Source organism: Cucurbita pepo, chromosome 10 (genome assembly GCF_057944985.1).
Source record: "Cucurbita pepo subsp. pepo isolate OVF chromosome 10, ASM5794498v1, whole genome shotgun sequence".
NCBI classification, from domain to species: Eukaryota; Viridiplantae; Streptophyta; class Magnoliopsida; order Cucurbitales; family Cucurbitaceae; genus Cucurbita; species Cucurbita pepo.
In genome coordinates, this window is record NC_141807.1 from 12,040,001 (window position 1) to 12,110,000 (window position 70,000).

Below are 70,000 nucleotides of genomic sequence, written 5' to 3' on the forward strand. Positions count from 1 at the left end.
ATATGATCATAAGTCAACTGGGTTCGGTGGAAATTAATTTCGAAGATGAAATTAAAGCGTTGATTTTGATGTCATTCTTACCCGAGTCATGGGATACTGTTGTTGCCGCAATCAGCAGTTCCCGAGGGTCTGATAAACTGAAGTTTGATGAAATTCGAGATGTAGTTCTCAGCGAAAGTATTCGCAAACGGGAAACTGGAGATTCATCAGGCAATGCTCTCAGTGTTGATCGAAGGGGAAGAAGCAAATCAAATAGCTCAAACAAACATGGGCGTTCAAAATCAAAGAACCGGGGAAAATCTCCAAACAAACCCAACGTAACGTGTTGGAGCTGTGGGGGAAAAGGACACTTTCAGACAGATTGTACAAAGCTAAAGAAGAAGCAGAATCATAAATCGGAAGATGATGATGATTCTATATACACAACAGAAGATGCTGAGGACGTTTTAATCCTTAATGTGGATAGCCCAGCTGAATCCTGGATTTTGGATTCAGGTGCATCGTTCCATTCGTCTCCAAGTAAGGAATTGTTTCGAAATTTCAAATCGGGAAATTTCGGGAAGATGTATCTTGCCGACAATAAAACCTTGGAGATTGAAGGAAAGGGAGATGTCTCCATACAAACTCCAGCAGGAAATCAATGGACATTACAAGATGTCAGATACATTCCTGGTCTCAAGAAGAACCTGATCTCTATTGGTCAGTTGGATAGCACAGGCTATGCAGCAGAGTTTGGAAAGAGTTACTGGAAGATTGTGAAAGGCGCCATGGTTGTTGCGCGTGGCACAAAATCTGGAACCTTATACACTACTGCAGAGTGTATAAACATGACTGCTGCTGCTGAGAGTGCTTCCAATTCAAGTCTATGGCACAATAGACTTGGACATATGAGCGTCAAAGGAATGAAGATGCTGACTGCGAAAGGAGCTTTAGAAGGCTTAAAATCGGTTGATATGGGTCTTTGTGAGAGCTGCATTATGGGCAAACAGAAACGAGTTAGTTTCACAAAGGCTGCCAGAGAACCGAAGAAAGTGCGGTTGGAAATGGTCCATACAGACGTCTGGGGACCATCTCCAGTTTCATCACTTGGTGGATCAAGATACTACGTCACCTTCATCGATGACTTCAGCAGGAAGGTATGGGTTTACTTTCTGAAACACAAGTCAGATGTGTTTACCACCTTCAAGAAGTGGAAAGCTGAAGTTGAAAATCAGACCGGCTTGAAGATCAAATGCTTGAGGTCTGACAATGAAGGAGAGTACAACAAATCAGAGTTTATAACATTTTGTGCAGCTGAGGGAATGGCCAGACAAAATGGTATTGCAGAAAGAATGAACAGAACCTTGAATGAGCGAGCAAGAAGCATGAGGATTCATTCTGGATTGCCAAAGACATTCTGGGCTGATGCTGTGAACACAGCAGCATATTTGATTAATAGAGGGCTGTCAGTACCCTTGAAGTTCAAATCGCCCGAAGAAGTATGGACAGGAAAAGAACTCAAGTACTCTCACTTGAGAACCTTTGGTTGTATTGCGTATGTTCATGTTGATCCAGAGAAGAGAGATAAGCTTGATGCTAAGGCTGTGAAATGCTACTTCATAGGCTATGGCTCTGACATGTTCGGGTATAGGTTTTGGGATGAGAAAAATATGAAGATCCTAAGACACTGTGATGTGACCTTTGATGAAAATGTCATGTACAAGGACAGAGAGAAGATAAACTCTAAGACTACGAAGCAAGTGGGAGTTGAATTTGAGTGGCAAGAAAATTCACACAGTGATGGTACAACAGAAGCTCAAGAAACTCCTGATCCTATTGCTGAAGAACCAGACGTGGCTGATCCTATTGCTGAAGAACCAGACGTGGAGCAAGTTGCACCTCAGCAGGTGTTGAGAAGATCATCCAGAACTACCAGAGCACCAGATAGATATTCAACCTCATTACATTATCTGTTGCTGACTGACGAAGGAGAACCAGAGTCCTTTGATGAGGCCCTACAAATGGAAGATTCAACTAAGTGGGAGCAAGCCATGGATGATGAGATGAGCTCACTTGAAAGGAATAATACGTGGGTGCTGACTGAGTTGCCTACAGGAAGGAGAGCTCTGTTGAACAAATGAGTGTTCAAAATCAAGGTTGAACCAGATGGCAGAAGGAGGTTTAAGGCTCGGTTAGTAGTTAAAGGATATTCACAAAGAAAAGGCATTGATTATGCTGAGATCTTTTCTCCAGTTGTGAAATTAACTACTATCCGAATTCTACTGAGTATTGTTGCATCGGAGAATTTGCACCTTGAGCAAATGGATGTAAAAACGGCATTTTTATATGGAGATCTAGATGAGGAGATCTATATGCAACAACCCGAAGTTTGACTCCTTCATGAGCAAGAGTGGTTTCCACAGAAGTGAAAAGGATCAGTGTTGCTACCTCAAGAAATACACTGGTTCTTATGCGTTTCTACTCCTGTATGTGGATGATATACTAATTGCTGAATCAAGTATGAGGGAGATAAACCACCTGAAGGCAAGCTTGTCTTCAGTATTTGAGATGAAAGATTTAGGTGCAGCGAAGCAGATCCTTGGGATGAGGATTTCTCGAGATAGATCTGCTGGCACATTAAATCTATCCCAAGAGCAGTACATTGAGAAGGTGTTGTCCAAATTCAAGATGAATAACGCTAAACCCAGGACTACGCCCTTGGCAAATCATATTAAATTGTCAAAGGGGCAATCTCACAAGACAGTTGAGGAACGTGAGCACATGGCATCAGTTCCGTACGCTTCTGCAGTTGGGAGTTTGATGTATGCTATGGTCTGCACTAGACCTGACATAACACATGTAGTGGGAGTTGTTAGCAAGTACATGGCAAATCCAGGGAAGAAACATTGGGAAGCTGTGAAGTGGCTTCTGAGATATCTGAGAGGTACATCCAATACTACACTTTGTTATGGCAATGGCAAAGTAGTTCTGCAAGGTTTTGTGGATGCTGATCTGAGTGGAGATGTAGACTCTAGCAAGAGCACATCTGGGTATATCTACACTATAGATGGAACAGCAGTGAGTTGGATGTCCAAGCTTCAGAAATGCGTTGCTCTTTCATCTACTGAAGCTGAGTACGTGGCCATAGCTGAAGCTGGAAAGGAGATGATATGGATGACAGACTATCTAGAAGAATTAGGCCGGAAGCAGTGCAAGAAGATCCTTTATACAGATAGTCAGAGTGCCATACAGTTGGTGAAAAACCCAGTCTATCATTCAAGGACAAAACACATTAGAAGACGGTACCATTTCACTCGCAGGTTAGTGGAAGAAGGCGATATGTGTTTGGAGAAGATAGAGGGTGCAAAGAATCTAGCAGACATGTTGACAAAATGTGTTGATGTTGGAAAATTAAAGCTATGCAAAGCCCTAATTGGTATGGTGTAGGATCAGTCTCCAAGTGGAAGAATTGTTGAGTTATGGAGTCTGCTCCCTGTATTTATAGCTTGGTCAATGGCTATATCCGATAAAGCTATATTTGGTAAAGTCATATATGGTGAAGCTATATCTGGTAAAGCTATATATGGTACATAGCTATATATAGTAGATGGTTAAATCTGGTAAAGCTATATTTAGTAGACTGAACCATATATATATCCCGTCCAGTAAAGCTTTGAAATGTACTTTCTATTCTCTGTACTCTCTTGTTGTACATGCCTGAAGTCATCAATAAAAAATCCTTTTAGCCAGAGTTCTCCTTGCAATTCTCTCTATCCTTTTTTTTGTGATCATCTAGATCGAGCGTGTGCGTTGTTGTGCGATCCTAACAGGTACATCTTGCGCCTATGGGCCGCTATCACTATCTAAGAAGACACTAGAAACTGGAAGGATAAAAAACCCACCCGGTGGACTGACGAGCTACAAGTCCCACGACACAGGAGCGGGATTCTCTAAAAAGCCAAGGACGCGGGGAGCCAGCCAAGAGGGCCTACTTGGAGACTTGGGATCTCAGCAGGAAATGCGAAGGTTGCAACAATGAAAGCCGGCTGGCCGATAAGCGAAAGAGAATCCACTAGTTGAGTTCGGATTTGAGTAGGTTGATAATAGGGAATACTCTAACCCTGGGAACCAGACTGTGGCTATACCGAGCCCCATCTTTTCTCGACAATTTCTATCTAACGAAACGAGATCAACAAAATTCTTAACGAACTAGTTTCATAACATAACATAATTGGTATTATGGCTTCAAGGACTTGGTTCTAAAAAAGAAGAAAGAAAGAAGAGGAGAGTGGGGTTACTCTTCTTCGGGTGTAAGCAAAGAACGTACAACAACCTTAAATGTATTTAAAGCAGGTCCACTAGAGTAGAGCGTGGGAAATTCAAAAGGACGACAACTATCTTATTCGATCATGAACGAGTTGGTCTAAAGAATCTTCCTTGAGGAGAGAGTGGAAACATATACAACCTTCGCCTAGGGATTTCTTAACCTCGGGTCAGCCAAAACAAAGCAGCCCCTGAAAGAAAATAGGGAAGTATTCTGGCGGGTATACCTAATGCAGCGCGAGCGTCAAGGATCTTTCAAGAAATACCTGATGTTTAGCGGATGTGTTTTCATATTGGGTTTCGGACCTTATTCACTGGCCTTATAAGAGCTCCCTCGATCTTATGCTCACCATTTCCCTTGTAGTAGGTGCTTTTTCTTTTTGGGCACTGGTACCCCAAGCCATTCTCGAAGTGGACCCGACCCCAGGCCAAGATCCCAACAAAACAAAGCTACAATGCGTAAAGAAACCCAACTCGATAGCCCTCACTTCGTTGCCCGGAGGATATAGATCACTCTGACCAAGAACATACTGAAAAAAGAATATCATGAGCTGATAGGGGAGGGGATCAACATATCGAGGATCCTCGGACTGAAGTAAGGAAGCGAGCAGGAGCGGAGCTTGGAGACCGAGTTTAACACCCACCCATTTCTATTCCATTTACCGAGGAAGTAATAGTCCAGGAAGGAGTTTACTGGTCAAGAAGAAATAGGAAAAGGAGTAGGAGAAGGAAGAGAGAGTGAAGACGAAGAAGACAGAGTGAAGGGGAAGTAGTGAACGAGAATGAATAAGGAGTTCAGACTGGAGAATGAATTGAGAGTATTTATCTTTTACAGTGATAGAAGAAATAGGAAAAGGAGAATGATGAATAAGGAGTGTTTACAGTCTCATTCCCGTTCATGAATCTTGAGTAGAGGATTGACTGACAGTGAACGAGAAAGAATGTTGAGGATTGACTGACAGTGAACGAGAATGAATAAGGAGGAGAAGAGAAAGAGAAAGAAGGAATCTTTCAGATTTACATACAGTTAAGTCGAATTGATTCTTCGATAGTCTTTCCTGACAGTGAACGAGAATGAATAAGGAGTGTTTACAGGATAACGAATGTTTAGTTTCGTCTTGACTTTCAACACTTAAAGGGGAAGGTGAAGGAGAAGATCAGAGACCGGCCGGCTGGCTTCTTGTTTCGTCTTTCCTTAATAATGAATGAATTACCTTTACTAGATTTGATCCCTAAAAATAAGGGAGAGATACAGTTTGATCCCCAAAAATACGGGGGAGGATAGGATTTTTCTTGTTTTTTGAGTGTTTACAGTCGAGTTCCCGAGGGAAATCAGGGTAAAGATAGACTTTGATCCCCAAAAATACGGGGGAGGATAGAATTTCTTTTCTTGAAGCTGCTTTCCTTAGGGAAAAAGGTCTTACGAACTTTTACAGTTATATGGGGATAGAATTTCTTTTCTTTCAGCTTCAGCTGTTAGGGAAAAAGCTCTTTTAATGTTTTACCCCTATGTTGGATAGAATAAATTAATTAATGGTCCGTCAGAGTTTCAGAAGTAGGATCATAGAAAGAAGCCGAGGGGTGAAAGAGCTCGACCAGTAGGGAGAGGGGTGAAAGAGCTCGACCAAAGGGAGAGGGGAGAAGACCTGAGACCCGTAGGGTGAAGAGGTTCAGACGCTCGACGAGAAAAGAAAAGGGAGAGGGGCGAAGCCCTGAGACCCGTAGGGCGAAGAGGTGAAAGAGTGAGACCAAAGGGAGAGGGGTGAAACAGCGAGATCGGTAGGGAGAGGGGAAGACAATGCGTGAGACCGATAGGTTCATGGGCAGGATTCATTCACTCTTATTCTTGTTTCGTCTTTCCTTTCAACACTTGAAGGAGAATGAATCGTTAGTCTTTCCTTTCTTACAGGAGAGTAAAAGAGTGAAATCAGTCGTCTTCATAAGGAGTGTTTACAGTCTCATTCATCTTTCATTTTCTTCTTCAATCAAACACCTATTACCGAGTGAAAGAAGGGACAAGTTATTGATCGTTAATCTTTCTTACAGGAAATAGCTGATGAAAACAAGAGCAAGAGGAAAGAATGCATCGGAAAGGGGCGAAGCTGTGAGACCGGTAGGGAGAGTCGTCTTCATCTTTCGTCTCCCTGAACTGTAAACTCTCATTCATCTTTCGGATTTCATTCCTGTTCCGGAGCTCGACTGTAAAGGACAGGTTCATGAGCGAAGCAACTCGACCGAGAGGGAGAGGAGGACGTTGATCGAGCTTTTCCATGCCTAGTCCCAGTTTCGGTTAAAGACCCAGAGCGGGCTACAGATCTATACCAAGCCTGTTACGCCATAATTCATTGAGGTTGATCCCGAAGTGACGTTCAAAACCGTAGGAGTAGTCTGTCTCTATTTATTCACAGAATTTACGAGACTTTGTTTCACGGGATTGAATTAACACGTCTCGACCAGAAGTGGTCTTCGCAAGCATACCGCTTTCCGTTCAAGAATAGGTAGCAGCGGTTTTAAGGAAGACTACCGAGCTCATGGATAAGCGCCTATCATCTCTATGCTCATTCTGACTTTAGCTTTTCCTTTGATTAGTAGTATTAGCGCTCGCTCAACTTAATATAATAATAGTTGTCCTTCTTACTCGACTTGCTTACTAGCTGCCTTTCTTTCTGACTAATATATATAATAGACTAACTTGGGAAAGAATAGTTCTAAACTGAGTACACTAGGAGAAGAGTAGTGTCCTCTTGTTTCCTTTTTATTCACACGTAATGATCAGCATTCCTTCTCTGGAAACCCATCTTCGTCATAACCTTCATATCTCGAACCAAGCCCGAGGAGCCGAGGAGATATATGAGACCCTCGCCTTTTTTCACCTTCAAACTTTCCCTTCCTCCCCCTGAGCTCGAAACCCTGGTGGAAGACAAATAGAAACTCGTGTGTGTAGGTCTCCATGAGGAAAGGCCTTTTTTACATCAAGCTGATGCAGTGACCAAGCAAGATCCGTTAGCTGCAACTGACAGAATGCCTCGTATGGAATTTTTGTGAGTTTGCAGGAGAAAACGTCTCGAGATAATCAATGCCATAGGTTTGTGTGAAACCTTTCGCCACAAGACGAGCCCTCTCGATAGAGCCATCAGCTTTGTGTTTCAGGGTATATGCCCACAGCCAACCGTACGTTTGTTTGCCTCTTGGTAAGGTGATCAGTTCCCAAGTGTCGTTCTTCTTTCTTTAGAGCCTCCATTTCCTCTATCATAGCTTGCTTCCACTGAGGATGATTGAGGGCTTCTTTCAGGAGGGTATCTTATCGCTGAGCTTGAAAGTCAGGAAGCTTGATAGGACACAAAGTTCTTAATAAGGGGTGATCAGTCAAATATCTCTTTGTCTTTCTTCAAGGCAATACAGATCAGAAAGAAGAAAAGAGGAAAAGAAAGATTCAGTATTAAAAGACAGACTGAAAGGCAATACAGATCAGAAAGAGGAAAAGAGTCAGGATTAAAAGACGGATCATCGATCAGATATCTCTTTTAACGAATTGCCTGATTGCGACAGCTTATCGCGACTTGTTACTAGACCAAGCATTCCCTCCCTAGAATAGAGCTTAAAGAGGGCTAAAGTTTAATTAAGGAAGAGCTTAATCAGTCCTGAACTCCAGAAGGGGATAGATTGAATACTGAATCTTTCACTACTGACTGGAAATTAGCCGAGATCATAGAACTCTTTACCAAGGATGTGACTATAGTCCAAAAATAGGAGAAGAAAAAAAGCACACGTTGGTAGGGGTCTTGGTTTATAGCAAGACCTGGGAGGAGTATCTGACGTACAGACTGTTCTAGAAGCTCTGCGTGAGCACCAGCCTCAAGCCCATACGGAGTTGTGTTCAACCTTGGAGGATGGAGAATGCTGATTTGGATAGGGAGCCTGACAATCGGATCTATTCGGCTTTCGCAGGTAGGCAGCTTTCCCGCCCATCTTTCCAGGTGAATTTGGATGAAACTCATGCTAATTTAGAATATCGGAAGATTCCAGATAATAGTGCTCAAATTGGAACTCTCAACAGCCCGGGAACCCCAATTACAGACGAATGCAAACAGAAAATGAGAAAAGAAAGATCGCAAGAAGTGTAGCTCCTGACATCACGGAAAAGACAAGGGGATAGCTTCAACGGCGAAATGAAAAAGGGGAAAGAAAAGGTAAGGTCACAAATAGAGTGAAACCAAGTCAGATTGAGAAAAGGCATAATGATAATAAATAGTAGGGTCGGCCCCGCCCTCCGAACCGGACGTGAAGGCTCATCCGGCTGCTCTTGCTGAAATCATTACGTCATTCCCGGCACTACGGATTGATTGTCCCTAGACCACTACTTGGAATGGATGGCTACATCAGTCTATGCTCCAGCTTTTCTCACAAGCAAGACCTATAGAATGAGCTCAGATTCATCCATACCCTTTCCAACCTACCTCGCTTGGTGCATTAGGGGAAAGTCAAATTCATGCTTTATCCAATCCAGAAAGGGGTTCTGACTTTACAGGCCGAAAGAGAAGAGGTCTTAAAGCGGATCCCGTTGCTGATTCTGATTTGGTTGACCTACCACTCTATGGCGCTCCTTTCACTTGGTCTAACATGAGGAAAGGGAAGGAAATGGAAATCCAATGCAGACTGGATCTTTTACTAATCGACTCGGATTGGGAAGACCTTACGCAGGACACTCAAAAGTGGGGACCACATTCGCTTACGATCATGACCTCCTTTCTATTTCGAACAACTTCCCTCCATGCTACCCCCAGCTCTTTCGAACTAATGTGGTTGTCCCTATCGAAATCTAGAACTCAAAGTTGTGAAGCAAAAGAATGCAACATTCTATTGACTTGATATAATCTATTTCAAGATTCTTAATACATCCTAGACGAAAAGCTCCCTAACCTTAATAAGAAAAGAAGGGATAAAGTCAGACCTAGAAATTCGATGTCTCTTCTTATTAGAAAATTGGAAGAATCAAACAATCACTTCCACATCTTACCTGGAAAACAGGATGGAGAATGAATGGATCGAGATCATTCCCTATTTGCGAGTGAGAAGAAAAAGAAAAAGGAGGGCCTTTACCAAACCAATCCTTTCGTGAAGAGATCAGCAATTCATCTTCACTTCTCATGGTTGCTCTTCTGATGATTTCCGCAATCACCTTTTACCCGAGAAAATGACATAAGGTGACTTCGACATGCTTTGTTCTCTCATAGAAGACGCGCTCAATCCCTTGCTTGTTGCTCCAACTTAGGAGTAGGGGCTTTAGAGCCTTTTTACGACCGAAGGTTGCTATGCTAGTTGTAGGGCTCCCGCGCTTTACTAATTACTAATAGTTGAGAAAGGAGAGGAAAATAGCTTTACCAAGTTCAAGGAAAGAGTGAAAGAAGAAATAGGTGATTGAGTGAAAGCAAGACAAGAAGGTGGAGGTTCAGTAGTGATGGTAATATCGGTGAAGGTGAATCAGTAATAGTCCTGTTCTGTCTCATGAATCGAGGGTTGAGGGTTGAAACACTTGATGAATAAGCAGAAAGAGAAGGGAAAGATCAGGCAATGGAATTCTGAAACCCATAGGTAATCTCAGCCGATTTAGTTACCGAGTTCAAGAATCAATAGGGAGAGGTGAACAATCACATCGAATAAGGAAGAAGAACAGATGGTAATATATATAGGTTCGCAGGTTCATCTCTCTTTCTTGACTTTCTCTTGTCTTGCTTGAGTCTTTCAATTCTCTTTTCTTTACTGTAAAGTTCAAGTCAGGTCATATCGGTTCCGGAGCAAACAGACCGAGTTCAATCAAACACCTATTTACCTTGAGAACACTTCTCCACAACTCATTATAGAACACCTTTGATAGATAGTTTCAACAGATTTACTTTGCCGAGGAATACTTTAAAATTCGATATTTATAGTTGAACACTACTTAAATTGATGAAGTGAAATTTTACAACAGATGTTAATAAATCGTTTGTCTATTAGAAGAGAGCTTGGAATTAAATTCTTTATAGTTGGGATAAGGGATGTTTTAGTCAAATTAAGTATACTTTTTAGTTTTAAAATAAATTAATTTTTTAGTTTAAAATAAATTGATTTTTTAGTTTTAATTTTATTCCTAATAAATTAATTTTGATGTGTTGTATGTATTTTAATAAAATTAATATTAACTTAATCAACAAAAATTTATATTTTTTTTAAAATTATAAACTAAATTAATAAAAATACCATTGAACTTTGCACTTTATCTAAAAAAATACTCATGATTTTTTTTTAGAAGTTTCAATAATACACTTAATCTTTAAAAAAAAAAAGATCTATAGAAACTATTAATTTGTTTTTTTAAAAAAATACCGTTGAATTTTCAAAAAAAAAAAAAAAAAAAGAAAAAGAAAAAAAGCTTCAATTAGTTAACTTTCAAAAGTGTTTAAAAAAAAATAGATGGGGAGAAAATTGAAGGTTATTTTAGGAGAAGGTTTTCAAGATAAGATCCTGAAAACATAACAAGAAGTAATATCCTAGCTTAAGGTCGCCATTACGAACCTACTAGTAGGCTACTTACTAAGTTTTACTCACTCCATGTTTATCATTTTTTTTCAAGAAACTAAGAGTTGGTCGTGGATGAGAGCGGACTTTGGAGTGTGGGCCATGGACTAACCTCTGTTTTAATCTAGTATTTTTTGTTCTTCTTTTAAGTCTGCTTCTTATTTTGTGTTTGTAACGAGTATGTATATGTAACACCCAAAAAATGAAGGAAATTATCTCCCATAAGAATAAGCCACTCATGAAAGACCCAATGGATAGAAAGGAAAAAAATTAAAGGATTAAGCAAGAACAAAGAACTTAGTCAAGTCACTCGTATACCCTAACAAGTGATTTCACAGAGTTAAAGGCCTTTTGAAAAGGATTGGAAACGAAAAAGTAAATCAAAAGGGCAAAAAAGTCATTTTATCAATTATCAAAAATCTTTCCGGATTTGTAATTCCTTATCTAGAAGGAATCTCAAGATAAAAAAAAAAGGAAAAATGATAAAAAAGCGATGAGAAATTTGTAGAAAATTTTTGGATTTTTCAAGAAAAATAATAATAAAATATTCGGAAAGTGGTAAATTACCAAAATACCCCTAGAAGAATGGATAATTACAGAAATGCCACTCTAATTAGAATCAAAGCATCTACCGTGACCATCCGAGCAAAATCTTTCGAACTCAAATCTCAACCGTCGGATCTCCTCCAAAATTTGATATGATCTAGAACGAACACGCACGGATCATCACATCCAACGACTAGTATGCAAAGCCAAGGTCGATAAGGCCATGATCGGAGTTGATATCACCAAAAAATTATCCAAAAAGATCGATCTCTAAATAACGAAGATTCTAGAGCTCTCAATGTCGGTTTAAGCTCCTCCTATAAAGTCGGAAGTAGGAGCAACAATACGGAATAAGAATCGAGAAATGTCGATCCCCCAATTGAAGGCAATAAACGTTTAGACTGTGTTTCTCCTACTTTCAGATTTCTTCCAAATTCGAGAGCAATCCTCCCCCATTTCTCTTCAAACTTCTAAATAACGAAGAATTTGGAGCTCTCAATGTCGGTTTAAGCTCCTCCTATAAAGTCTAAAGTAGGAGCAACAATATGGAATAAGAATCGAGAAAGGTCGATCCCCCAATCGAAGGCAATAAGCGTTTAGATTATGGGTCTCCTACTCTTAGATTTCTTCCAAATTTGAGAGCAATCCTCCACCATTTCTCTTCAAACTTATTCCTACCGTTTCTTAACAAGATTACCCACAAGTTCTATAAAGGAATAGAGTGCTGAAAGTGCCTAGAAACCATTCCCCCAATTCAATCCGCCATTGAAGAACTTCAAGAAAAACTTGAAAATCCAACCCGAGGATACATGATGACTCGTCGAGCAAGAATGATTCCAATCAGTTTCTGTACCTCCAAGGAATGCTTCCATAGAAGACCACGAAGAAAAATAACCTCGAGAACGTGCCAAATTGAAGGAAATAGGTTTCAAAATTAAATTGGCGATAAGAGTCAAAATTCCTATCTACGATCTCTTTTCCTTCAAATTAAGGATTCCTCTAGCTTCAGAGGAAGAAGTTGAGTAAACTTGATGAAGGAATCCAGAGCTGAAACGTCGTAGAATAAGCTACCCACGAGATCGAAAATCTGGCGTTTCGAGTGAGTTGCATACCGAGAACGATTTCTGGAAATTAAGGTCCTACACTCAAAGACGTTCCTCCAAACCAATTCCTTTAGCCTGAAGATAGGATATGGAAGAGGTTCAATGAAGAAATAGGGCCTTGAAACCCCTAGAATCGGCTACCCAATAAGAAATCCTTTGTTTTATCTCCAGCGATAAATCAGATTTTGGATGAACTTTGGTAGCGAATATCTTAGGCTACGATCCACGAGAAGTTATCAAATAAATCCCAAGCCCTTTCTTGTAACATCCATCTTTAAGTTTCACGAAGAAATCGAGGAGAGAAACACTGTAAATGTGGCTGTACAGGCCGAATTTCAGATGGCGGCGATGCGAAAAATGTGCATCTTCTTCCTGTTTAGAGGAAGAAAACGATGATACGGCCAGTTCAACTCAAAAGTTGACCTTTTCTCGGGTTTTCTCAGTAGATCTTATTTTATGAAATGTTGTATGAATCCTTTTCCCGAGAGTTTATATAAGGTAATCCTTTTCCCGAGAGGTTATATAAGGTAATGAAGTTTGGGAGTTATTGGAAAACTTTAGTTAGTGAAACCCAGATATGGGAGAAAATGCTCATCACGATCCATATGACTTTACCTCCTAGGATAACTAAAGTGGTATCCCTAAAGTAATAGATTCCCCGGGCTCCTAGGATAACATAACACTAGAGTTGTATATCCCTAAAGTAATAGATTCCCCGGGCTCCTAGGATAACATAACACTAGAGTTGTATCCCTATACTAATAGATTCCCCCAGATGTACAATTGGTCTCTAATAACGATCCATATGACTTTACCTCCTAGGATAACTAAAGTGGTATCCCTAAAGTAATAGATTCCCCGGGCTCCTAGGATAACATAACACTAGAGTTGTATCCCTATACTAATAGATTCCCCCAGATGTACCATTGGTCTCTAATAGATACTACGTGCACAATATCATGCTTGGCTATTCCTAAGAACTTATAAATAAGGAACCATGAGCAGCCTGCACCACGATTTGCTAGCAGGATGCCACGATTATGACAACGCCACCTATGCACTCATGGGAAAGTGGTAACACCGTTTTGTTTTAAAATGTCTTGTGTTGTCAAAGGTCCTACCAGGAGTAGAACTCAAGTCGTTGGATTCAAAGTCCAAAGTGCTAACCACTATATCATAGAACCCCTTGTAAAAATTTATTTTGGAATGGTTTTCCTATTTTATGCAGATTCCACAAGAAGGGAGATCCTATCATGAGTCAAACTCAAGTTATTGGATTCAAAGTTCTAGAGCTGTTTTATCTAACTCGTTGTGATCTTGAGCACCTTTAGAGTGGTTGTAGAAGTAACCCTCCGGTGTTGATTGAATCTTTTGGAGAACATGCAATTTTATATATTTCTTATAGTTAATTTATATATTGTTGTATATTACAAACAAATTGAAATAATACTTTACATCCCCGTCTTTCTTTCTTCCGTGCAAGACTTAACATGAAAACTATATTATTTCAATATTCACTCGAGAAACAAGGGGTGAAAACTATATTATTTCAAACCCTCCATTATTGCTTCTACTTTGCGTGAAAATGCTTCCACTAAATCATGTTACTAACTAGTTGGTTTGGTTTGGTTCAATTCTTGGGTCCACTAGATTGAATTGACGTAGCTCAATTAAACTCTTGATAATATAAAAATCATAAGTTTCTTAAATTAAGTTAACTTAAAAGTTTAACCCCTAATTTTTTTAGAATGTTTAGCTTTGTGTCTAGTTGATCTCTAAATGCTTACAAGTATCTAATAAGACTTCTATTTAAGGAACTTTTCACTATAAAAGATGTAAGACTTGAGGTTTATTATTAAGGAATTTCAAATGAGTGATTATATCATAGAGGACAAAATATTTATTTGTTTCAAATATCTTACGTTGACCATTCTTTTTTGTCAAGTATTTTGAATATTATCATTGTGAATTACTAATGGCATTAGATTGAATCTCATTAATAACAATATCCCAAAACTCAGGTAAAGATGACATCAAAATTAATACTTTAATTTCATCTTCAAAATTTATTTTCCCTTAACTCAGTTGACTAATAATCATAATAGTCACCTGTGCACAAATATTTACAACCTTAAAAGGTAAAATAATAAGGAGTACAAGAAAAAAGTGTTTAAAATAGTTTCAAAATATAGAAAAAAAATAGTAGGAATTGGTCAAAGTCAACATCCATTGATCACTTATGGCACAGCAGACCACAGATGAGGGTAACATTTTTTTATTTCTCTGCTATATTAGGCCCTTTGGTTTATTGGCTTTACAAGATGGAGACATGAAGTTTTCTATGTTCGAAATAAATTTGGTTGATTGTTTTCTGGTTAGCGTTGGTACCATCAAAACTTATTTATTTCTTTGAAATGTTTGAGTTTACAATTTACATGTTTTCATTTTTCTACTTTGTCTGCTTCCATTTAGAAATGAAGCAAAATTAGTATGAGCCTTTTAGGCAGATTGTTATAATTCTAATTTTTAACTAAAAAAAAAAATTAGTCTGGTTGTCACGCTTAAAACTACCCTATAGGTATAATCGACCTATTATCCTTCCATCAATAGGAGAAAAAGGCAACGTTACTATGTGAAACTAGTTTCATGTCATTTATTCAACAATAAGGGTGTTATCTCAAAGACAATGATACTATGTGAAACTAGCCTCAAGATGCTTCCTTAACTCTTAAGGGCGGTAAACCAACGGTTTGTATTCAACAATAAGGGATAATCTAGAGAATCATTCCAAGAACCCTAACGGATGGGTTATAAACTCACATTTCGTGGGTTCGGATTGCAAGTTAAAAGAGGCTGAAAACAAAGTAAAATGATAAAAGGGCCCAACCAAATTCGAACAAGTGACCTCTTGATCTGCAGTCAAATGCTTTACCACTTAGCTATGGACCCATTTTGCATGATTTCAACCTTAGTGACCCCTTCTACAGAGTGTCAGTCCAAAAGTGTAAAAAGTGTCTCTTCAAAATAAAAGGGCCCAACCAAGTTCAAACGGGTGACCGGTCAAATTCTCTACCACTGAGCCATGGATCCATTTTGTAGGATTTTAACCTTAGTGACCCCTTAGACATAGTGTCGGTCCAAAAAGTGTAACAAATTTCTATCCAAGATAGAAGGGCCTGTTAGGATCGCACAACAACGCACACGCTCGATGTAGATGAACACAAAGAACAGGATAGAGAAAAGTGCAAGGAGTGTTGGGTTTTATGTCCTAAAACTCATAGTTTGTAAACAAAAACATATTCTATTTTCAATAAAGTTATTATTGTTGTTTATTCAGTAAAGATTGTTATTGAATAAAGTGAAATTTATGATCATTAATCTGAATCCAATAAACTAAGAACACTCTGGCTATAGTATGATTACTTGAACTATATGTATAGACATAAGAGTGGATCAAGTTCAAGTATATAGTCAAAAGGATCTATAGTATAAGGATAAGGCTGAGTACCTTGTTCTGGGGACACTATGGATGCGGCCCACTTTTGTATATGATATAAACAATGTGATCACTAAATTGTACATGTGGAGATGTGAGTGGGGGCGTCCTATGCAATGAGTATTGCATAAGATCGGACCATGAAGAAAACCACTCTCACTTTATAATGTCGTTTACTGTTGAGACTGATTTTCTTTTCATTCGATAACCTAGGTAACTCGGTTTTAATCTTGAGCTAACCTTGAACTCCTGTTTATTCGGAATTATCCTTAGATTTGCATGGGTGAGAGTGGCTCTAGTTCGCCGACTCAATAGGCCTCCCATTTCAGGGGTAAGACTGGGTGAATGGCTGGGGACGTGGGGTGCAAGATGGAATTCACTCCTACCCACTTTTAGGGATAGAAGAAAGGTAGTTCCCTTAAGCACTGACTCCAGGTCTTGAACAAGGGGCCCCACTCTCTCATTGGCCTGAGAGGGATTCGGTTTACTGGTTGGACCACAAACCAATTGTTCATTAGAGGATCAGTGAGACATAAGGAAGAAGAAGTAACTTTAGGGGTAAAACGGTAAATTGACCCAGCTCTAGTTACGAACAACCTGTGAAGGATCGACTTACTAATCATGGTTATATCAAATGGACAGAAATATATCTATAGTGAGGGGAGTGCAACTACTAGGCTATAGTGGAGTGTCCTAGTAGTTAACGAATGTTGGTTAACAAGGTTAATGAGTTTAGCCCGTTAATCTTGGATCGTTGGAGCCCATGATCTATAGGTCCATTAGGTCCCTCTGCTAGCTCATATCGGACTAAACCATAGAACAGTGTGACAAGTGAGTTCGAAGTGTTCGAATTCAAATTAGGGAATATGCGCTACATATATATGATATATTTAACCGCATTTTTGTTTTATTTACGAATTAAACAAAAGGAGAGATTCGAAGATATTTAAATAAGATTTAAATATGTTGATGAATTATGTGTTGGAATTGATTGGGATTGGCATTTGAATTAATATTAAATATTAATTAAATAGTTTAATTAATCATTTAATGTTACTTTAATTTGAAATTCATTATTCAAATTAATTGTTGAATTGAAATGAAGAAAGTCAAAATGTTGACTTCATTTAATGGAAAGCTCCATGTGGGTGGAATTTTGAGGTGTCAAAATTTGGTTTAACCAAACTTGCATGTTTGCCAAATAAACCCCACAAGTTTGAGTGGAATTTTGAGTGTCAAAATTTGGTTAACTCAAACATGCATGCTTGCCACATAATCCCAAACATTTGAGTGGAATTTTAAGTGTCAAAATTTGGTGATCTCACATTTGCATGAACATGCAAACATCACTCTTTAAATAGAGTGATCATTGTACATGGAAGGTCTTTTTCTTCTTAGGTGGAAAACCTTGAGAAAGACGTCTCACAAACATCTCTTCACATATACAAAATCCCTTCCAAGTTTAGTCACTCGCCAGATTCCACAATCCCGTTCTAAGGCCGGAGGATAATGGAGAAGACACTAGTGGTGGTTCGAAACCGGTTCGTGAGGAAAAAGGAGTTTGAACTACAAAAGGTTAGTATCTAAACTAATTAAGTTTTAATACTTATGAACATGCTGTTGAGTTATGGAGTCTGCTCCCTGTATTTATAGCTTGGTCAATGGCTATATCCGGTAAAGCTATATATGGTACATAGCTATATATAGTAGATGGTTAAATCTGGTAAAGCTATATTTAGTAGACTGAACCATATATATATCCCGTCCAGTAAAGCTCTTAAATGTACTTTTCTATTCTCTGTACTCTCTTGTTGTACATGCCTGAAGTCATCAATAAAAAATCCTTTTAGCCAGAGTTCTCCTTGCAACTTCTCTCTATCCTTCTCTTTGTGTTCATCTAGATCGAGCGTGTGCGTTGTTGTGCGATCCTAACAACTGGTATCGATCCTAACAACTGGTATCAGAGCAAGGCAAAATTCACCACGATCTGTGAAGATGGAAAGTTCAAAGATTGGAATTGAGAAGTTCGATGGATCCGATTTCGGTTTCTGGAAGATGCAGATTGAAGATTATCTGTACCAGAAAGATCTTCACGAACCTCTGTTGGGGGTGAAGCCGGATACCATGACCACGGAACAGTGGAAGCTCAAGGATCGACAAGCCTTAGGGATGATCCGGTTGACGCTATCCAGAAACGTGGCGTTTAACATCATCAAGGAGAAGACAACGTCAGATCTGATGAAGGCGCTGTCAAATATGTATGAAAAACCGTCGGCTATGAACAAGGTGTATTTGATGCGTAGATTGTTCAATCTACAGATGTCTGAAGGTGGACGTGTTGCGGATCATATAAATGAATTCAATATGATCATAAGTCAACTGGGTTCGGTGGAAATTAATTTCGAAGATGAAATTAAAGCGTTGATTTTGATGTCATCCTTACCCGAGTCATGGGATACTGTTGTTGCCGCAATCAGCAGTTCCCGAGGATCTGATAAACTGAAGTTTGATGAAATTCGAGATGTAGTTCTCAGCGAAAGTATTCGCAAACGGGAAACTGGAGATTCATCAGGCAATGCTCTCAGTGTTGATCGAAGGGGAAGAAGCAAATCAAAGAGCTCAAACAAACATGGGCGTTCAAAATCAAAGAACCGGGGAAAATCTCCAAACAAACCCAACGTAACGTGTTGGAGCTGTGGGGGAAAAGGACACTTTCGGACAGATTGTACAAAGCTAAAGAAGAAGCAGAATCATAAATCTGAAGATGATGATGATTCTATATACACAACAGAAGATGCTGAGGACGTTTTAATCCTTAGTGTGGATAGCCCAGCTGAATCCTGGATTTTGGATTCAGGTGCATCGTTCCATTCGTCTCCAAGTAAGGAATTGTTTCGAAATTTCAAATCAGGAAATTTCGGGAAGGTGTATCTTGCCGACAATAAAACCTTGGAGATTGAAGGAAAGGGAGATGTCTCCATACAAACTCCAGCAGGAAATCAATGGACATTACAAGATGTCAGATACATTCCTGGTCTCAAGAAGAACCTGATCTCTATTGGTCAGTTGGATAGCACAGGCTATGCAGCAGAGTTTGGAAAGAGTTCCTGGAAGATTGTGAAGGGGGCCATGGTTGTTGCGCGTGGCACAAAATCTGGAACCTTATACACTACTGCAGAGTGTATAAACATGACTGCTGCTGCTGAGAGTGCTTCCAATTCAAGTCTATGGCACAATAGACTTGGACATATGAGCGTCAAAGGAATGAAGATGCTCACTGCGAAAGGAGCTTTAGAAGGCTTAAAATCTGTTGATATGGGTCTTTGTGAGAGCTGCGTTATGGGCAAACAGAAACGAGTTAGTTTCACAAAGGCTGCCAGAGAACCGAAGAAAGTGCGGTTGGAAATGGTCCATACAGACGTCTGGGGACCATCTCCAGTTTCATCACTTGGTGGATCAAGGTACTACGTCACCTTCATCGATGACTTCAGCAGGAAGGTATGGGTTTACTTTCTGAAACATAAGTCAGATGTGTTTACCACCTTCAAGAAGTGGAAAGCTGAAGTTGAAAATCAGACCGGCTTGAAGATCAAATGCCTGAGGTCTGACAATGGAGGAGAGTACAACAAATCAGAGTTTATAACATTTTGTGCAGCTGAGGGAATTAGATTAATAAGAACAATTCCCGGTAAGGCAAGACAAAATGGTATTGCAGAAAGGATGAACAGAACCTTGAATGAGCGAGCAAGAAGCATGAGGATTCATTCTGGATTGCCAAAGGCATTCTGGGCTGATGCTGTGAACACAGCAGCATATTTGATTAATAGAGGGCCGTCAGTACCCTTGAAGTTCAAATTGCCCGAAGAAGTATGGACAGGAAAAGAACTCAAGTACTCTCACTTGAGAACCTTTGGCTGTACTGCATATGTTCATGTTGATCCAGAGAAGAGAGATAAGCTTGATGCTAAGGCTGTGAAATGCTACTTCATAGGCTATGGCTCTGACATGTTCGGGTATAGGTTTTGGGATGAGAAAAATATGAAGATCCTAAGACACTGTGATGTGACCTTTGATGAAAATGTCATGTACAAGGACAGAGAGAAGATAAACTCTGAGACTACGAAGCAAGTGGGAGTTGAATTTGAGTGGCAAGAAAATTCACACAGTGATGGTACAACAGAAGCTCAAGAAACTCCTGATCCTATTGCTGAAGAACCAGACGTGGCTGATCCTATTGCTGAAGAACCAGACGTGGAGCAAGTTGCACCTGAACAGGTGTTGAGAAGATCATCCAGAACTACCAGAGCACCAGACAGATATTCAACCTCATTACACTATCTGTTGCTGACTGACGAAGGAGAACCAGAGTCCTTTGATGAGGCCCTACAAGTGGAAGATTCAACTAAGTGGGAGCAAGCCATGGATGATGAGATGAGCTCACTTGAAAGGAATAATACGTGGGTGCTGACTGAGTTGCCTACAGGAAAGAGAGCTCTGTTGAACAAATGGGTGTTCAAAATCAAGGTTGAACCAGATGGCAGAAGGAGGTTTAAGGCTCGGTTAGTAGTTAAAGGATATTCACAAAGAAAAGGCATTGATTATGCTGAGATCTTTTCTCCAGTTGTGAAATTAACTACTATCCGAATTCTACTGAGTATTGTTGCATCGGAGAATTTGCACCTTGAGCAAATGGATGTAAAAACGGCATTTTTACATGGAGATCTAGACGAGGAGATCTATATGCAACAACCCGAAGGATTTGCAGCTCCAAGCAAGGAGCACATGGTGTGTAAGCTCAATAAGAGCTTGTATGGACTGAAACAAGCACCGAGACAATGGTACAAGAAGTTTGACTCCTTCATGAGCAAGAGTGGTTTCCACAGAAGTGAAAAGGATCAGTGTTGCTACCTCAAGAAATACACTGATTCTTATGTGTTTCTACTCCTGTATGTGGATGATATACTAATTGCTGGATCAAGTATGAGGGAGATAAACCACCTGAAGGCAAGCTTGTCTTCAGTATTTGAGATGAAAGATTTAGGTGCAGCGAAGCAGATCCTTGGGATGAGGATTTCTCGAGATAGATCTGCTGGCACATTAAATCTATCCCAAGAGCAGTACATTGAGAAGGTGTTGTCCAAATTCAAGATGAATAACGCTAAACCCAGGACTACCCCCTTGGCAAATCATATTAAATTGTCAAAGGGGCAATCTCCCAAGACAGTTGAGGAACGTGAGCACATGGCATCAGTTCCGTACGCTTCTGCAGTTGGGAGTTTGATGTATGCTATGGTCTGCACTAGACCTGACATAACACATGCAGTGGGAGTTGTTAGCAAGTACATGGCAAATCCAGGGAAGGAACATTGGGAAGCTGTGAAGTGGCTTCTAAGATATCTGAGAGGTACATCCAATACTACACTTTGTTATGGAAATGGCAAAGTAGTTCTGCAAGGTTTTGTGGATGCTGATCTGAGTGGAGATGTAGACTCCAGCAAGAGCACATCTGGGTATATCTACACTATAGATGGAACAGCAGTGAGTTGGATGTCTAAGCTTCAGAAATGCGTTGCTCTTTCATCTACTGAAGCTGAGTACGTGGCCATAGCTGAAGCTGGAAAGGAGATGATATGGATGACAGACTATCTAGAAGAATTAGGCCGGAAGCAGTGCAAGAAGATCCTTTATACAGATAGTCAGAGTGCCATACAGTTGGTGAAAAACCCAGTCTATCATTCAAGAACAAAACACATTAGAAGACGGTACCATTTCACTCGCAGGTTAGTGGAAGAAGGCGATATGTGTTTGGAGAAGATAGAGGGTGCAAAGAATCCAGCAGACATGTTGACAAAATGTGTTGATGTTGGAAAATTAAAGCTATGCAAAGCCCTAATTGGTATGGTGTAGGATCAGTCTCCAAGTGGGAGAATTGTTGAGTTATGGAGTCTGCTCCCTGTATTTATAGCTTGGTCAATGGCTATATCCGGTAAAGCTATATATGGTACATAGCTATATATAGTAGATGGTTAAATCTGGTAAAGCTATATTTAGTAGACTGAACCATATATATATCCCGTCCAGTAAAGCTCTTAAATGTACTTTTCTATTCTCTGTACTCTCTTGTTGTACATGCCTGAAGTCATCAATAAAAAATCCTTTTAGCCAGAGTTCTCCTTGCAACTTCTCTCTATCCTTCTCTTTGTGTTCATCTAGATCGAGCGTGTGCGTTGTTGTGCGATCCTAACAACTGGTATCGATCCTAACACATGCTAGTTATATACTATAATTAATGTTCTTAAAGTGCCTAAGATTCAAATTGCTTCCGCATGTGTTATATTAACACCATCAATTGGTATCAGAGCAAGTTTTAGGCACTTTATTTACATTAATTTGATCATGGTGGGTACCATTTCATGAATGAAATTTGTGGTTGCTAAAGTGGATGGTTTTGGTTTTGGCATTTTTTTTATGCTTCCATTTGATACAATTATTGTAATAAGCCTAATGTGTATGGGCTGAATGAAGAAATGTCTGTAATTTTTATAGAGTCATTAGAGTCCATTTTAGGTTGTAATTGATCGAAAATGGAAGAGATAGCAAGCTGAACCGAAGAAGATGGAAGAGGCGGTTCGGATGTTTTTTTTCTCTGCCGTTGGGGTCCGATTCAACGTTATTAAGGGTTGGATCGCCCAGTTCGTGATCCTCGGGAGCGGCTCAAGTTATTTTTAATTATTAGTGTAATAATTTAGTTAAATGCTTGCTTTAAAATGCCAAAACCAACCCACTTTAGTGTGTTTAATTAATTATGCATTATGAATGTATGTTTTAATTAAATAGAAAATGTATATGCATAAAGTATGTCATATAGATTTAAAATCCCACCATAGGCTAAGCATGTTTCATGCATTCCAAGTATGTTATAAGTGTTATAATGTATAGTATGCATGTTTAGGGTTCCATGAGTGATAGATATAAATTGTTATATTATTGCATGGAATGATTGATTATATAATTGTTATATAAAGCATGTTAGATGCATGTTATAGGTTATTTTCAACGTCATAAAACGAGATAGACGTTAAAATCTATAATGAAGATAAGTGCTTGCTCACTTAAGACAAGACCCTAGCACGATCAATTTTAATAGTTAAAATAGGTCGATGTCTTACAAAATTGCGGTTACGAGAAAGCTCACCTGGCACTATCTTGTCTAAGGCTGGAGGTACTTAAGTTGACGGTTTACGGAATACCTACTACCTGGAGATCGGACCAGTACTTGAGCTTAGTTAGCCCAGTTTTATGAGCATGCTTAAGTAAGATTTAGAAAAATCACCTAGACTTAAGTTATATTTAATTAGCTGGAATATACTTAAGAAATGAGTATACCCAACCATCTAAAATACTTAGTGGGAGGAAAAAGGTGTATAAGATATATCGTTTTCTTTTCACGCTCTCTGTAAAATTCACACAGTGAGATTCATGCTCGGCCACGTGTCGCCCTGGGAGCGTCCTCTATTCGGAAGGTATTTGCATGAGTCAATAACAAGGTGAATAGAGAAAGTATTTATAGTAAGTGGGAGAAGGAAGTATGTCAAATACGTCCTATGGTCTCCACCACTAGGTTGCACCGTGAGGTTCCCATGTTCCACCTGCATGTTGCCCTAGAGCAACTACCCATTCGGAGGGTCGTAACATGGGCGTCGAAACAACGCAAACTCCAGAAATGGGATAGGATTTCTTAGGTCCGTTCCCAACTTTGGCTTTTTCATTCGATAGCATTGTTGGAACCGATCTATGAGGTCTGAAAATGGCGGGTCACACTTACGAAGAAATACTAAGAGTTGGTATATTCTTGACCAAAACAGCGATAACTAAGAACACTATAGGGGAACAAGAGTTATTCTGGGAATAGTGTTTAAGTCAAGAATGTCTTGGTTTAGTGAATGAGTAATTGACTGCCCCTCGGTAGCAGTTGCTCTAACTCACTAAAGTATCGTTGCAAATTAATAATGATTTGGGTACATTATTACATTTGCTAAAACTGATTGGATTAAAAAAGATTAAGTCAAATCACTAATAGAATTTTCTTTATATCACAGCATGACAAACTCAATAGTACAATTACTCGCTTCTGAGAAATTAAACGGCGACAACTACACAACTTGGAAATCAAACCTAAACACAATACTGGTCATTGATGATTTAAAGTTTGTTTTAATTGAGGAGTGTCCTCCAAACCCCAGCTCAAATGCAAACCGAACAGTTCGGGATGCGTATGACAGATGGATAAAGGCAAATGATAAAGCCCGAGTGTACATTCTAGCCAGCATATCTGATGTTTTGGCTAAGAAACACGATGTTATGGGTACTGCTAAAGAGATTATGGAATCTCTAAAAGGGATGTTTGGACAACCGTCCTTCTCCCTTAGACATGAAGCCATAAAATACATTTACAACTGCCGTATGAAAGAAGGGACCTCAGTTAGAGAACATGTCCTGGACATGATGGTCCATTTCAATGTGGCAGAAGAAAATGAAGCTGTCATTGATGAGAAGAGTCAAGTCAGTTTTATCATGATGTCTCTTCCAAAGAGCTTCTTCCAGTTCCGCACCAATGTGGTTATGAACAAAATAGAATATAACTTGACTGCTCTTCTCAATGAGCTACAGACTTATCAGTCCCTCTTAATGAACAAGGGACAAACAGGAGAAGCAAATGTTGCTATCTCCAAGAAATTACTACGAGGATCGTCCTCCAAAAATAAGTCTGGACCTTCAACTTCTAAAAATGTTTTGATGATGAAGAAGAAGGGTAAAGGGAAAAATAAGATTCCTACTAACCGCAAACACAAGGTTCAAAAAGCAGATAAAGGAAAATGTTTCCATTGCAACGAAAACGGGCACTGGAAGAGAAACTGCCCAAAATACCTTGCAGAGAAGAAAGCCGAAAAGACACAACAAGGTAAATATGATTTACTCGTTGTAGAAATATGTTTAGTAGAGTATGACAACTCAACTTGGATACTAGATTCAGGGGCGACTAATCATATTTGTTCTTTTTACCAGGAAACTAGCTCCTGGAGAATGCTTGCGGGAGGCGAGATAACACTCAGGGTTAGAACAGGAGAGGTTGTCTCAGCAAGATCAGTAGGAAATTTAAAGTTGTTTTTTGGAGATAGATTCATTATATTAGATAATGTACTTTTTGTTCCTGAAATGAAAAGGAATCTAATATCTATCTCTTGTTTATTAGAACAATTGTATAAAGTATCTTTTGAAATCAATGAAGTGTTCATTTTCAAAAGAGGTATTCATATTTGTTCTACAAAACTAGAAAACAACTTATATATGTTAAAACGGAGCGAAACAAAAGCTATTTTAAATACCGAGATGTTTAAAACAGCTGAAACTCAAAATAAACGACAAAAGATTTCTCCTAATACCTATCTTTGGCACTTAAGACTAGGCCACATTAATCTCAATATGATTGAAAGATTGGTCAAAAGAGGACTTCTAAATGAGTTAGAAGACAACTCTTTACCTCCATGTGAGTCTTGTCTTGTGGGTAAAATGACTAAACGATCTTTTTTCGAAAAAGGTTATAGAGCCAAAGAAACCTTAGAACTCGTGCATACAGATCTCTGTGGTCCAATGAATGTCAAAGCACGAGGAGGGTATGAATATTTCATCAGTTTTATTGATGATTATTCAAGGTATGGCTATCTTTACCTAATGCATCACAAGTTCAAAGCTCTTGAAAAATTCAGAGAGTATAAGACTGAGGTTGAGAATTTATTAGGTAAAACTATTAAAACACTTCGATCAGATCAAGGAGGAGAGTACATGGACTTAAGATTTCAGGACTATATGATAGAACATGGAATAAGGTCTCAACTCTCAGCCCCTGGTATGCCTCAACAAAATGGTGTATCAGAAAGGAGAAATAGAACTCTATTAGACATGGTTCGGTCTCTGATGAGTTTCGCTCAATTACCCGATCCGTTTTGGGGATATGCAGTGGAGACTGCTACATACATTTTGAACATGGTTCCTACTAAGAGTGTTTCAGAAACACCTTATGAGTTATGGAAAGGGCGTAAAGGTAGTTTACGTCACTTCAGAATTTGGAGATGTCCAGCACATGTGTTGTTGCAAAATCCCAAGAAATTAGAACGTCGTTCAAAATTATGTCTATTCGTAGGATACCCTAAAGAGACGAAAGGTGGTTTGTTTTATGACCCTCAAGAAAATAGAGTGTTTGTATCAACAAACGCTACATTCTTAGAGGAAGACCACGTAAGAAATCATCAACCTCGTAGAAAACTAGTATTAAGTGAGATTTCTAAAGAAGCTACTGATAAAACAACAAGAGTTGTTGATCAAGCTGGTTCTTCAACAAGAGTTGTTGATGGAGCTGACACTTCTGGTCAATCACATCCTTCTCAAGAGTTGAGAATGCCTCGACGTAGTGGGAGGGTTATAACTCAACCTGATCGTTACTTAGGTTTGGCAGAAACTCAAGTCATCATACCTGATGATGGCGTTGAGGATCCATTGACCTATAAACAGGCAATGAATGATGAAGATAGAGATCAGTGGATTAAAGCCATGAATCTTGAAATGGAGTCAATGTACTTCAATTCAGTCTGGGAACTTGTAGATCAACCAGATGGGGTAAAACCTATTGGTTGCAAATGGATCTATAAGAGGAAACGAGACCAAACCGATATGGTACAGACCTTTAAAGCTCGACTAGTAGCAAAGGGTTATACCTAAAGAGAGGGGGTGAACTATGAAGAAACCTTCTCTCCTGTTGCTATGCTTAAATCGATTAGAATACTCTTGTCTATTGCCACATTTTATGATTATGAAATTTGGCAAATGGATGTCAAGACAGCCTTTCTAAACGTCAATCTTGAAGAGAGTATCTATATGGCTCAACCAGAGGGGTTCATTGAACAGGATCACGAGTAAAGGGTTTGCAAGCTTAAAAGATCCATTTATGGGTTGAAACAAGCATCTCGATCCTGGAATATAAAGTTTGATACTGCGATCAAATCTTATGGCTTTAAACAGATTGTTGATGAATCTTGTGTTTATAAAAGGATAGTCAACTCTACAGTAGCTTTCCTGGTGTTGTACGTTGACGATATCCTACTCATTGGAAATGATGTGGGATTTCTGACTGACATTAAGCATTGGCTAGCGACACAATTCCAAATGAAAGATTTGGGAGAGGCTCAGTTTGTTCTTGGAATCCAAATTGTTCGAAATCGCAAGAACAAAACACTAGCATTGTCTCAGGCATCGTACATCGATAAAATGTTGATTCGATATAAGATGCAGGACTCCAAGAAAGGATTATTACCTTTCAGGCATGGAGTTCATTTGTCGAAGGAACAAAGTCCTAAGACACCTCAAGAAGTTGAGGATATGAGACACATTCCCTATGCATCAGCGGTCGGCAGTCTGATGTATGCCATGCTATGTACCCGACCCGACATATGCTATGCTGTGGGAATTGTCAGCAGATATCAGTCCAATCCGGGACGTGCTCATTGGACTGCCATTAAGAATATTCTCAAGTATCTTAGGAGAACGAGGGACTATATGCTAATGTACGGTGCTAAGGATCTGATCCTTACAGGGTACGCTGACTCAGATTTTTAGACCGATGTAGATTCGAGGAAATCGACATCAGGATCTGTCTTCACTCTGAATGGAGAAGCAATAATATGGAGAAGCATAAAGCAAGGTTGCATTGCTGATTCCACCATGGAGGCTGAGTATGTTGCTGCTTGTGAAGCAGCGAAAGAATCTGTATGGCTTAGGAAGTTCTTAACTGATTTGGAAGTCGTTCCAAATATGCATCTTCCCGTCACTCTTTGTTGTGATAACAGTGGAGCAGTTGCAAATTCAAAAGAACCAAGAAGCCATAAGCGAGGAAAACATATTGAGCGCAAATATCATCTCATAAGGGAGATTGTGTAACGAGGAGATGTGATCGTCACACAGATAGCTTCAGAGCACAACATTGCTGATCCATTTACAAAGCCCCTCACGGCTAAAGTGTTTGAAGGGCACCTAGTGAGTCTAGGACTACGAGTTATGTAATCTAGGGCAAGTGGGAGAAATGGCATGAGTATGTGATGCCCTAGCTAATTGTATTTCTCTCTACTCAACGTTATAAAACCCCACTAGAGTTTTAGTCCAAGTGGGAGTTTGTTGGATTTTATGTCCTAAAACTCATAGTTTGTAAACAAAAACATATTCTATTTTCAATAAAGTTATTATTGTTGTTTATTCAGTAAAGATTGTTATTGAATAAAGTGAAATTTACGATCATTAATCTGAATCCAATAAACTAAGAACACTCTGGCTATAGTATGATTACTTGAACTATATGTATAGACATAAGAGTGGATCAAGTTCAAGTATATAGTCAAAAGAATCTATAGTATAAGGATGAGGCTGAGTACCTTGTTCTGAGGACACTATGGATGCGGCTCACTTTTGTATATGATATAAACAATGTGATCACTAAATTGTACATGTGGAGACATGTGAGTGGGGGCATCCTATGCAATGAGTATTGCATAAGATCGGACCATGAAGAAAACCACTCTCACTTTATAATGTCGTTTACTGTTGAGACTGATTTTCTTTTAATTCGATAACCTAGGTAACTCGGTTTTAATCCTGAGCTAACCATGAACTCCTGTTTATTCGGAATTATCCTTAGATTTGCATGGGTGAGAGTGGCTCTAGTTCGCCGACTCAATAGGCCTCCCATTTCAGGGGTAAGACTGGGTGAATGGCTGGGGATGTGGGGTGCAAGATGGAATTCACTCCTACCCACTTTTAGGGATAGAAGAAAGGTAGTTCCCTTAAGCACTGACTCCAGGTCTTGAACAAGGGGCCCCACTCTCTCATTAGCCTGAGAGGGATTCGGTTTACTGGTTGGACCAGAAACCAATTGTTCATTAGAGGATTAGTGAGACATAAGGAAGAAGAAGTAACTTTAGGGGTAAAACGGTAAATTGACCCAGCTCTAGTTACGAACAACCTGTGAAGGATCGACTTACTAATCATGGTTATATCAAATGGACATAAATATATCTATAGTGAGGGGAGTGCAACTACTAGGCTATAGTGGAGTGTCCTAGTAGTTAACGAATGTTGGTTAACAAGGTTAATGAGTTTAGCCGGTTAATCTTGGGTCGTTGGAGCCCATGATCTATAGGTCCATTAGGTCCCTCTGCTGGCTCATATCGGACTGAACCATAGAACAGTGTGACAAGTGAGTTCGAAGTGTTCGAATTCAAATTAGGGAATTTGCGCTACATATATACGATATATTTAACCGCATTTTTGTTTTATTTACGAATTAAACAAAAGGAGAGATTCGAAGATATTTAAATAAGATTTAAATATCTTGATGAATTATGTGTTGGAATTGATTAGGATTGGCATTTGAATTAATATTAAATATTAATTAAATAGTTTAATTAATCATTTAATGTTACTTTAATTTGAAATTCATTATTCAAATTAATTGTTGAATTGAAATGAAGAAAGTCAAAATGTTGACTTCATTTAATGGAAAAATCCATGTTAGTGGAATTTTGAGGTGTTAAAATTTGGTTTAACCAAACTTCCATGTTTGCCAAATAAACCCCACAAGTTTGAGTGGAATTTTGAGTGTCAAAATTTGGTTAACTCAAACATGCATGCTTGCCACATAATCCCAAACATTTGAGTGGAATTTTAAGTGTCAAAATTTGGTGATCTCAAATTTGCATGAACATGCAAACATCACTCTTTAAATAGAGTGATCATTGTACATGGAAGGTCTTCTTCTTCTTGGGTGGAAAACCTTGAGAAAGACGTCTCACAAACATCTCTTCACATATACAAAATCCCTTCCAAGTTTAGTCACTCGCCGAATTCCACAATCCCGTGCTAAGGCCGGAGGATAGTGGAGAAGACACTAGTGGTGGTTCGAAACCGGTTCGTGAGGAAAAAGGAGTTTAAACTACAAAAGGTTAGTATCTAAACTAATTAAGTTTTAATACTTATGAACATGCTAGTTATATACTATAATTAATGTTCTTAAAGTGCCTAAGATCCAAATTGCTTCCGCATGTGTTATATTAACACCATCAAGGAGAACTCTGGCTAAAAGGATTTTTCTATTGATGACTTCACGTATGTACAGTAAGAGAGAATTACAGAGAATAGAAAGTACTTTTCAAAGCTCTAGCGGACGGGATATATATATATATAGTTCAGTTTACTATATATAGGTTTACCAGATTTAACCATCTACTATATATAGCCATTTACTATATATAGCTTACCCGATTTAACCATCTACTATATATAGCTATTTACCATATATAGGTTTACCGGATATAGTTTTACCAAATATAGCTGTACCGGATATAGCTTTACCAAATATAGCTTTACCGGATATAACCGTTGACCAAGTTATAAATAAGCCGCAGGCTCCATAACCTAACAATTCTCCCACTTGGAGACTGATCTAGTCAACCAAGAATTTCATTCTCAAACGACCATGAGCATCTTCATGGTCTTCATGACACCATATCAATTGAGGCTTTGCACAACCTCAATATTCCAACATCAACACATTTTGTCAACATGTTTGCTGGATTCTTTGCACCCTCTATCTTCTCCAAACACATCACCATCTTTCACTAACCTGCAAGTGAAATGGTATAGTCTTATGTGTTTTCTCTTTAAATGATAGACCGGTTTCCTTCGCCAAATGTATGACACTCTGACTATTTCTGTTAAGAATCTTCGTGCTGCTTCTTGCCCATTCTTCCAGATAGTCAGTCATCCATATCGTCTTCTTTCCAGCTTCAACTATTTCCACGTACTCAATGTTAGTACAACGCATTTTTGAAGCCTAGACGTCCCATCATCCATGGCTTGCTCCTACTTGGTTGTATCCTCCAACTGTAGGGTCTCATCAAAGGGTTGTGGTTCCCTTTCATCAGCAACAGATAGTGTAATGAAGGTACATATATATCTGGTACTCTAATAGTACAGGATGATCTTCTCAAAACCAGTTCAGGTGTCAGTTGCTCCACTGCTGATTCCTCCGCAACAACCTTAGGAGTTTGTTGAGTATCTGCTACAAGATCACTTGGTGATTTTCTCCACAACTCAACCTCAACTCCCACTTGCTTTGTTGTCTTGGAACCTTGCTCCACATCTGGTTCCTCAGCAGTAGTCTCAGGAGTTTCTTGAGTATCTGCTACAACATCACTAGGTGAGTTTCCCTACAACTCAAGCTCAACTCCCACTTGCTTCGTGGTCTTGGAACCTTGCTCCACATCTGGTTCCATTTCCAATCGCACTTTCTTCAATTCTCTGGCGGTCCTTGTGAAGCTAACTCGTTTCTGCTTGCTCATAACGTAGTTCTCACAACGACCCACATCAACAAATATTAGACCTTCTAAAACTCCTTTCGCAGCCAGCCTCTTCATTCCTTTCGCGCTCATAGGTTCAAGTCTATTGTGCTGTAGACTTGAATTTGAAGCACTCTCAGCAACAGCAGCTATGTTCATACACCCTGCAGTGATGTATAAGGTTCCAGATTTTGAGCCACGTGCTACCACTGTAGCACCCTTCATAATCTTCCACAAACTCTTCTCTAACTTTGTTGCATAACCTGTGCTGTCCAACTGACCAATAGAGATCAGGTTCCTTCAGAGACCAGGAATATATCTGACATCCTTTAATGTCCACTCATTTCCTGCCGGAGTTTTTATGCAGACATCTCTTTTTTCTTTAATCTCCAAATCTTTGTTGTCGACAAGATACACCTTCTCGAAATTTCCAGACTTGAAATTTCAGAACAACTCTTTATTTGGAGACGAATGAAAAGATGCACCTGAATCCAAAATCCAGGATTCAATCGAACTGTCCACGCTGAGTTTTAGAGCATCCTCAATGTCTTCTGCTGAATTTATAGAATCATCACATCTCCAGATTTGTGATTCTGCTTTCTCTTTGGTCTTGTACAACCTGTCCGAAAGTGACCTTTTTCTCCACAATTCCAACACGTTACGTTTGGTCTATTTGGAGATTTTTCTCGGTTCTTTGATTTTGATCGCCCTTTGTTTGGGCCCTTTGGTTTACTTCTTCCCCTCCGATCAACACTGAGAGTATTGCCTGATGAATCTCCAGTTTCCCGTTTGCGAATACTTTCGCTGAGAACTACATCTCGAATTTCACAAAACTTCAGTTTATCAGATCCTCAGGAACTGCTGATTGCGGCAACAACAGTATCCCATGACTCGGGTAAGAATGACATCAAAATCAACGCTTTAATTTCATCTTCGAAATTAATTTCCACCAAACTCAGTTGACTTATGATCATATTGAATTCATTTATATGATCAGCAACAGGTCCACCTTCAGACATCTGTAGATTGAACAATCTCCACATCAAATACACCTTGTTCATAGCCGATAGTTTTTCATACATATTTGACAGCGCCTTCAATAGATCTGACGTTGTCTTCTACTTCATACATATTTGACAGCGCCTTCAACCGAATCAGCCCCAAGGCTTGTCGATCCTTGAGCTTCCACTGTTCCATGGTCATGGATTCCGACTTCACTCCCAACAGAGGTTCGTGAAGATCTTTCTGGTACTGATCATCTTCAATCTGCATCATCCAGAAACCGAAATCGGATCCATCGAACTTCTCAATTCCAATCTTTGAACTTTCCATCTTCACAGATCATGGTGAATTTTGCCTAGCTCTGATACCAGTTGTTGGGATCGCACAACAACGCACACGCTCGATCTAGATGAACACAAAGAACAGGATAGAGAAAAGTGCAAGGAGAACTCTGGCTAAAAAGATTTTTCTATTGATGACTTCACGTATGTACAGTAAGAGAGAATTACAGAGAATTAAAAGTACTTTCCAAAGCTTTAGTGATGGTATATATATATAGTTTAGTTTACTATATATATATAGGTTTACCAGATTTAACCATCTACTATATATAGCCATTTACTATATATAGCTTTACCCGATTTAACCATCTACTATATATAGCCATTTACTATATATAGCTTTACCTGATTTAACCATCTACTATATATAGCTATTTATCATATATAACTTTACCCGATATAGCTTTACCAAATATAGCTTTACCGGATATAACCGTTGACCAAGTTATAAATAAGCATCAGGCTCCATAATCTAACAGGGCCCAACTAGGTTCGAATTAGTGACCTCTTGATCTGCAATCAAATGCTCTAACATTGAGCTATGGTCCCATTTTGTATGATCTCAACCTTAGTGACCTCTTCTACAGATTATCGGTCCAAAAGTGACCCTACTGAATCGGCTATGGACCAATTTTGTATAAATTGGTGGATTACCTATCGGGAATTAAACACAGGTCGTTAGATTCAAAGTCGAAAGTGCTAACCACTACACCATAGAACCACTTGTTAAACTTTATTTTTGTAGCGATTTTGATAAGCACCAACAACGTTGGATTTTGCAAAGCTAGAGGTCGTAGTATCCTTAGATACTTTCACAAGGTGTTTTCAACTTCTTTTATAGGTAATTGAACTTTTTAGTCCATGTAAATTATTTTTTTGTTTGAAACAAGATTATTCCCTTCTATTTCTAAAACTAAATTTGACTCTCGAATAAATTTTAATAGTTTTGTTATTTAAATTTTCTTTAAAATTTTTGTACACAGAGTACAATGGAAATAATATATATATATATATATATATTTTACTATTTTGTAATTTGTATGGTATTATTGGAGGCTTTTGAATGAAATATGATAATTGATTCTCTGTCCTCTTTGACAATTTTAGATTCCTCCATATCGGATATTTGATGCGTCACGTTTCATTATGAGATCTGCCCTTGGGCCCATAAGACTTAAGCAGAGAGTTTATTTGACTATTGAATTGATTTTTTTGGGTTGTAGAGATATCCCTTACAAATCAAAACTTTGTATTATTTTGAAGACACTCATCAAGACATTTGTAAATGTGCCTGATATCTTGAAGGATATAAGACACGTAATTGAGAGAACCTAAATTTTTTTTGAAGTTTGCTTTTCTAGGATACGTCATCACCAAAGTTTGAGACAAAGACCATTGGATGGGTTTTAATAAGGCTCAAATAAATTTAAAATCCAAGAAAACGTATCTGAGTTTGATATTATTTGATTTTGGTATGGACACAACTAGCTGATTTCTTTTGATTACATTAATGAATGTATGTAGATGTTTAAAGTGTTGATCTTAATGGTTTTAGAAAATATCAACACATCATCGATATAAACTATCGAATTTTTTTGAAAGGATTGAAAATATCATTCATAATCTTCTGAAATTCGGATGGAGCGTTATTTAGCCTAAATGGCATGACGTTCCTCTCATATTTTCTAAATTGGACATTAAATGCTATTTTATATTTGTTCTTTTAGGAAACTAGAATTTTCCTAAATCCCAATTTCATGTCGAATTTTATAAAAACATTTGACTCTAAATTCTTTTTATCAAATTATTTTTGTTTTGGATTGGATATCTTATTTATTCTAAAACCTTATTCAAAGGTTTGTAGTTAATTACGAGTATCAGAATTTCTGGTTTCTTTTCACCATGTTGTTAACCTAAAATGCCAGACATGACCACATGCTCTTTGAAGACCTTATCAGCTTCCTCGGCAAAATATCACCAAAAATGTCACAGTATTTAGTGTTCGATGCTTTTTGACTTAACCCTAGGGTTCTTTTTAAAGGAAACTTGTGATAATTTTTGTTAAATACCTAATACATTAAGATATAATATCTTATTTTAATAATATTAAAATGTCGTAGAATATCATAATATATGTTTAATTAATATGAATCTCATTCAAATTTCAAATATATATTTTTATTTAATGTTTATGATACACATCAATTATTTTAATATTTAACATATCAAATACGTTAATCATCAATTATTTTAATATTTAACATATCACATCAATTATTTTAAAAACAAGTCTTTTATAGAGCATTTAGGAATACAAAGCATACTCTTAGTAATTAAAAATTTATGAAACACATAATAATCATCCACCACTTTTTTTTGCAAGACAAGATGCATAAATAGTTCTAAAGTCTTGGTCATCTCTATATAATTCAATAATATGCTCAACTCCAAGAATTTTTGCAGTAAGAGAAATAAAGAGATCATACCTTTTAGATAACACATGAGCTACTGTATTATCCTTACCTTGCTTATACTTGATGACATACAAAAATGTTTCAATAAATTCCACCCACTTTGCATGTCTACGGTTCAGTTTGCTTTGACCCTTCACATACTTCAAGTTTTCATGATCAAAGTGGATCACAAATTCTCTAGGCCATAAGTAGCGTTGCGGAACATGCAATATATGAACTACAACCAATTCTTTATCATAGGTAGGGTATTTCAATGTTGCCCCATTTAGTTTTTCACTAAAATACACTAACGGCTTTTCATCTTGAATTAAAACAACACTTATGACCAAACCACATGCATCACATCCAATTTCAAAAGTTTTATAAAAGCTAGGCAAAACAAATAATGATGCATTGTTTAATTTGTTCCTAAGCAAATTGAATGCATTCTCTTGCATTCCTCCCCATTTAAAAACAACATTCTTTTTCACTAAGTCATTCAATAGTTCAGTTATGGTTCTAAAATCATTTATAAATCTCTTATAGATGTTAGCTAACTCATGAAAACTCCGAAATTTATGTGCACTTTTTGGTGTTGGCAAATCCATAATGAATTTAACTTTGTCTCTATCTAAAGCTACTCTACTTTTACCAACTATGAAGCCAATAAAGTGAACTTTTTCCATGCAAAAACTACCCTTATTAAAAATTAAAGTTCTCTTTTCTATGTGTAATCAAAACTAATTTAACATGCTCCACATGCTCAAGCAAAATCTTCAAATAAATTATAATACCATCAATATAAACAACAACCTGTTTTCTCATATATTTTCTCAAAATATTATATATTAAGCACATAGGTGTACTAGGAGCATTAGTTAACCTAAAAGGCATAACAAGCCATTCATACAATCCAAACTTAATATTGAAAGTTGTTTTCCATTCATCTACTACGTGCATTATAATTTGATGAAATCCAGATTTCAAAATAATTTTTATAAATAGACACGAATCATGCAATAAATCAAGCATATCGTCTAACCTAGGAATAAGATGTCGACACTTTACCGTGATTTTATTTATGACTCTATTATCCATGCATATGCGCCAAGTTTCATCTTTCTTTGGCATCAATAAGTTTCGTATAGAATATGGACTCAAACTTTCTCGTACATAGCCCTTCTCCATGAGCTCCTCCACTTGCCTTTTAATTTCTTTTGTCTCAGTTGGATTGACTCGATAAGCTGGCTTATAAGGAATGACAGTCCTTGGAATGAAGTCTATTTTATGTTCAGTACCTCTAATGGGAGGTATTTCTTTATCTTGAAACATGTCTTCAATTTCCAGTAAAAGAGATTGAAAAACACTAGGCAAAGCCAAGTTGTTACAGTTAGAGACCAAATATCCTCCATTGTACATAAGTACAAAGATCCATTTTTGTGAAAGCCTTCTCACCTCTTGGCCAAATAACTCTCTCTCTTTCTTTTTTCTTCAATTTCATCTCTTTTTTCATTTTCTTTTTTTCTCTTTGATTTTTCTCTATTTTTTCACTCACTCTTGTTTTTCTTTTAACTCTCTTTCCTCAAACTCTTTCTTTCTTTCCTCTAACTTTAATTGATCAGCAAATACATTTGCAGAACTCAAAGATACAATAGTGGTTTTTCTACCGTCTTTTACAAAAGAATACTTATTCAAATAGCCATCATACATAACCCTCCTGTCAAATTGCCATGGTCGGCCAAGCAATATATCTCCAGCTTGCATTGGTAATACATGACAAAGAACTTCATCTTTATATTTTCCCAAAGTAAAAGATATTAAAGCTTGGGAAATTACCTTCATTGTTCCACTATCATTGAGCCATTGGAGCTTGTAAGGTTTAGGATGATCTTGAGTTGGAATTTGCAACCTTTTGATCAACATAGTACTTACTACATTGGTGCAAATTCCACTATCAATGATAAGACTACAAGCAGTCCCCTTAACTAAACACCGCGTGTGAAATAGGTTGTCTCTTTGATCATCAACATCATTCTCCGTAACTTGAGTTTTAAGAAGTCTTCTTGTAGTAAGTGCCAAATGAATCCCATCTTTCAGTTCCTTCTCATTCTTCTGGACTTCTTCAACTAGATCATTGATCTCCCCTCCATTTTCCTCGTCTTGGTTCATGATTGTACAAACAGTAGTGAAATATGTTTAGGACCTCAGACACTCAACTCACTGATTTTACACTCAAGGACACTCGTGTTTATACACACAAAGGTAGGCTGTTTGGGAAAGTTACTAAATTATGATCAAGGTAGGCTAATATATGGGTAAAGCAATTCTGGTAGTAGCAAGCTATTCAAGGCAATCAAGATAAGTTAATTAAGAAATAACAACAAAATAAAACAAGAAGTTAACAAACAAATAAGAGACACAGATATTTTGGGATAGAATTGCACACTGAAAAATAAAATAAAAAAATTCAAAAAAGAAAGGACGTGAAGATTTTAAGAACGATCTAACTCTCTTTTTACAGATGTCGAGAAATTTAGAAGTTATCTTCAAGCGTAGATTATGAGAGAAAAAAAAATATCAAACACAACGGTTCTAGATTTAGATGGATTAAGAAAAAGATGTGAATCGAAGTTTATTTGATCTTCAAATAAACATGCAAATGACCTAAAAAAATGATAAAGATTGTTTATAATCACAATCGTAAGAACAAATATGATAAGATTTTTTTTTTCACGATCTAAACGTGATCTTTAGGAAGAAAATGAGAACAAAGTGAAAAGTTGATGAATAATGGCGGAAACAACAACAAGAAAATAAAGGGACAGATTTAAAGAAAAGATAAACAATAGCATAAATGAAAGATAAAATCAATTCTAGAGTCGGCCACAAAGATGTAAACATACGCTCTGATACCAAACTGATAAGGCAACCCTAATCCTCAGCCCAACGATCCAAGCTTTTGTTGAAGCAAGAACCTTTGAATCAAAGTAATTAACACCTCCTTATACGAAATTTGGATCAACCAAGAGATAAGGCTAGAATTAGATTACCTCTTACGATCGAAGATCTAGAAGCAAGATTTGGAAACCTTGTTCTAAATTGAGTCACTCCACAATCTAACTTGATCAAGGCTTGATTGAATGGCTCGGGTGCAATTCTACTACAAGAATTGCTTGAAACTTAGAAATGACAAATATGATGCTCGAATTTCTAAGGGAAACGTCTCAGTTTGAGATCTGAATTACATTCATCCACAAATCTGAATTTTACATAACATATTGTGGGTATTTATAGTCTCCCGACAAAAGACGTTTGTGGACGGGATTTATTCGAGATGTTTGTGGACGGGATTTATTCCTGATCCCCTTTAATCTCCACAAAGAATAAGTCAAATTGACCATTTGACTTTTACATAATTTATCACATTAAAGATAGTTTTTTTTAACAAATGTTGATGTGCTTAAGTGGCTAATGCAGCAGACTTGTAATCAATTAAGCTCTCTGTGCGCAGGTTTTTGACATAGTTTTTTGAATCTTTTGAAACACCGTGATTCTTATCAAGAAACTCATGGGAAGACCGTTGATGGAATCGATGCAATCGACGCTCCCCTTGATGGGTTGCCAATTAAAGACCTGACGTTTGATGTTGACTCTTTTGAAGAAAAAGCCACACAATCGAACACCTCGAAATGTCGCGGTAGCTCTAAGAACTCTATCATACGACCTGCTCTATCATACGACCTGAGAGTTGAGGGCTACAGGAACTTTCTCATACGACCTGAGAGTTACGTTAGTCGCAATGCATCTCATGGACGATGCAAAACTATGGTAGTGCTCGAAGGTGAATGGTATAAAAAATGGGTCATGAACCATAAACTTATGGGAAGATCGTTGATGGAATCGATGCAATCGACACTCCCCTGGATGGGTTGCCAATCAAATACCTAACATTTTATATTGACTCTTTTGAAGAAAGAGTCACACAATCGAACAGCTTGAAACGTCGTGGTAGCCTTGAGAACTCTAACACACACAGGGAAGGACGTGTCGAAGAGTTAGACATTAAGCAAAAGATCATGCTAAAACTCTTCAGCGATCTGACAAAAGACTTCAGGACATCTACACCAAAAATCCATTGTTGTCCAGCGGTAAGGATATTTGGCTTTAACCCAGGAGACCCGGGTTTGATTCCTGGCAATGGAATATTATTTTCTTATTTCAGTTTATTTTACAGTTTCTATCTTAGACTAAAAAGACTTTTATGAACTTCGTACCTTTGTTAGAGTTATGTTATAGATATTTTGTTCAATTTCAAATGGTTAATGCGATAATCCAGTCGTTTTCGAGGTCTCTCTTGTTGAACGACATCATGGTTGAGATGAGCAGGTAATTCAAATGGTTAATGCGATAATCCAGTCGTTTTCGAGGTCTCTCTTGTTGAACGACGTCATGGTTGAGATGAGCAGGTGATTCAAATGGTTAATGCAATAATCTAGTCGTTTTCGAGGTCTCTCTTGTTGAACGACATCATGGTTGAGATGAGCACCCGAGTGAGTTTGACAAGTTGGGCTGTAGAGAACCACACCTCAAGCCAAGTTCATGTGGGCTTAACAAACTTAAAATCCAAGAACACAACCCCTTAAATGGAAACCGGGATGCTAAGGAATTAAAAAGCTTTATTTTTGACGTAGAACAATACTTGAAGGTTACTTGACCTTGCTCATAGGACCTAAGAGTTACGTTGGTCGCAATGCATCTCATGGACGATGCAAAACTATGGTGGCGCTCGAAGGTGAATGGTATAAAGGTATTTCCACTAATTCATTATATTTTAAAAAGAAATAATCACTAATTTTAGATTGAATAAAGTTATGCAACTTAATGAACTTATGCAACCTAAATCAAGTGCGGTGAACGTGGATTAAACATGTAACCTTCAGATATTTAGTCTGAACTAAGCTATCCCCGCTAGCATTAAAAATCAAAATTCATGTGTAAAGGTATTTCTGCTAATTCATTATTCGTTGAAATTTTAAAAATAAATAATAACTAGTTTATTTTTTATGCAACGTAAACCAAGTGCGGTGAACGTGGATTAAAAATGTAACCTTCAGATATTCAGTCTGAACTAAGCTATCCCCGCTAACATTAAAAATCAAAATTCATGTGTAAAGGTATTTCCGCTAATTCATTATTCATTGAAATTTTAAAAATAAATAATAACTAGTTTATTTTTTATTGAATAATCAGCTTATGCAAATGGAAACAGGTGCGATGAACGTGGAGATTATTCAAATCTTTGGTTTGACACTCTCCCAACTGAGCTATCCGAATAATTAGCTAAGCAAATGGAAACAGGTGCGGTGAACGTGGAGATTAAACATGCGACCTTCAAATTTTTGGTTTGACACTCTCCCAACTGAGCTATCCCCGCTAACATTAAAAATAAAAATTCATAAAACTACAAGGTGCGATGAATGCAGATTGAACACAAGACCTTCCAATATTCAATCTGATGCTCTCCCAACTAAACCATCCTAGATAACATAAAAAATAAATAATCACATGTTTTAGATTGAATAGTAAAGTTATGCAACTTAGTCAACTTATGCTAGTTGGATAAAAAACGTGATAGATCTTCTGCTAATTCATTGAGATTTTAAAAAGAAATAATCGATCTTCTGCTAATTCATTGAGATTGAGATTTTAAAAAGAAATAATCGCTAATGTAGTGAACGTGGATCAAACGTTACATTTAAATCTTCATTCTGCTAATTCATTGAGATTGAGATTTTAAAAAAAATAATCGCTAATGCAGTGAACGTGGATCAAACGTTACATTTAAATCTTCAATATGACGCTCTCCTTGAGCTATCCACGCTAATATCAAAATTAAAAATTCAAAAAGAAATAATCGCTAATGCAGTGAACGTGGATCAAACGTTACCTTTTAATCTTCAATATGACGCTCTCCTTGAGCTATCCACGCTAATATCAAAATTAAAAATTCAAAAAGAAATAATCGCTAATGCAGTGAACGTGGATCAAACGTTACCTTTAAATCTTCAATATGACGCTCTCCTTGAGCTATCCACGCTAATATTAAAATTAAAAATTCCAAAAAGAAATAATCGCTAATGCAGTGAACGTGGATCAAACGTTACCTTTAAATCTTTAATATGACGCTCTCCCTGAGCTATCCACGCTAATATTAAAATTAGAAAAGTCAAATTATGCAACGTGAAAAAAGTGCGGTGAACGTGGATCGGACACATAACCTTCAGATCTTCAGTCTGACGCTCTCCCAACTGAGATATCCCCGCAATCATTGGAAATCGAACACGTGACCTTCAAATCTTAAATCTGAAGTTTTTCGCTGATTCATTGAGATTTTAAAAAGAAAGAATGACTAATGGTTTATTGAATAGTCCGGTTATGCAAATTGGAACAGGTGCGGTGAACGTGGAGATCGAACACCTGACCTTCAAATCTTAAATCTGACGCTCTCCAAACTAAGCTATCCCCGCTAACATTAAAAATGAAAGTTTTTAAGTTTTAAGTAAAGGTATTTTCGCTAATTAATTGAAATTTTAGAAAGAAATAATCACTAATTTTAGATTGAATAGTCAAATTATGCACCGTGAACCATGTGTGGTGAACGTGGATCGAACACAAGACCTTCAGATCTTCAATCTAACGGTATCTCAACTGAGCTATCCACACTAACATTAAAAATGAAAATTCATCAGTAAAGATATTTTCGCTAATTCATTGAAATTTTAAATAGAAATAATCACTAATTTTTAATAAGATATTCAAGTTATCCAACTTGTATAAGGTGCGGTGAACTAGAACACGTTAGGTATTTCCGATAATTCATTGAGATTTCAGAAACGAATAATGACTAATTTTAGATTGAATAGTCGGGTTATGCAACTAGAATCAGGTGCGGTGAACGTGGAGATCAAACACGTGACCTTCAAATCTTCAGTCTGACGATCTCCCAACAGAGTTATCCCTGCTAATATTAAAAATGAAAATTCATAAGTAAAGGTATTTCCGCTAATTCATTGTATTTAAAAAAGAAATAATCACTAATTTTAGATTGAATAAGCAAGTTATGTTTTTAGATTGTATAGTCAGGTAATAAACTTGTATTAGGTGCGTTGAACGTGGATAAAACACGTGTGACCTTCAAATCTTCAGTCTAACAATCTCCCAACTGAGCTACTCTTGCTAACATTAAAAATGAATATTTATCAGTAAAGGTATTGGGTACGCTTCTGAAAATTCAACAAAAGGCAATAGTATTAGACCGAGATGCCAGATTTAAATCTCGCTTCTGGAAAATTCAACTTAGGCATTGGGTACGCAGTTATAGTACGACATTCCACCCATAAACAGATGGTCAAACAGAAATGCTCAAGAAAATATTGGAAGACATGTTGAGGGTATATGTGATGGATTTTGCTGGAAGCTCGGATAAGTACCTACCCCTGATAAAATTCACTTATAATAATACTTGCCAAGCCACCATACAAATGACCACATACGAGGTTCTCTATGGACGAAGATTTCGATCCCCTATCTTTTGGGAAGAAGGGGGGCAAACGACAACTATTGGGCCAGAGTTGGTGCAAATTACCAACGCCGCAATCCAGAAGATTAAAGCTTGGATACAAACCGCACAAAGCCGAGAGAAAAGCTATGCAGACCTAAGGCGCAAGGACATGGAATTGTAGGTAGGGGATCATATATTCCTAAAGGTAGCACCCCATGAGAGGGGTGCTCAGGTAGGGTAAAAAGGGGAAGCTAAGCCCTAGGTTTATCCGTCCCTTTGAGATATTAGAAAGGATTGGATCTGTGGCCTATAGAATCGGGCAATGCCCAAACTTGTCTGCAGTACATAATATCTTTTATGTATCCATACTACGGAAGTATACCCTAGATCGTTCGCACGTACTGGCTCATGAAACTCTCTTCTTGAGAGATGACCTAACGTATAAAGAAGACCCGATTCAAATAATAGACAAGAAAGTCAAATGATTGAGAAACAAGGAAATCTCTCTTGTTAAGGTCCTATGGAAGAATCATAGATTAGAAGAAGCCACTTGGGAAACAGAAGGCAAATAAGAACCTTGTACCTTGACCTACTTTAGAATAAGCACTTTCGATGACTGAAAGTTTTCAAAGGAGAGGAGAATTTGCAACACTCAAGGTCTCCAATAAGAGACAGTGTATAATCCCTACTAGGTTGTATCTAGAAGTAAAGAACAAGTAAAATTGAAAAAACATTGAGAAAATGGTACTTTTTCTAATTTGTATAAACTTCCCAAATCATTAAATTTTTTATAGAATAAGAATTACAAGTTGCTTAAAAAAGGAAGGCTCCGCTCCGAGAAGACTTTTCAGGCATAAGATTCAGAAAAATCAAGAATGAAATTATAGAAATTCTAGATGTTTCAATGGTAGTGGAAAATTCGTCTATAAATTATGAATAAGGTAGACTATTAGGGGCAAGAAGCAAGCTTAATTGAGTACCCAATCGAGAGATACAAGTTTTTTGTTTTGGGGTATCGTGTTCATGGGTTTACCTAGAATTCGAGAACTGTAGTCCACTATTCATTTCCAAACTTGTTCCTGCACCTTCTAAATAAGTTTACCCATAAGTTTGGTGAAGGAAAGAGGTCCTCAAAGTGCTAGTTGGTTTTCACACGAATTAGTCCACGTTAGGTTACCCTCTAATGTTCTTGATATGAACCAAGAGACATCAATCATACAATAACTTCAATGAAGATGTGAAGAAAAGGTTGTCAAAATTATCAAAAAGATGTTTCAATTCATGCTACATTGAAGAAGAATGAAGTTTGATTGTTGCAAATTTTGGGTGGGTTACAATTTAGAATAATTTAGAGTTATTGTATTTTAAGACTTTTTATTTAATTTAGGTTACATTTACATAATGGCTAATTATGGTCATTAAGTATGAATGTTACAACTTTTGGTATGCCTTTAATAGTTTCATTTTGAGGCTATATAAAGCAATGTATGTTGTATTTGTAAGCAAACTTGGAAAATATAGAAAGAAGCATTTGTGCTTTTCTTTAGCCAATGGCTAAGTTTCTTTGCAATTCTATGTAGTTTAGATTGCATGTAGAATCATTCAAGCTCGACATGATCAATCTTGCTTGTGGAGTGATTCGAATCTCAAACAAGTGTTTGAGATATTTGATCAACAAGAGTCATTCAAGCTAGACATGATCGATCTTGCTTGTGGAGTAATTCGAATCTCAATCAAGTGTTCTTGCCTTGAGATATTCGATCAACAAGGTAATCCGAATCTTACCCCCCTTGTAGTTGATTTCCTTATCTTATCATTTGTCTCTTGGTTCATATCAGTTCTCCTAAGCTAAAACCTCAACTCCTAAAGCCTAACCCATGACATTAAGTATAAACCTAGGTTCATCAATAATCCATGTACCAAGTACCTAGAACTATGTGAATAACATGCTAAATAAGTTGCTAGGATCCATACCCATAAGTAACCATTATTTGCATTACGATGTGTACTAAAAGGCCCCTATTCCTCTTTAGGTAGGATGTCCTGCAATATGTATCATGAGCTGGATGTTATGATAGGCCTACCTTTCCCATCAGCTAAACGAGATGTCCTGCACCACGATTTACCAGTAGGATTACATGATTATGACGACACCACTCATGTGTTCATGGGAGAAAATTGAAGGTTATTTTAGGGGAAGGTTTTCAGGATCAGTATATGATAAATGACACGATGACCTCTACGTTCTAAGATCCTGAAAACATAACAAGAAGTAATATCCTAGCTTAAGGTCGCGATTAAGAACTTACGAGTAGGCTACTTACTAAGTTTTACTCACTCCATGTTTATCATTTTTTTTCAAGTAACTAAGAGTTGGTCGTGGAAGAGAGTGGACTTTGGAGTGTGGGCCATGGACTAACCTCTATTTTTAATCTAGTATTTTTTGTTCTTCTTTTGAGTCTACTTCTTATTTTATGTTTGTAACGAGTATGTATATGTAACACCCCAAAAATGAAGGAAATTAGCTCCCATAAGAATAAGCCACTCATGAAAGACCCAAAGAATAGAAAGGAAAAAAAATTTAAAGGATTAAGCAAGAACAAAGAACTTAGTCAAGTCACTCGTGTACCCTAACAAGTGATTTCAAAGAGTTAAAGTTCTTTTGAAAAGGATTGGAAAGGAAAAAGTAATGAAAAGGGCAAAAACAGTCATCTGGAATTGCTTTACAGTTCAAAGAAGTAGGATCAGTGATGTGATATGCTTCCGAAGGATGAACTGGATATGGACAGTTCCAATAAGATTTCATTCTTGAACAAAAATCCATTTATTTATTTATTTCATCTATTCCAGTGCTAATGCTACAACCAGTCCATAAATTGTTAAAGCTTCCATAAAAGCCAGACTAAGCAATAAAGTACCTCGGATTTTTCCCTCCGCCTCGGGTTGTCTCGCGATCCCTTCTACAGCTTGGCCCGCAGCAGTACCTTGACCAACCCCAGGTTAGGATCCCCTTTTTACGTCCCCATGTCGCCGAGAAAATTCCCGACATATTTACAAAAGCATTAAAGTCGGATGCCTTTCAACATCTGAGGAAGAAGCTTGGCGTCCAAGTTCGTGGAGAAAGAAGTTTCAGGGGGGAGAATGTTAGATATTCAAGTTTCATGCACTTATATAGATAGATGCATTTGGAGGATACATGTACATGAGAGATCCATTTACTTGGTTAAGAGGAGTGAAGTAGAATATGAATAAATAAGAGAGAGGGGAATAGGGTTTAGAGAGATAAAGAGTGAAATAGTAGCTTGACCTTCATTCTTCTCATTCAGTTTACCTAGTTTCCTTCTGTTTAAGAGTTCAATAGGAGCTTGACCTTCTTCTCCTGCCTATAAGGTGAAAGAAAGCCGTATGCTTTGGAAGAAGCTTGTACAGTTTGGGAAGGGGTTTTGATTGATCAAAAAGAAGAATCTACTTCAACCGATATGCCCTTAGGCACGACCATACATAACATAGAAATCACACTTGGGAAGGGGGGACAATTAGCTAGAGCAGCAGGTGCTGTAGCGAAACTGATTGCAAAAGAGGGGAAATCGGCCACATTAAACCCCGAGTAATCATAAATAATTAATTACAAATCTATGATTTCGATTCTCTATAAAGGACCAGAAATGCCTTGCTTACGTATCATTGGGAAGTGCATTAAGTGCCTATTTATTTTCTATCGGTATCTATGGATTGATCACGAGCCGAAATATGGTTAGGGCCCTTATGTGTCTTGAGCTTATACTGAATGCAGTTAATATGAATTTCGTAACATTTTCTGATTTTTTTGATAGTCGCCAATTGAAAGGGAATATTTGAGACTTCTTGCTTCTTTCACCTATTCTTGAACTGTAAACTAAGACTAAAGCGAAACCCTGCTGTAGTATTCTTCTTTCACGATATTCCCTTCCGGAACAAGGTGAAAGTCAAGCATCTTCCCTTCTGTCCTGTCCTTCTGTTCTCTGTGCTTTCTTTCCTCTGTCAGGTCATATAGGTGTAGGAGTTCCACAGAAGGATTAAAGGAGAGAAGCTAAGCTGCCGAGGTCAATCAGGAAAAGGTTTGAGTTTGAGTCTTGAGTTCCTGTTCTCATCTTGTCTTGCTTTCGGCTTTCTTCTTTTTTTGTAAAGGCTATTTATTAGTAGGATGGGTTACGGAGTGAAGGAGGGAGGGAGAATGAATCTTGCTTTCGGCTTTACAGTTCTCTTTGCAGGAGCACCCCCGTCAAACATCGAGATGCACGAAGCCGACCTATATCTTGAAAGAAAAATGCCGGAAAGGCAAATGAAAGATGAAAGCCAAAATCCGGGGAGTGTGAGATACGCAGACGGGGAGCAGCCGAACGCAGGGGCTTCCAACAGTGATAGCTGCCCCCACCAGATGGGCCGCCCAAACCCTGGAGCTAACATTTCAATCGGAAATCCACGTCGGATCGCGGCGAGACGCAAAAGGCAGACTGAAGCTCCGGATCACAAAATGCAAGACAACAAGGGGCAAGCAAACCAAGCGCTTGCGCGAAAAAAGAAGTGAATCAAATGGAGACATGGAGAAGAAAAGAGAGATTTTCGAGCCTGCAAGCTGCAAGCAACAACGGTGGAAAAGCCGTTGCGCGCTAGCTTGTAGTTTAGGGGTCTCGTAGGTAGGGGTGCCCTTTTCGAAAACGGATATCCTTTCTAAGGTCAGCTTTTTGGAACCCTAGTTTTGGAGTTTTCCCCAACCTATACCCTTACTAATAAATAAAAAAAAGGAGCTTACCTTTTTCAGCTGCATTGCACTGCCGCATAAACAATGGATCCACTCGCTGGGCTGGATGAGCTACCTTCTATCTATCTGGCCTCTGTACTAACTAGTAGTGGAGTGGCTTGCTACTTTCAATCATCAAAGGAAAATGGAGCAAGGGAGAAAGAAGTTGTCCCCTCTTCTATGGTAACCCGCCTTAGGTCATCTAGAGTGCTCCGCCCGCCACCGCATATCTAGAAAAAGAGGGAGCGGGGAAGGAAGGAAGAACAACCGTTTGACTTTGGCACATGAGCTGGGGGGTTTGGCTAGGTAACATAATGGAAATGTATCGGACTGCAAATCCTGGAATGATGGTTCGACCCCATCCCTGGCCTCGGGGAGTAGCGAGCTGCACGGAACGATCATTAATCAAAGGGGGCTTCCCAACAAAGGAAATCAAAAGACAACATTCTGGAGCTTCCAAAAACCAAAGAAATGCAAGATACATGAGAAGGAGCTTTTTACGTAACCCTTCCATAGAATGAATTCGGTAAGGGTAGAATACGCCCCATGGTCGATCGAAGGTCCTGTGCCACTTTCACTCCAATCTATCTGACCTTCAATCCATCTTTCTTTGCTAGCCAGCTCATAACCAAATCTTAGACCAGGCTGACACAAACAACCTTTTTTGTTTTGGTTGAGGAAAAGGAAGAAACCCCAGCGACCAAGCACTTCTGCCCCCAAAAGCGGAGACCGAACAACCAACCGCCAAGTTGTTGAGGACACGTCTGAAGAGGAGGCGGGCGCCCTATCTATCAGTTTACCACCCTACCCACTAATGGACTATGAGGGAGCGGGCAGGCGAACGGGAACCTGCCGAGAACCCGAACCGCTTGACTGACTGGAATACTCCATTTCATTAGGGTCGAGGATGGATGAAACCAATCATCATCGCCAAAGCCGGGAAACAGACCGTTGCGCAACGACTAGGACTCGTGTACGAGGAGTTTGTGAGCTACCACTCATGCAGAAAGACCCGCAACTCTCGAAGAGGAAGAGGACACCAACCGCCCGAATCACTGTAGCAAAACCTCCCTTTACTCAATGGATAGCCCTTAATTCAAGAGAAAAAAGAAGAAATGAGGGAGAAACTAGTGATGATTGCCATGAATGCAGCCTTCGAGGACATGTACAATCTGGTCTTTGCTCCTATCAACATGGTGCACCTCCGCGTAGAGGGTCCCGTGGAGACTTTGACCGAATTAATAGGGAGAAATTGCTCGACATTTTGATTGTGGAAGAGAATCCAGGATTCACACTTTTTTCGTCCGATATGTGCTGATGCGTACTCCCGTTATCGATGGACGGGGGAAGTGAATGACGAGACCGGCTGGCTTGGCTTAACCTAACCCTCTCTTGATGGCGAATCTTGATTGACTGACACTAGGAACCGATTCGGAGAAAGAAGAAGCATGGCATGAGGACGGACAAATTGCCGATAGCGAATTACTTGACTCGATAGATGGAGGGAGGGCCCCACAACTCAAGCACGAAATCCATGTTGAGTCAACAATCAATCATCGAGAAGGGAAGGGCACCACCAAGCGAGATCGAGACCAGCACCTTGCCCTTGGATAGGGTTCCAAACCTGCCTTCTTCAAATATCCAAAAAGGTCGGACTAACAAGCGAGAAACGTCGACTTTGATAAGGGGGGCGCGCTAGCTTACTAATAATAGTGGGCTTTTTCAGCTTGACCAGAATCCATTCTATTATAGAATAGCAGAAGTGCTACTTAGTAGTCGAAACACGGAGAGAGAGAGAGAGGGGACTCTTTCATACCTGCTAACTCCTAGGATGAGAAGTAGGTCCCTTGTTTTTGGCAGGAATAGTTCCAGCCTTTGTTGCCACTCGGTAGAGTGAGTCTACTTAGCGAACTGGCAGGACGCATCGATTGATCCATATGAATCTCGAGAGTGGATGGTTGACCACCGCCCCCTTGTCCTGGAGGCTCTCCGGCCGGGGAGGGGCTTGCTATCGTAACCTTTTCTCCCGGTGTATGTGAAAAAGAGTGACTCATTTTGTTCGGTCAGAAGTTGGTCCAAAGAACGAGAGTGGGCTTCCTTAAGTTCGTTGTTCCTCAGTAGCTCAATGGTAGAGCGGTCGGCTGTTAACTGACTGGTCGTGGGTTCAAATCCTACTTGGGGAGAATGACGAGTTCTTGCTTTTCTGACCTAGCAACCCCTGTCCTTCTCCTGAGTTTCTAAGAAGAATTGTGGGACATCAAAAGTGGCAAGTTTGTTGGTTTTGATTCCTCAGGATCCACTGGGAATGAATGGGGAGAATCTAAATGGGAAGAATTGTGGGACATCAAAAGTGGCAAGTTTGTTGGTTTTGATTCCTCAGGATCCACTGGGAATGAATGGGGAGAATCTAAACGGGAAGAATTGTGGGACATCAAAAGTGGCAACAAGTTTGTTGGTTTTGATTCCTCAGGATCCACTGGGAATGAATGGGGAGAATCTAAACGGGAAGAATTGTGGGACATCAAAAGTGGCAAGTTTGTTGGTTTTGAACTGGGAATGAATGGGGAGAATCTAAACGGGAAGAATTGTGGGACATCAAAAGTGGCAAGACTGGGAATGAATGGGGAGAATCTAAACGGGAAGAATTGTGGGACATCAAAAGTGGCAAGTTTGTTGGTTTTGAACTGGGAATGAATGGGGAGAATCTAAACGGGAAGAATTGTGGGACATCAAAAGTGGCAAGTTTGTTGGTTTTGATTCCTCAGGAGGAATGAATGGGGAGATTTGTTGGTTTTGATTCCTCAGGATCCACTGGGAATGAATGGGGAGAATCTAAACGGGAAGAATTGTGGGACATCAAAAGTGGCAAGTTTGTTGGTTTTGAACTGGGAATGAATGGGGAGAATCTAAACGGGAAGAATTGTGGGACATCAAAAGTGGCAAGTTTGTTGGTTTTGAACTGGGAATGAATGGGGAGAATCTAAACGGGAAGAATTGTGGGACATCAAAAGTGGCAAGTTTGTTGGTTTTGGACATCAAAAGTGGCAAGTTTGTTGGTTTTGATTCCTCAGGATCCACTAGGAATGAATGGGGAGAAAGGATCCACTGGGAATGAATGAGGAGAAAGGAAGTTTGTTGGTTTTGATTCCTCAGGATCCACTGGGAATGAATGGGGAGATTTGTTGGTTTTGATTCCACAGGATCCACTGGGAATGAATGGGGAGAATCTAAACGGGAAGAATTGTGGGACATCAAAAGTGGCAAGTTTGTTGGTTTTGATTTCTCAGGATCCACTGGGAATGAATGGGGAGAAAGGATCCACTGGGAATGAATGGTTCCTCAGGATCCACTGGGACATCAAAAGTGGCAAGTTTGTTGGTTTTGATTCCTCAGGATCCACTGGGAATGAATGGGGAGAAAGGATCCACTGGGAATGAATGAGGAAAAAGGATCCACTGGGAATGAATGGGGAGAAAGGATCCACTGGGAATGAATGGGGAGAAAGGATCGAGAAAGGATCCACTTGGAATGAATGGGGAGAAAGGATCCACTGGGAATGAATGGGGATGGTATTGGGAGAAAGGATCCACTGGGAATGAATGGGGAGAAAGGATCCACTGGGAATGAATGGGGATGGTTTTGATTCCTCACTCTCGTATAGAAAAATCCTCACTCTCGTATAGAAAAACTGGGTTCGTTCAATTCTTACGGAGAAGAAAGAAGGATCCACTGGGAGTGGGTTCAAATCCTACTTGGGGAGAATGACGAGTTCTTGCTTTTCTGACCTAGCAACCCCTGTCCTTTTCCTGAGTTTCTAAACGGGAAGAATTGTGGGACATCAAAAGTGGCAAGTTGTTGGTTTTGATTCCTCACTCTCGTATAGAAAAACTGGGTTCGTTCAATTCTTACGGAGAAGAAAGAATGATCCACTGGGAATGAATGGGGAGAATCGTTCAATTCTTACGGAGAAGAAAGAAGGATCCACTGGGAATGAATGGGGAGAATCGTTCAATTCTTACGGAGAAGAAAGAAGGATCCACTGGGAATGAATGGGGAGAAAGGATCCACTGGGAATGAATGGGGAGAAAGGATCGAGAAAGGATCCACTGGGAATGAATGGGGAGAAAGGATCCACTGGGAATGAATGGGGATGGTTTTGATTCCTCACTCTCGTATAGAAAAATCCTCACTCTCGTATAGAAAAACTGGGTTCGTTAAATTCTTACGGAGAAGAAAGAAGGATCCACTGGGAGTGGGTTCAAATCCTACTTGGGGAGAATGACGAGTTCTTGCTTTTCTGACCTAGCAACCCCTGTCCTTTTCCTGAGTTTCTAAACGGGAAGAATTGTGGGACATCAAAAGTGGCAAGTTGTTGGTTTTGATTCCTCACTCTCGTATAGAAAAACTGGGTTCGTTCAATTCTTACGGAGAAGAAAGAATGATCCACTGGGAATGAATGGGGAGAATCGTTCAATTCTTACGGAGAAGAAAGAAGGATCCACTGGGAATGAATGGGGAGAATCGTTCAATTCTTACGGAGAGGAATGAATGGGGAGAATCGTTCAATTCTTACGGAGAAGAAAGAAGGATCCACTGGGAATGAATGGGGAGAAAGGATCCACTGGGAATGAATGGGGAGAAGAAAGAAGGATCCACTGGGAATGAATGGGGAGAAAGGATCCACTGGGAATGAATGGGGAGAAGAAAGAAGGATCCACTGGGAATGAATGGGGAGAAAGGATCCACTGGGAATGAATGAGGAGAAGAAAGAAAGATCCACTGGGAATGAATGGGGAGAAAGGATCCACTGGGAATGAATGGGGAGAAGAAAGAAGGAAAAACTGGGTTCGTTGGAATGAATGGGGAGAAGAAAGAAGGATCCACTGGGAATGAATGGGGAGAAGAAAGAAGGATCCACTGGGAATGAATGGGGAGAAAGGATCCACTGGGAATGAATGGGGAGAAGAAAGAAGGAATCCACTGGGAATGAATGGGGAGAAGAAAGAAGGAAAAACTGGGTTCGTTGGAATGAATGGGGAGAAGAAAGAAGAATCCACTGGGAATGAATGGGGAGAAGAAAGAAGGATCCACTTGGAATGAATGGGGAGAATGAATGGGGAGAAATGATCCACTGGGAATGAATGGGGAGAAGAAAGAAGGATCCACTAGGAATGAATGGGGAGAAAGGATCCACTGGGAATGAATGGGGAGAAGAAAGAAGGATCCACTAGGAATGAATGGGGAGAAAGGATCCACTGGTAATGAATGGGGAGAAAGGATCCACTGGTAATGAATGGGGAGAAGAAAGAAGGAATCCACTGGGAATGAATGGGGAGAAGAAAGAAGGAAAAACTGGGTTCGTTGGAATGAATGGGGAGAAGAAAGAAGGATCCACTGGGAATGAATGGAGGATCCACTGGGAATGAATGGGGAGAAAGGATCCACTGGGAATGAATGGGGAGAAGAAAGAAGGAAAAATGAATGGGGAGAAGAAAGATTGGGGAGAAGAAAGAAGGAAAAACTGGGTTCGTTGGAATGAATGGGGAGAAGAAAGAAGGATCCACTGGGAATGAATGGAGGATCCACTGGGAATGAATGGGGAGAAGAAAGAATGGGGAGAAGAAAGAAGGAAAAATGAATGGGGAGAAGAAAGATTGGGGAGAAGAAAGATTGGGGAGAAGAAAGAAGGAAAAACTGGGTTCGTTGGAATGAATGGGGAGAAGAAAGAAGGATCCACTGGGAATGAATGGAGGATCCACTGGGAATGAATGGGGAGAAAGGATCCACTGGGAATGAATGGGGAGAAGAAAGAAGGAAAAACTGGGTTCGTTGGAATGAATGGGGAGAAGAAAGAAGGATCCACTGGGAATGAATGGGGAGAAGAAATGGGAACTGGGTTCGTTGCAATGAATGGGGAGAAGAAAGAAGGATCCACTGGGAATGAATGGGGAGAAGAAAGAAGGATCCACTGGGAATGAATGAGAAGAAGAAAGAAGAAAGAAGGATCCACTGGGAATGAATGGGGAGAAAGGAGGATCCACTGGGAATGAATGGGGAGAAGAAAGAAGGATCCACTGGGAATGAATGGGAAAGAAGGATCCACTGGGAATGAATGGGGAGAAGAAAGAAGAATCCACTGGGAATGAATGGGAAAGAAGGATCCACTGGGAGTGAATGGGGAGAAGAAAGAAGGATCCACTGGGAATGAATGGGGAGAAGAAAGAAGAAAGAAGGATCCAGAATGAATGTGGAGAAAGGAGGATCCACTGGGAATGAATGGGGAGAAGAAAGAAGGATCCACTGGGAATGAATGGGGAGAAGAAAGAAGAAAGAAGGATCCACTGGGAATGAATGGGGAGAAGAGAAGAAAGAAGGATCCACTGGGAATGAATGGGGAGAAGAAAGAAGGATCCACTGGGAATGAATGGGGAGAAGAAAGAAGAAAGAAGGATCCACTGGGAATGAATGGGGAGAAGAGAAGAAAGAAGGATCCACTGGGAATGAATGGGGAGAAGAAAGAAGGATCCACTGGGAATGAATGGGGAGAAGAAAGAAGGATCCACTGGGAATGAATGGGGAGAAGAAAGAAGGATCCAAAAGAAGGATCCACTGGGAATGAATGGGGAGAAGAAAGAAGGATCCACTGGGAATGAAAGAAGGATCCACTGGGAATGAAAGAAGGATCCACTGGGAATGAATGGGGAGAAGAAAGAAGGATCCACTGGGAATGAATGGGGAGAAGAAAGAAGGATCCACATGGAATGAATGGGAAGACTCAATTAGTATCAAGTTGTTGGTTTTGATTCCTCACTCTCGTATTGAAAAACTGGGTTCGTTCAATTCTTAGGGTTCAATTCTTAGGGAGAAGAATCGTTCAATTCTTAGGGAGAAGAATCGTTCAATTCTTAGAGAGAAGAAAAAAGAAGGATCCACTGGGAATGAATGGAAAGACTCAATTAGTATCAAGTTGTTGGTTTTGATTCCTCACTCTCGTATAGAAAAACTGGGTTCGTTCAATTCTTAGGGAGAAGAAAGAAGGATCCACTGGGAATGAATGGGAAGACTGAATTAGTATCTGACTGCCGCCGAAAGGAATTTGTCTCCACTAGCGTCATTCGAAGAACGAAAAAACAGGGTGACGATGTAGTTAGGTAGTCTCGATGGATGTAGTGCAATGGCTAAAGCTCTGCCAGCTTCTTGTAGACTGAACTCTCTTTCTTCTCTTTAGTTTAGGCTCCGAGTTGTTTTTGGGTGTGGGATGGTCTAAATTAGCTTCTAACTAGTGGCAACGAAGTTCTTGGTAATTAAGAAGGGGGAAGGAAGATCTCCACTCATTTCATTCATTCAGTGCCTGCGGTGAGGCGCGACCCAGAACAAAGAAAGGGGGAAAGCTTGCTTGCTGTAGCCCTACCCTCTTTTTGTAGACTAGGCTTGGTAAGCGTAAGCTATTTAAGTAGGCTCTCGAGAAGGGTAGACTCGCAGCTTCGCTCAGCGGAAGAGCCTGACTTTCTCAACTCTTAGTCAAGCGGGAGCGCCCAACCTATGGGCTTTGAAAGGATAGGGGAAGGGAATAAAAGAAGAAGAAAGAGGGTCACTCCTTTTAGGAACATGGCTTGTTTGTTCATTCACTTGCTCATTAACTCGCAGCTTAGCCAGAAGCGACGAAGGGGAAAGTGTAGAAGCTTTGCCCCTTGCTTTACAGAGATTGTTATGAACTGACTAAATGACTGGATTCTCCCGGAACGCTAGCTAAGCTAATAAATAGTAATTAGTCCCTTCAATCAAATCAAAAAGCTTATTGATTGATTCAGGGCGCGGTCTTCCTTCTTCGAACTCATTGAGGGGGGCCTCGGCCCGGGAAGGGGAGAGTGGCCGAGCGGTCAAAAGCGACAGACTGTTTTGTTGAAGTTTTTCTACGTAGGTTCGAATCCTGCCTCTCCCACTTGTTTGTTGTAGACTGAAGAGAAGAGAAAAGAGGCATTCGTCATCGTAGCCCAGGGAGCTTCGCTCTTTCTTTCTTTTTTTCCGTGGCGTGAAGTGAAATTGTATCGTATTTCAGTTTATAGAGGTTGGCGAATTACTACGATCTATAGATTCCCATCGATAGACAATCCCAACCAGAATAGAAGCGAGTGGCTTCCGATTTTGCTTGTAGTCGTTGTCTTTTATGTAGTGGTCGGCCTTCCCTTCCTACACGCGCCCGCCAGAATGCCTCCTTGGTTCTGCACGAAGCCAAGCCAATACATACGATAGGCGAAGTCAAGACCCCCATTTCATAGCGCCTGGGGAACGCAAGTTTGATCGAGGATTGGAGGGAGAGTATATAGAGGTGGAATCGGGATGGATTTATGAGTCTTTGTGCGAGCCGTATGCGGTGAGAGTCGCACGTACGGTAACGAGGGGGGTTCGCGTCTATACGTGTAGTGTGGTGTTTGGGCCTACCCACCCTATTTGTTCCATGATCTATGGGTCTACTGGAGCTACCCACTTCGATCAATTAGCCAAGATTTTGACCGGATACGAAATCACTGGTGCTCGATCTAGTGGTATTTTTATGGGGATTCTATCTATCGCTGTAGGATTCCTATTCAAGATCACTGCAGTTCCTTTTCGGGCGGCTGTAGGACGGACGGCCGCCTATAGGTGGTAGGGTAGGGTGGGTGGTACTGCTCAGATTGTGGCCAATCTTCCTAACCGCGCGCGGGCTGGGCTTAGAGCACGTGAAACTCATCACTACCTCGTAAGGGCGTTGAGACCATAACATGTTACACGAAAGCGCCGCTTTCTCTGTAGTCTTGTCACACAGCAGCCCGCCTAGAAGAGCCACTCGCTCTGTAGTGTTGTCACATAAGATAAGCACTAGCCCGCCTGATGGCCGGGCGAATCTAAGTTCTCTTCCGGTCAACTGTCCACCCAGTCAAGTGCAAAAAACACAGTAGAATCACGCAAGGCACCCAGCTGGTGTGCTTCCTGCCCGCGAGGAAAGAAAGAAGAGCGACAGGGTTGAGTTCAGATTTGACTGTTTGCAGCATGGGAGCAGATTACCCAAAAATTCCCTGGGAACAATGAAAAAAAAGATATCTCGGTAACGAAAACTATGGGGGGCTGTATTGGCGAGATCCAACGGTGAACAGCTGCCCAAAAGAAAAACCGCCTGGAAGTCCGAGGACCTTTAGTACCCTACCCCCAAAACACCTTCGCGCCAAGCAAGACCGCCCTTGTCCCTTTCCTTTCTCCATTCCGCCTCCCCTTCTTTATGAGCTTTGTTCCAATCGAGTATAAGGCAAAGCAAAGCAAAAGTCGTTCGTATACCTCTTTTTTGACCTACTTGACGAAAGGGAACAAAGTCTCGTTTCTGGGTTTATGGATTGGATTCAGTCAGCTAAACTCATTCCTTTTTATTATGTTGTGACGGGTTACCGGCGAATGCTTCCAAAGGCGACCCTCTCGAGTTTCCGGCAGTTTACGTCATTGAAGTAGTCTTTCTTTCGTCATCCTACCAAACTAAAGAAGTCACTATCAAGCAGCGAGCCCTTATTAGTTTAGTAATAGTAAAGTCAAGCTAAAAAAAACGAGAGATTAACCTGCGGTGCGCTACGCCCGGCAACTCATCAAGCAATTTCTTTGCGCTTTCATTTCAGTGATGAGGTCCCAAAGAAAGAGGGAAGTAGGGCTCCTATTGACTAAAGGTGGATTCTTCGCTTTCCTTGAGAATGAAAGTAGCTATTCAGCCCCTACTACTGACTTTGTTTGATTCAAAAGGCGAACAGCCAGCCAGCCCCCCCAACTAGTCGTATGAGGTGGGGTGCTTGTGGTAAGCTGCTTTCTTTGGATATGAGGAATTACTAAAAAAAAGAAAAGGCAAAGTCCGGTATTTGACGAAGATCTTTCGATCAATAGATAGGATTTAGTGTTCGATATAGGGGATAGGATCCATCTGCTCTTTCTTTCTCAATTTGAGATATAGAGATATAACGATGATATCAAAAGAAATAGGGAGATGATAAAGAATACATATCTATCTATTATTCCTCTGAGTTTTTCAGTGCAAGACAGGAAACCTCCTTTTGTCATCCCTGCTGCTTTCCAGATTTTGTATTGAATGCATGGCGTAGCTAGGACCTGAAAATCATCTTTGAGCCTACCTATGTTCACACCCCTCTTTGTTTGAATAGGCTAGTAAAGAATGCCCGCCAAGTTCAGATAAGGAAATGCTTCCCCCAACCATGAAAGGAAAGGCTCGACGAAGGGAGGGGAAGGAAAACGCTTTCGGAGATCGAGATTGGATTTCTTTTTCATCAAAAACGAAGACGAGGATGGCCTACGGTGCGTCTTATCTGAAGGGAATAGGCTTTTTCGAAAGCGGTGGTATGATTGCCGGGCCCTGTCCTCGTTCTGCCCGCTGGCCTATTAGGTAGGATAGCAGTCTTCGGGCTTTGCCTGCCCTTTCTCATACTCATCAAGAATTCTGGCTTGGCCCGGGAAAGCGCTGGCAACAAAAGGAAGGGGTCCATGTAGCTGCTGCGCCCGCCCCCTTCTTAGTCAATGGGTCAGCAGGTTCGGCATCCACGTCAGAAAAGAGAGAATCCACTTCAGATAACCACGGCCTCTGTCTGCTAGGCTGCGTGTGGAATAGCCGAGAGCGGACCTTTTTGGATATATAATCCAAGTCGAGAGTGGAGTTACGGAAACAGCCGTCTGATGGAAAACAACTTTCACGTTCGGTTCAGAGAGCACTTTTTTCGTTGATCATTCCTCGTTCCCTTTCGTGTTCATTCCACAACGGCGAATTCTCAACTTGTGGGGCCCTATCTATTCCATCTCTCAAGCCCCGAAGAAAACCCCCCTCCCCTTCGGACTCCATATCTCTTTTGACTCTATATATGTGGGCACCTGATATCTATGAGGGTTCCCCCACGCCGGTTACAGCATTCCTTTCTATTGCGCCTAAAATCTCTATTTTTGCTAATATTTCACGTCTTTCTATTTATGGTTCCTATGGAGCTACATTGCAACAAATCTTCTTTTTCTGCAGCATTGCTTCTATGATCTTAGGAGCACTGGCCGCCATGGCCCAAACGAAAGTCAAAAGACCTCTAGCTCATAGTTCAATTGGACATGTAGGTTATATTCGTACTGGTTTCTCATGTGGAACCATAGAAGGAATTCAATCACTACTAATTGGTATCTTTATTTATGTATTCATGACGATAGATGCATTCGCTATAGTTTTAGCATTACGGCAAACCCGTGTCAAATATCTAGCGGATTTGGGCGCTCTAGCCAAAACGAATCCTATTTCGGCTATTACCTTCTCCATTACTATGTTCTCATACGCAGGAATACCCCCGTTAGCCGGTTTTTGTAGCAAATTCTATTTGTTTTTCGCCGCTTTGGGTTGTGGGGCTTACTTCCTAGCCCCAGTTGGAGTAGTGACTAGCGTTATAGGTCGTTGCGCGGCCGGAAGGTTGCCACGAGTAAGTCAGTCTGTTTGGGAGACGGAAGGCAGTTCTCCGTGCACCGGACACGTAGCTTACCGAATCAGTTGCGACACGGATGGGAATGCATGCTCCGAAAGATAGGGTCGAGTCTGATACATCAAACGTCTACTCCCTTGTACGAGTCCACAATCACTACACGAGATGAACCTTTGTTTGGTGAATTGAAGTTGGCCTTAGGTGTAATAGAATAGGACTCCCAGTTACTGCGTGCGATCGTATACTGAGGTGCTCCCCGCCGGTTGTTGGAACGACGCGAGCCGGGCCTCGATTCAGAAAGATTCAGGGCCAAACACGAAATAGATAGGGGGTTACTAATTCCCCATCTCATTGGGGGCAGAAAACGAATCGACATCTCGATGTGAGACAGCCTTTTCCATTTGAGTTGGGAAAGAACGACGAAGTCCATCTGAACCGTCCAATGAAGAATAAGAGGAGAACAAACAAAGCGCCAATCGCGCGCGAAGTGCGGAACGGACACAGATCAAAAAAAGAAGTGGGGAGACGAGCTCATTCCCTTCGCTTCCTGGGCCACAAAGCAGTGCAGTCTTTCCTGGCCAAATCAAGGATTTGGGGCTTCACGCTACTTAATCAATCCATTTTTTGAGTTAGATCTATGAATAGAAAGATGGATGAATCTATCTAGATTCGATTTCATTCAACGGTTGATTCAAAAAACAGCGCTTAGCCCCCCCGCTCATGAAACGGCTCTGCTGCAATGGATGGCAGAGGGTCCGTAGTACCCAAAGCACTGGAGTCATCCTGTAGCCGGGAAGGGGCCTAGAAGTGCTGACTACTACACCACACTACACTTGGCTCTACACATTTACAAAGCTAACCCCTGTCCAGTCCCTGGCAGAGCTCAGGAAGTGGGTTTCAATCCTTATTCCTTATCCCCTCGCCCAGGCTAACAACGGGGCCTTACGGGGAGAGTGGACCCTCAAGAAGCACTGTTGAGAGGAAGATGCTTGGCCCCTCTTCATTCTCTACACAGGGTTACAAACCTTTCTTCAACCAACATAGGTGACAACGAGCGAGGCAGAGATGGAAGAGATCGAACAATAGAGGGGGATGGAGAAAGTGGACAAAACAGACTTGCATTTCCCAGTCGAAAAGATGAGTTCCTTTTTCGTCTCGCATTTCTCATCAAACAAATACGGAAAAATCATCATATTGAAAACGTTACTAACCCACCAAGCCCTTCCTTCGTAGAGCCGTGTATTGTAAGTGTTCCGAACCTGCCCGGAGCGAGCCTCCCATAGAGGCAAGTGAAGTTGGTGAGCCGTATGATGGGCAACTATCTCGTGCGGTTCGGAGAGGACTCAGCTCTTAGTTAGTACCCCCTTGGTTTCGGGGTGGACCCTTTCACTCTATTTTATTATATACGCTTAGCGAAAATCATGTTTTTTGATACACCTAGGACATGGATTCTATATGAACCAATGGATCATGACAAGTCGTTACTACTAGCAATGATTTCCTCTTTCATTACTTTATCCTTTCCATATCCCTCTCCCTTGTTCTCAGTTACTCATCAAATGGCACTCAGTTCATATCTTTAAGTTCGATCATTGACAAGGTTCAAAGAAAGGGTGGGACATTGAGAAAGAATCGATTCCAAACCACAATGCTAGCAGATGGAGGGCCTCCGCTTTTAATGAAACCTGCCAGTTATTTATTTGATTGATGATTATTAACTCAAATCAAAAAGACAAAAAGGTCTTTGTTCAAAAAGAAAAAGAGGTGGGTGGCATTATGACTAGGGTGTCAGTTAGAAAGGTTCTTACAATGTTCGTTCAAATAAAGTCAGCAATATTCTGTTTTTTGACTTAAGGAGGGCTTGATAAGAAGGGCTTGGGACCTATGAACGAAACAAAACAAAAAAGATGAAAGAATGGAAAATGAACGGGAGGCGTCGGAGGAAGGACTGACGAACTACTTACTTGTCTTTGGTTAACTACTTTACTTACTTGGGGTTCTTTCTCGTAAGTGGTATACCTACACACACCCTGCACGCACACTCTATCTATCTATATACTAATACGTTGATATCCTTTCGCAAACCTCTCTCTACTAAATCGACGTTTTTTCAGGTCGAACCAAGCCTGGATCCAGCTGAAGGAATGGAATACTCTAAGATGCTTCATAGCTTCACCAAGCCCATACCATATTCTTCTCGTAAAGATGAGAGTTCCAAACCTTTATTGAAGAAAAAAGAGATCTTGCCTGAAACTCAAAAGAGAAGAGAATGTTCCTTCCGCAAGGGCGATATCTTTCATAGCTGCCAAGGATGAGTTCGTTCGATCCATTAGGTTCTTCGATTTATTAGGAAAAGAAATGAGAGACAAGAAAACATCTTTGATTACGATTAAAAGGAACAATCTCAAATAGACTAAGATCCAATTTCGGGTCATTTCTTGGTGAACATGATCTGCCATAATCTCTTCGATCCCTGAATTTATGTGCCAGAATACAGATAGATTTGGTAGGAAAGTGGAAGAGACTTTTTTGTATATAATAATTAAAGGAAGAAGGAAAGCTGCTGTAATTCTTTGGAATAGCCCGGTTCTCTTTGTCTTCGAGCTTGAATTCCTCAATGCACTGTTTTGTTCTTTCATATACCTCCCCACCAATAGATAGAGACAAATAGGAATAACCGAACCACATCTACAAAATGCCAGTACCATGCAGCTGCTTCAAAGCCAACGTGATGCTCCTTGGTCAGATGACCAAGATATTGGCGAATACCACATATGATCAAGAAAAGAGTACCTATAATCACATGAAACCCATGAAAGCCAGTTGCTAAGAAAAAGGTAGAACCATAAATACTATCAGAAATAGTAAAGGGTGCTTGATAATATTCCATTCCTTGAAAGCCTGTGAATACTAGAGCCAGTGAAACGGTAGCTACTAAAGCGTAAACTGCTCCTTTTTCCTTCCCCGCGAGTATAGCATGATGAGCCCAAGTTACGGCAGCTCCGGATGAAAGGAGAATCAGGGTATTAAGAAAAGGGATTTCCCGAGGATCTAAAACCCCAATCCCTTTTGGGGGTCAAATACCTCCGATCTCTACTGTGGGTGCCAAAGAAGAATGAGAAGAAGCCCGAAAAAAAGCTAAAAGGAACATCACCTCCGATACGATAAACAGAATAAACCCATATCGAAGTCCTAATTGTACGACTTTGGTATGATGTCCTTCCAACGTGGATTCACGTAGAACATCGCGCCACCATACGAACATGGTATATAGGATAAATATGAGGCCCAAACTGATCAGTGTTGCACCCCCTTGAAATGAGTGCATGTACATCACACCTCCTACGGTGGTTGCCAAAGCTCCGAGTGAACCCGAAATGGGCCATGGGCTTGGATCTACCAAATGAAAAGAATGCCTCTGAGATTCAATCATAAACAACTTTGCCTCGGTTGTATGTAAACCCCCCCTTCACCCCCGCTAAAGTGGTAAAGAAGGGCTGGGGTCTCATTTTCTTTCTATCTGACAGGACAAAAAAAGAGGAAGGGATGGTTCTTTCATTGCATTGATAGAAGTCTAACTAGAAAAAGATCTCTCTATTCCTTTGAGAGGAGAATCTCGTTGGTTTGACCGACGAACTACGTGGGAAGACCTTCCTTCTTTCGTTGATTTTCAGCACGCATTTTAGTCAAGTCAGAATTCTCTTCAGTTTGGTTTCGGAAAACTTGTTGGTCGCGGATTAGTGCGTTCTGCCCCGCCGACGGCCTAAAATGAAAGGCGCAGGTTGATCTCTTTGGTTGAGGATGAATTTATTCAACTTTACACGTGGGAAGGGCTTACTCTCCTCGACTTGGTCTTGCTCCCTTCCCGGACTATTCCTCCCCACTAAAAAGAGCGATTGACTTTCTCGATAACCTTTCTGAACGTCCTTCTTCGCGTGGGGATTTGAAAAGGGGTATATATCTATCTCTTGTAATGCTTTCTACTATATCTGATCGAGAAAGAATCTCTTCCGAACGACCAAGTCATAATGAGATTAAAAAACGATGCTTCCTTGGCCGTGTAGAACATGGATTAGCATTATGTCATTCCTACAAGCGATCCCCCATCCAGGATTGGAAGAAGTGCTATATGAGGACTTCGAGATCAAATAGAATATATTTCTTTCGAGACCTCGTGGGCCACTTATTTCTCCGAAACAAGAGAGAAAAGTGATCTTCTTCCTCCTTTTTCCCAATAAGTCGACGGCGTTACACCATTGGGATACTTCGAATAAACTAGAGTACATATAGGATACACCGGTGCTAAAACCTTTTCTCAAGATATCTTCCAAACTGTTGGGGTCGTTGCTCCGTATCTTGTTCCCCTGGTGTGAAACCAGTTGGTTCCGGAGTTTGAGAATTCTACTGATCCCAAGTACTCCATCTCCATCATTGCATATGGGAATATAGAAAGTAAAGAAGAAAAGGCATGACCAGAAGAATTGTGTGAAATAAGTCAATTTATCCAGTTGAGGCATTCTTGATTGAGAAAAAATGATTATTATTCCCTCCAGCCAGACAGAAAGGGACTCCTTCCTGGACGAGTAGTGAAGAACTATAGAGAGCTGTGGTTGGTTGTTGACCAACGGAAAGCATGGGAGAAAGAAAGATGCACAAACGAAGGAAAGGAAAGAAAAAGGGCGACTTCATAAAAAGCAAGAAAAGCGCCCAGCAAACTGCGAACCTGACTCGAGAGGGCCCGAGATAAACAAACTAAACAAAGAGAGAAGGGCACGGGAGCCCGCCGAGGTCAAGGGTCTCCCCGATATCCTCAACAAGTGAAAGTAGAAAAACTCAATTCTGACATCACCACAGCCCACTTGGTTTTCTTTCTCGCGGAGCGGCATACCGAAAAAAAAAGAAAGAAAAAAAGGAGAAGAGGGAGTCAGGAGTAAGGAAGGAGCGAGACCGATAGGGAGAGGGAGTAAGGAGTCAGAATCCATAGATAGGGAGAGGGAGAGGAAACCTTTTCTGTTTTTTTTAGCAGATTGTAGGGTTATCTCTAATCTGCTCCATCCATTCGTGGAGGGGTTCGGCATCCATCTACATAGATATTTCCAGATCCCGAGAAAGAATGTTATTGGCTCTTTCCGAATACATATTTCTCATTTCTTCAAAGTGAGGGCCGCACTCGCCCTCTTTCACACTCTGAACGTAGTTGTTGCGTGACTAACGTGTGAATTTACCTGAGAAGTGCCTCAGGGGATGGATGGGGATAGCGGTCAAAATCCTTCTTCATTCAATTCAGGTAATTAGTTGGGGAGAAAATAGACAGCCCACCCTTGTTGCAAACCCTCACTCAGGTCAAATGGAATTAGGAGCACTCGCTTGTGCTAGCCTTTGGCAGCGCCTCTTGAGCCGCCCCCGATTGTTGATTGGGGTCGGGAAGAGATTCACATAGAGACACTAGTTACGGGAATCACTTTCTATGTTAGCGGGAGGGGGCGGGCTTTCCTATGGTAGTCCCGCTGCGGCCTCTGACCGTCTGTCCCGTCTCATCTTTCTTTGGCTATACTTTTATGTAGCGAGCCATGTTAGCTTCACATGAGAGTCTTTAGAAAAAGGCTAAAAAGGCACTAATCACTCGGCCCCTTTCCTATTCTGCTTTGCCGCCTATTAAGAGAGAGAATAGGTCCCGTTGAAGCGGCCCGCCTTTATTCATCTCTACCAGCTGCCACGCACGACCCAATCCAATAGGAACGATTTCTTCGCCCCTCTCCTTTACAGTCGAGCTACTTATTCATTCCTTACTCCCTCTCCTCTCCCCTCTCCTCTTCTCGTCTCGCTACTTATTCATTCATTCCTTACTCCCTCTGACGATAAGAAGCGGAACGCGCCATCACCTACAGCCCTTTCTTTCCTCTGGCGGGGACTTCCACGAAATGAAAACAGGCGGCATCGTCGTATGCTCGACATTTGTTGTCCTGGTTTATATCCCGGAGTACTGCTATGGCCGATCTGTCACCCAATCTACTTAAAGAACCTAAAGGCTTGGCCCCGTGCCGTTTGGAGAATGAGCCTATATATAGGCATGGCTTAGTAGTCAGTTATTCTCGCAATTCAGATAAGATTCGGGACCGTTACCGTTGGGTTGGGTTAGGTCTCTGAAAGCATGGTTCTTTCGCACCTCAGGATGATTGATGGAAGAAACACAAACATATCCCAAACTTCTCGCTCCCACCGGCCGGCTGATGGAAATAGACTGACTACCGGAGATATTCGTGTTACTTCATCTGCACGGGTTTGTACACGAATGCGTGAGTTATACCGAGTACTCAGTAAATTATAGACCACTGCAAATCTGCATTTTCGAGAGGGAGTCAGTCAAGATCCAATCCGTTTATCAAAGTGCTTCTCCGATTGCTCAAGACATCTCTTTTCAACTGAGAAACAAAACAAGATCATTTCGTTCCATTTTCACTAAAATAGTGAAGGATATTCCATTTGGAATGAAAAAAGGGGTTGAGGGGATCCGTATATGTTGTTCAGGTCGATCAGAAGGCGCGGAAATAGCTAGAACTGAATGCGGAAAGTATGGAAAAACATCTCGTAATGTATTTAACCAGAAAATCGATTATGCTCCCGCAGAAGTATCTACTCGTTATGGAATCTTAGGTGTCAAAGTGTGGATTTCATATAAAAAACAAAAAAAGGAACGTGTTATATCCAAAACGTACGAAATATAGTAAATCTCGTAAAGGCAGATGTAGTAGGGGTTGCAAACTAGACGGTACACAACTTGGTTTTGGAAGATATGGCACTCAAAGTTGTAGAGCTGGTCGTCTTTCATATCGAGCCATTGAAGCAGCGCGTAGGGCTATAACGGACAATTCCATCGTGCTATGAGCGGACAATCCCGAAGAAATGGTCAAATATGGGTCAGAGTTCTAGCAGATCTCCCCATTACCGGGAAATCTACAGAAGTCAGAATGGGAAGAGGAAAAGGAAATCCTACAGGTTGGGTTGCTCGTGTGTCCACGGGACAAATCCCATTTGAAATAGATGGTGTGAGTTTGTCAAATGCTCGACAAGCCACTACATTAGCGGCGCATAAACCATGTTCGTCAACCAAGTTTGTTCAGTGGTCGTAACCTCATTTATTGGTTAGTGGGGATAAACCAGGCCGGGATTCAAAAGAATTGGGCGAAGTGTTTGTTCCCGAATGACAGAAGTGGAAAGACACTAAGGGAGAGGGAGATACTCCTTGATTTTTGTAATCGCCGAAATTGTACGACGAACCCTTTTGTTCCAGGCGTACGACCCCGATACGGTCAGGTTTTTATCAGTAGGCTCGGTTTCTAATTCTAAAGTGATAGTACTATGAATATAAAGTGATAGTACTATGAATAAATCTGAATAGGAAAGAGGAGCTCAGATTCCGGAAAGAAAGCTTTATGGGAAAAAGGAAGAAGAAAAGTATGTATTTATATGGTGGGGGTGAAAGGAATTATCATCATTTTGTTAGGTCTCAATGAGGGGAGACCGGGTCAGGCGACGGATGCAAGCTAGACTTTGAAGCACAAAATCCAAGATTGAATCAAATCAAAGAAGGAAAAATCAACGGGGCGGATCAAGAGGAAGCCTTTATTTACCCCAACGAGAAAATAGGAGTTGTTCTTCCTACCTAGTCACGCTCCGGTCTCAACATGTTGGGCCGAGGAAGTGTCCGATTTCCAACATCACATCACTATAATTAATGCTATTAAGACTTTCTGGCTTTGTGAGGAAGATCCCTCCCACCCACTGGATCATCATGACTCCTACGTTCCGACTTCCAAAGGCGATCCTAAGGGAGAAAGGGATAAGGCTGCAAGAAGAACCTAGAGAGGAAGCTCCACCGAAAGAAGAAGAGGAAATCAGACTCGAGTTTCTAGAAATCTTTCAAGAGGGAGTTCCATAGCGAAAACAGAGAGAGGCTAATGAAGAAAAAGAGAAAAAAAAGAAGATTGATTGAATGGATTATCCCGAACCTGCCTACGCCGCCCCGGAACAATTTATGATGGCCGCGTCTAGGTGGATTGTGGTGCTACCATTCCTTTAGGATACCTTTCGGTTTCAGTCAAAACTCTTCCCCCTGAGTTTTAATAGATATTCAGGTTTGTATGGTAACTCTACTTTGAGTATGGAATGAACTTTGTTGGTTGAGTGTAGTTACGGTAGACAAATCTATAAAGGAAGGACAATCGATCGCACTTGCCGCGGAACCACTTAACGGGGGTTCTTTACTCCCTCAAGACTGATGATTTTGTCTTTCATCCTTCCATCCATCCCTTTTTATATCAATAGGGAGCTACGAGCAAGTCCGCTCCAGAAAGACAAGAAACCAGCAGGTCCTCGCTTGATCGCTAACTCATGAGCCCGCTGCGGCCCCTCATGCAGCATATGAGCGGATCTTCACTAAAAGTCGTATTGGCGGATGGATAAGGCCCCTCACTCTGACATGAGAACAAAGAAAGCCGCACGAGATCCTTGTAGCTTTGCCTGCCGCCCTTCGGAGTAGTCTCGATAGCAAAGCAGCCTTCGCCCCTCTCCTTTCCAGTCTCGCTTCTGAGCCTCTTCGCCCTCCGGGTCTCAGGTCTTCGCCCCTTCGCTTAATAAGCCCTCCCCTCCAGCCTCTACAGAATTCCGCTCGCCCCAGTCCTTAGTAGCGGTGACAAAGGAGAACAGCCCCCCTCCCCCTGTTGTTGATAGATAGAGAGCTTACCGCCCTTTCTTTCTTTATAGTTGCGACTGTTGTCATGGAAAAAGAGTTTGTTTTCTGTCAAAGAAGCATGCTTCACACAGCCTATAGCGTAAAGGCATTCGATCCGCGTCTAAACTAAATTAAGGGTAAGGCCCCGTACTCTCTCTTCTGTAGATACGCTATCCCTTCTGGCTGAGATCTACATATTTCTTTGATATTGGATGAGCGGCCGTACTATGATCGCTCGGGCAACATGGCCCCACACGCTACACACAAGAATTCATTGTTATGCGGTCGGTAAACTCTTTTTGCAGGAATCCTATCAAATCATCTCACTTGTTCATATCTCGTTCCGTGTCATGTACATGTCTTCGGTCTTTCATTTTGATGTTCTTGCTCGTGCCCGGAGAGAGAATGGGCAACGACTCCCCCTCTCCCTTTGGTCTCGCGGTTTCACCCCTCTCCCCGTTCTACCGTCCAAAACATGCCGGCCGTTCGAAGTTCTGGGGTTGGTTCGGATAAGAGCAGACCCAATCGACTGTATCTGTGGAATCCAATCGGATCTGATCGTAGCTTCGAGTTCAGGTGCCGTACTCCTTATTAATTATCAATCACTACTGAACCGTCACTTATTTATTCACTGTAAACTAAGAAAATGAAAGATCAGCTCAATCACCTCTCCCTATTTATTCTTTCATTTCACTCTTTTCCTCTCCTTCTGTAAGAAAAGAAGAAGAAACCTGAACCTCTGCTTGTCTCCTTCACCTCTAACTGAAGAACTTCTGCATCTCTATTCGCATCTTCGTCATATGTAGTCTCTCCGCTTGAAAAAAAAGGCTTTTTGATCGCATCTGAAACGACTTCAAGTGTGTGCATTTCCTTATCAATGCCCTTGACCTCACCTCATTAGGCACTCAGGTCATTCTAAGGATGTATTTCATCAGGCAGGCCCCCAACTATGGATTTGTTGCAAACTGATCTTTCCCCTCGCTCCTCTCCCTCTTGGTCGAGTGGCTTTCGCTCCTTTTCCTATTTCTTCTTTCACTGTAAACTTGGTCTCACAGCTTCGCACCTTCGTCTACCGCACCTATTTATTTGTATTGCTACAATCATGCTGACCGATATGCAACTGACTTCACAGGACATATGGCCGGGCAGGAAGGCTTTTCTTAAGACCGGAATGCTCCCCCCGCTCGAACTCAAGAACGAAACTCAAGTCATTGCTCATTCCCGCTCATGCTTGCTATAACAATTCCTTACTCAAGGCTACTCGACTTGTCTAAAAGAAGAAAAGATGCACCACTCTTTCCTCACATTATTAGAATCTCGTGATTTGAATTTCCGGCCTATCCCCTGCGCGCTTGCCTTTACTACCTGCCCTTACCTGCCTGCCTTGAACTACTGCACTTGCGTATACCTTTTCTTGCTCGAGACAGAAGATAGCTTTTTCTGGCATTGTAGAGATATATAGCCAATATCATCAGTATTCCCAGGATAGAAATGAAATTGAAAGGCTTTCTACCAATGACCGTAGACCAGAAAGGGGAATCGAGAGATAAGCCTTGAGCGGTCAGACCAATTAGGATCGATTCGCTAAACATTCGACGATTCGAGATAAGCTGCTAAAGGGCGATAGAGAGAGGTGGAAGGAAGACAGCCTCTCATGCATTACCAGAAGGAGCCAGCGCGTAGAGCGTTAAGACCTAGAACTGAAGAACGTCAGTCAGTGATTGCGCCATAACCGAGTGCGTTAGGGCGGGAGAGAGATTAATTAATTCAATGAATAGGGATTGCGATTACACTGACGCTTGCTGCCAGCCTTGAACAAGTGGATCTCCTATCTATATTTGCTTGCTTGAAGAGGACTGATTGCTGATAGCTAAAGAGCAATTATCATTGAAAGCGATTCCTTCGCTCAAGAACTAGACTCAAGCGATTGTGCCTACCAGTCAAGACAGGAAGGTGGGCCGCTATCCCGCCTCTTGATCGAAGGGCCAACCCACCTCACACTCCCCCCTTCCCTTCTCTAATGCGCATATTGAGACTGAGCTTGCTTGCATCTGATCTAAGCCTGTGGCCCGCCTGCCTGCCTCCAACTTTCTATTCTATTGCGCCTGCCGTTAACTGCTATTTACCTTCCTTTCGTCTTGTGCCTGACTCTTTAGTAATATTCGATTCAAAAAGTCCGATTTAGGAGATATCTTGAATCAAAGTCAATC

At 40.4% G+C, this 70,000-nt stretch overlaps 1 non-coding gene across 1 annotated transcript; it reads right to left on the bottom strand.

Annotated features, from left to right (window-relative positions):
• Positions 1–15,386: 15,386 nt before the first annotated feature.
• Positions 15,387–15,458, bottom strand: TRNAC-GCA (transfer RNA cysteine (anticodon GCA)). The gene has a single exon. It is a non-coding gene; the product is annotated as a tRNA-Cys (tRNA).
• Positions 15,459–70,000: the final 54,542 nt, after the last annotated feature.